The sequence below is a fragment of the Anabrus simplex genome, chromosome 6 (assembly GCF_040414725.1).
Source record: "Anabrus simplex isolate iqAnaSimp1 chromosome 6, ASM4041472v1, whole genome shotgun sequence".
In the NCBI taxonomy this organism is placed as follows: Eukaryota; Metazoa; Arthropoda; class Insecta; order Orthoptera; family Tettigoniidae; genus Anabrus; species Anabrus simplex.
Window position 1 is genome coordinate 15,852,247 of NC_090270.1, and position 72,089 is coordinate 15,924,335.

The window sequence follows — 72,089 nt, forward strand, 5'->3', positions numbered from 1 at the left end:
TGTTACCACCTTGGATTTCCTTGGACACAATAACCTCAGCCTCATCACCTGACTGCATATTGCTATCCTTGTCCATCTTCGGTTTCCTACTAATTTTTCGCGATCTCAAAGCTATTTCCCCTTGCAATTCCTCTGACATTACCCCTTAAATACAAACTTCAACAAAATAACCTTCCTAACATTACTTGGTGAATTTAACATGTGCGTACTCATTAAAAGAACTGATCCATGTATATTGCCATTCAGAAACACTCTTTCTGAACCTTTCGAGTCCCACGTTGCTGGCGACACGTTGTGGCTTTTCTAACCACTACTCTTATACTTACATCTCCTTCACACAATATACATAACATTTGTTTGAGCGCCAGTTGCTTTTTTAAGAAAAACAACAAAATTCGGTAGAGCATACCTCTTATATCAATTATCTCAAGGCGTGAGGTGATAAACTCACATATCTGGCAATATACAGGGATATGGATCAGGACAATATTAAATTACTGTTGCATTTCCACAATTGAGGATTGTACATGGAACTGGAATCACTTATTATAATTAAAAATAAAACTGAGTTTATGACTAAATTTACGTCACAATGAACAATCATTTACGTCTTTTAATTTAACAAAAGAAATATATCGTGAGATTTGCGGTACAAAGAAAAGGAAAATTTAATCTAAACAAAAAAAGCTATTGGCATGAACTTGAAGTGAGATGTGATATCGCCGCTGATTACACTCTTCTTCATGTTATGAATGCATAACATGTCTGATGCTTTAATTACCTGTTGTCTGCATACACCGCTGTTGAACTTGAAATTCTTGGGAAAACCTGTGAGCTGAAGTCGGGAGCCGTCTGCTGTTCTGCCGTCTTCTTATATAACAAGTAGTTGGCCTACATACCATGTACGCGTGCAGGGAGCTCCAATGTAATTACGTCCACTCAATATATTTTAAATAATTGGAAAATATTATTGAAACATCTTGTGAAGTCCATCCTCACAAGAAGATGATGTTTCTTTATCAGCATAGTACCCGTCTCTGCTCGGATACAAGCACCACTTGTAGACTTCCTCGATGATTACCTCTTCAAACACAACTCTTAGCTCTGACCATCACACTAAGACCACTTCTTCCATTTGATACATCTGACTGTTACATATGATCTGCACGATATCAACTGAATACCATGAACTGAGTACTATGAACTGAGTACTGTGAACTGAATAAGAACAGAATACCTCTCCCCACCGTCGCCTTGACTTTATATCACCTCGCGATGACGACTCCTCTCCCTACTCCTGTTCATCCCTTCCACTTCCACATACAGTAGCTGGCGAATACTGACACTTGGTCGCAATCACGTGTCCACGCACTGATGTCATCAGTCATGTGTCGTCTAAGCGTACCCAAGCGGTCCGAAAATGACTATACCGAATGCGTCACCGGGAAATCTCCTTGTACACAACATTCCCAGTTAAACATAGCCTCGATTGCAAAATACTATGCCAGCTCATCTAGCCAAAGTTACAAGCCACAGCATGACAATATGAAACCAACAAATCTCACTTACTACCATACAGAATAATTACAAACATATTCACTTAACCTATGATGAAATACAATAATATACGTGATACCTAATTATTACAGTCTAAATGATGAGAAACAGAATATATAAAATCTAATGAATCTGGTTAATAATAATAATAATAATAATAATAATAATAATAATAATAATAATAATAATAATAATAAATACAGAATGGAGTCTGTAACCTAGTTGTACGGTTACAGAACGCCTCCCTCATGAAATAATCGATTAAATGAATCGATTGATTCATGAAATATATACACAATCACCTGAAATCGAGTACACCATATATACATGTATAAAAATGCCCTTTACAAATTTGGTACATAGTATCATCCATCTGGATGTTCGTTGTTACACATATAAAACATTTATCAATTATCATTTTCACTTTGATTATACAGTATTATTTACATACAGATTACATTTCTTTCTCACTTCTGTCGTTTCAAACGTTCATTGAGTGTTCAAAAGTAATTCTCGAAGACATTTCATTATATACACTGTCTCCAAGCACTGGAGTTTATTGCACTGCCGTGCTTCACTTATTATCACAACACACGCTAATTTCACTGAAGTCCTGTTCGCAATGCCAGCTTCATAAAATATGGTGAATTAACATAATAATGAAAATTAATCAACAAACTCACATGATATATTTCTTAAGATTTCTTATATTGTATGTTCCTACGATATTTCCTTCCTTGTCTTCTAATGAATAAGCACATTTCCCAATCCGTTTCACTACGGTGAAGTATCCCTGATATAACAAGAAAAACTTAGAAAATTGACCAGCTTCTGCTGATGACGGGAGTGGCACTCTGAGTAAAACCTTGTCACCAAGCTCAAATTCATCCAATGTAGTCTTTTTCTGCTGGCGAATACGTTTATCTCCTGCTTTCTTTAAATTCTCCCTAGCCAGCTGGATATAAAAATCCTTAGTTTTCACCTCTCCCAAGTCCAAACCTAACATACTCGCAATTTCATCAGTAGGCTTCCTGCCGTGATGAATTTCATAGGGCGTAAATCCAGTGGACTCGTGCAACGTGATGTTACACCAACGTTCGACATTACCCAACTGTGAAAACCACGAGTTGTGTTTGTCATGCACATATGCCCTAAATATACGTCCTATTTCACGCATCGTTCTTTCAACCATATTGCTTTGCGGGCAACGTACCGATGAAAATATAGTTTTGATCCCCAGTTCATTTAGTTTGGTATTCCAGATCTTCGAAATAAACTGGCTGCCATGATCAGATAATATTCTGAGGGGACATCCGAACTCAGGAATATATCTGCCCACGACCTGTTTGAGACAACCCCTCCCAGTAGCTTTCCTCAATGGGTACATCTTGACATATTTGCTGAAGGCATCAATCAAGACAAAAACAAATTGGTAACCATATCTGGATTTAACTAACGGTCCAAACAGATCAACACTAATAAGCTTCCCGGGTCTGTCAACAATAACAGCCTGCCTGGGCCCCTCTAGAAGTCTAGTCGGGTGCTTAGAGCGTTGGCAGAGATCACACGTAGCGAGTATTTTCCTCACGTGCCTTCCCATATTCCTCCACACAAAGTTACCCTGAATAGCATATAAGACCTTATTTGCTCCAAAATGACCCAGCTCCTTATGATAAAACCAAATCATATCCTCTTGCAGGGCTTTAGGTACACATACATTGAACTTCCCAGAATAACATTTCCGAGTGAGAAAACCATTACATAACTTATACGTAAATTTACCGTTCACTAGAACAGTACCTGGTTCCTTATCTCTAAGCGAGGTCAACAGTCCCGCCAACTCTTCTTCTCTTTCCTGCTCGGACAACAGATAACGAAGTCTATCTCTTTCTGCCGTATTATCAGTCATCGAGCCAACACAAATCAAAATACCTTCTTTCACCTCTAAAGAGACAGTATTTTCCTCCTTAGGGAGATACCTGCTGAGAAAGTCAGCCATAACATTATCTTTCCCTTTAATATGACGTATCTTAAAATCATATTCACTTATGGCTAAAATCCAACGAGTCATACGATTACTAGTTAGTTTATAAGTATTTAAGAATACCAAGGCCTGATGGTCAGTCCATATCTCGAATTTATTACCTAAAACATACATTCTAAACTTACTTAATGAATACATGATTGCAAGAAATTCAATCTCAGTGATCGTATATCTCTTTTCTGCCATACTGAGCCCACGACTTGCCAAGGAAACTATGCCTAAATTGCCATTATCATCTCTCTGACATAAACATCCAGCAACTCCCTTCTCTGAACCATCAGTCATGAGAATAAATTCACGATCTGACATAGGATATCTCAACATAACAGCTTCATTAAATCCATCCTTCAACTTCTGGAAAGCCTCATCATGTTCTTTCCTCCACTTCCACTTCGCACCTCCTTTCAATAGCTCACGAAACGGCTCTAACAGCGCAGAATATTTACCCACAAAACGTCGAAAGTAATTACACATTCCCAGAAAAGATTTCAATTGCTTAACATTACGTGGAGTAGGAGTGTTGTTTATCTTGTCTAATCTCGTCTGTTCCGGTTTTACCCCCTGTTCAGATACAGTGTGTCCCAAAAATGTGATCTGTTGTGAACACAATGTCGATTACAGTCTAAATGATGAGAAACAGAATATATAAAATCTAATGAATCTGGTTAATAATAATAATAATAATAATAATAATAATAATAATAATAATAATAATAATAATAATAAATACAGAATGGAGTCTGTAACCTAGTTGTACGGTTACACGATCCATTTGTGGCGGACACGTGAAGAACTTCAGGAGGCTGTCCAGCCGCTAATTACCTCTCTGGTGACATACATCTGTGCAAAGGGCATCGGAAAGCTGGTGTCATGATACAACAAATTCCTAAATCGTTTTGGCGATGATGTGGAAAAATAAGTATGAAACTACAAAACTTTTAGTAATAAAATCATTTTTTCTAAATTTATAGCCCATCGGATGTTAAACAAACAGCCCCTGTATGTATGTATGTATGTATGTATGTATGTATGTATGTATGTATGTATGGGCACTCCATATAAAAGAAATATATCTGGTGACATATGTGGTGTTTCCCAACAAAACTAATTGGAACTGGCCAGGGATAAGCCAGGACAGACCTGGATAGCAGAGGTCGTAGCATGATTATCACTATAATAACACAGTCAAATCCATTGTAATACATATTTATCCTTGAAAGCTTTTCTTGAAAAAATGTCGATTACTACATATAACGAAGTTCATAGGAGGATAAGAATGTGAAAACAGAATATAAAAGAGAAAGAACGAATATATTGAATATCACCCTCCTACAAAATGAACACGTTCCTAATCAAAGACTCAGACAAGTTTAGTTCTACTGCATTGTTCGCTAACAGGCTGCTATCATTATAATGGATAATCGTTAAGAGTAGAGCATAATCTCAGCGTTATCTCTCAAGTGTCTAATTATGTTAGGAAGCTTGTGATAATCACTCTTCATGCAGCAGGCTTCGCATTTTCTGCAAAGGTGAGCGCATTGTAAGGAAGAATTTCACATCACGTTTCCCCATGAATGCTCCCAGCACCGCACATGCATTCACTTCCTTCTGCTATAATGAGAAATATCTTCCCATCTAGGGGCGCGCTTTATGTACAGTACAGTAATTAACACTCTGCCATTCAAGAAATAAAAGGGGGCGTTTCTCCCTCCAGCACAGAGATGAAAAGCAAAGATTCGCAACGTAACGCTTTTACTGAAAAAGGAATATCTGCGATGAAGAATGGGCATCCCAGCTCAATGGTTTCACTAGAACACATATCATTAGCCCCGCTTTCTCCCAGCCTCGGGGTGTACTTACACGTATCACGCAGTCCTTGCTTCAAATTGAACGAGTTTCATAAGTAAATGAGCTTTAACTATTCCCGCACAAATTTTATAAAATAATCCATTTCTGTATTTTGTTTGCATGACGTCAAATGTTTATAAGGTACAGAGGCACAGCGAATTGAACATTCTTTCAAAATTAGACAAATGTGTGTTTGGGCTTAGAATAGGAAAGAGGGAGTACAATTCTGTGCTCAAAGTTAAGAACAGACTGGGTTTACCTCGCAAACACACTGTATCGAGTTGGGAATCGATTAGAGAAACGAGAGATTCCACTTCTTGTCTTCTACGTAGCTTTCCGTGGCTCATTGTATTAAAATAAAGAAATAAACATATTTACCGAATTAAAGTCATGCATACACATTTAACAAAGCTGAGCTTTCCGCCAGATTATATTGCCTTCCTTCAGGGCATGTGAAGGTCTGTCTCCGAAAATGAGCAAAGAAATTCTTCGAAGGAACGTGGAAGTCACAACCATGGCCCCCACAAACTGGACTCAGGGACCGTCGCGCTGTGCTATGGTGGTGTCACGCATGTGTTTCTGGAGTACAAGTCTCCATGTATTTGATGAAGCCGTCTTCCTGCTGATGTTATTTGGACGCAGCTCTATCTCTATCCCTCACAAGTTGAGCATAGAAGTGTTTTACAGGCGCGATGGACTTCGCCTGAGACCATAGGCCATGCAGAGGAGATGCTCGGGCTTCCATCCACGTCTCTCACACGTCGCCATCACAAACGGAGGATCTGGTTATCCTTATGTGTCACCTACCTCCGAGGAGTGCGGTGTGAGCGGTACCGATGCCGGTGCGCCCCGTGTGTTGTTCTTTTGAGGTTTATTAAACCTTGATATAATTCGAAATTTTGCTAGCTGTAAGGTGTGTGTGTGTGGTGTGACGGGGATCGTCGGTTGCTTGCTGTGGTATGGCTGACACAGTAATTAACTGGCGTATGGCTTTTAGTGCGGGAGTGTCCGAGGACAGGTTCGGCTCGCCAGGTGCAGGTCTTTCGATTTGTCTCCCGTAGGCGACCTGCGCGTCATGATGAGGATGAAATGATGATGAAGACGACGCATACACCCAGTCCCCGTGCCAGATAATTAACCAATGGTGGTTTAAATTCCCGACCCTGCCGGGAATCGAACCTTGGACACCTGTGACCAAATGCCAGTACGCTAACCATTTAGCCATGGAGCCGGACGCTTATACAGTTATTTAGTGTTTACAGTGTGGCAGTGCTCGATGGTGACCCATCCAAGTACTAACCACCCTCAATATAGGTTTAGTTATGTGCAACTGGCTGCACTGTGAAAATAAGCACTACTTATTTTTGCGTGAGCGTTAATAAGTTAAAGCGGGTGTAATTTTGTATAAGCATCTTTTGTAGCAGCTATTACGGCGCTTCACCTCGGCTGTAACCAAGGTTCCAGTGGTTGGGCTGTTTGGTGAGGAAGTGAGAACTTTATGGGCTTGCATCTTGATACGAATGGTCTTTCTTGGCGGTGGATATGTTCAGATTTGTAGACTGTGATATTGGCTTGGCGGAGGGTGTGGTAGGGGCTGTTTTGGGCAGATCGTAGGTTTAGGAGTTGTATGTGGAGGGGACGCTGGCCCCGTGGTGTATGGGTAGCCTAGCTGCCTCTTACCCGGAGACTTCAGGGTCGATTCCCGGCCAGGTCAGGCATTTTTATCTGCATCGGAGGGCTTGTTCGCTGAGGAGCTATCTGACGGTGAGATGGCGTCCGCGGTCTAGAAAGCCAAGAATAACGGCCGAGAGGATACCTCGTGCTGACAACACAACACCTCATAATCTGCAGGCCTTCGGGCTGAGCAGCGGTCGCTTGGTAGGCCATGGCCCTTCAGGGCTGTTGCATCGTTGGGGAGGGGGAAATGTGGAGGAGGGTGGTTGGGCTAAAGGAAGAGGAGGTAGTAAAAGAACTTGGGTTCGAGGGTGGTGAGGTTGTGAGACTAAATAGAGGGGGAAGGGTGTAGGTTTTGTGTATGTGTTGAGGATTTTTGCCTCTGCAGTGTGCTTTAATTGCCTTTTTTTAGAAATAGGCATCCAGGGAATGGTGAATACGATTACTGAAACGTTTTCATTCCTCCCCTGAAGGGGGAGGCGGGCCTCTTAACCGGTAACGCCGACTCTCAGGCCGGAAGGTTTGTTACGGCGAAGGAGATGTTCGGAGAAGGTGAGAGGGTTGGCGGCCGTGGCCTATACTAGGAACGTTCCCGGGGAATGGAAAACCACGGAAAACCATTCTCAGGACAGTCGACGGTTGAGGCCAGCCGTAAAGTCCAGCCATGTCCCGTCTCCCGAATGCAGAGGCGTAGAGCCCCAGTAGAGCCGTGGCCACCCCTCCTCTGCTCTGTCGGCCGGTCAGAGTGCAGAGCTGTTGGACCACGGACCATCTCTGGTTTACCCCTAGTTATCCGTATGGGCCAGCTATCTCTTTTTAATTATAAGATGCGGTTTACCCTGTATGGTTACCCATTTAGCGTTTAGCTAAGCTAAATGTTGCTTTAAGATTTGCAACGCTGCACCGTATATTGTTAACGCTAACTTATTTGAAGTTTTTGCAGCAATTTTGGTAGCTAAAGTAGACTCTACATTATCAATAAATGCTTCTCATAAGAAATGTGTGGGGGGGGGGGGAGGGGAGGTGTGCCGCATGAGATGTAAAAACGGGCCTTATCGTTGTGTTGTTGTGGTCTGTATGGGGATTTATAGTAGTTTATGGTATGCGTTAAATTTAGTGTTTTTTTAATTATAGTTTGGTGGTGTTTGTAAGGGGTGAACATTTAATCAGGGTTTGTTAGAATGGCTTTAACTATTAATATGCATTTAGGTCGTCCGTAATGTTTGTGTCTTCTGATGATGATGATGATGATGATGATGATGATGATGATGATGATGATGATGATGATGCTTGTTGTTTATAGGGGCCTAACATCGAGGTCATCGGCCCTTTGTCTCTTCTGTCTGGGTTGTATTGGATTAGGGTGTTAATTAGTGGGTTGTCATGTAGTTGGATAGAATTATAAAGATGTGTACTTAGTGTATGTGTGTAGTGTAATATGTAAGGTACTTTTGTTATGTCGTGTAATTGTACTATCGGAATGGTGCAATCCTTAATAGCTAAGTGTAGTAACGAGTTTTGTATTCTCTGTAACTTTTGTACGTGTGTTATGGATATGGAGCCTATGGCTGGATATGCATACTGTACGTAACGCCAGGTTGTATAAGTGTGGTGTACATGAGTTTTACGTTTATGTGTGATAGTGTACTCTGTTGGTGTATTAGTGGTTAGAGCAGTAGTGTGCGTTGTATGGTACTATTTATATGTTATTGTAGGTTGAGTCTGGAGTGTAAGTATTTGTGGCTATTGACTCTTTGTACTGGTTGATTGTATAGTGCAAGTTGTTGTTGTTGTTGTTGTTGTTGTTGTGGTAGTTGTTTGCGTCGCCGTGTGAAATGTCTTGCTTTTGTTTTTGTAGATTAGTTTGTATTTTCGACTCGGTGAGCCAGGGTTCGAGTTTGTGTAAGTGTTCTGGTATGCGTTGTGTGGCAGTGTCTGGGTTCCTCCTTCTCGCCACAATGGTAGTGTCATCTGCGTACAGTATATTGCTGGCATGGTGTTGTCAGTGCGGGGATATCATTTAGTATGGGCACTCATTGTCCCCGTTTAATTTGTAATTATTGACAGACGAATGTGTGAAAGACTGTTGATCAGAAGTGACTGTCAACACAGTATTTGAAACTTACCAGGCATAACTTTGTAAGAAGCTTGTGTCTCTGAGGGGCTGGACTGTAGTACTTTTGGAGCTCAGACTCCTAGGATGTAAATTAGTGGAGCAAACATACTCTTGTGAAAGTGTACCTGCTTATAGCTATATTGCTCTTCCCTTGTAGGTACATTATTGCGGCGAAGGTTTTCTCCCGCTGTGGTCATCAGAGCCAACGAGCTCATTTGTTATTCTATTTAACTGTTATTTATTCCTAATCACATTTTAAAATATATTTAAAAAAAGGAAATTTCAAATTTTAGTGCTTTAACTTATGCTCTGGTCATTTCCCTGTACACCATTCACCCCGGTACCTTGTTACAGCTCTGTGTTCCACGATATTTCGGTATGAGTAAATATGGAATGTGCAAACCTATCTTTCTCACAAGAGAGCTTCCAACCGCCGAATTTCTGGCTTTGGTAATTATGAAACCTCCAAGCCTAGGTTCGCTTTACATGAAGAGCGTCACATCAATTTATGCTCGGAGACGAACTGAATAACATTTCACATCAGCGATAAGCACCCTTCGATCAACAAAATGGTACTGTCTTGATATGAGTTCCATATTGTCCTTCTCCATACATTCCACTTGACCTTCTGGTTAGTATTCCGTTTCAGATTTTTTCTTCTTCTTCAAGTTCCATATCCAGTCCCTCAGACGTTGGCGATCACTCTAGAGAAAGCACCCCTTTCTTCAGCTAACTTGAAGACTTATTCAGTGTTGTTGACGTTTTGAGCCACGATATGGGTGGTCTACCACCTCCTCGCTTGCCTTCTGTCTCCCCTTGTAGTATGAGGTGTAGAAGCCCGTACTTTCTACCTCGCAGAACATGGCCTAAACAAGCTGTTTGCTAGACCACGCTCAGCTCTAGCCCTCGTTAATAGCTTCAGTTTTACAGACAGGTAATACCTTTTGTCCCAGAAACTGCTCGCACTCAGCTGCACTCACAGGTTGGGCACTGGTTGCAAGCAATATAATAATATTTAGTTTCAAACATGGCTTAGAATCTCCAGTGGCGTTATTTTCTTGTTAAATGCATTCCACTAGTTCTGTGTTTAGATAAATCGCACGTGAGTCAACATAACAATGAAATTCCAATGGCCCAAAGCGGACGCCTTGAACGAAACTACAGCAGTTTTCAATTAGTTCAGCGGAGTAATGCTACCGTCAAAATACAGTTTTCAAATAAAACACACCAACGTGTTTTATCAATCTCGTAGTAGAATGTGCGGATGAAATAAATCCTTTTTGTTCGTGATATATATGGCACTAAAAAGCTGGAACTGTTTTTATGGAAAGAAACTTTCACCTGACGCCTACGCTCAAGTAAATGTAGACATCACGCAGGATTTCAAAATATATCAGCATATAACGTTATGTATGTGTTCTTAAGTCTCCATGAACACAATTATGTCTTGTTTGTACATTGTGAAAATGTACGGTTTCATGGCTGAATGATTAGCGAGCTGGCCTTTGACCACAGGGGTCCCGTGTTCGATTCCTGGCATTTTCGGGAACTTTAACCATAATTGGTTAATTCTGCTGGGTTCTGGTTTTGTTGTCTCCATCATCATCTCATCCTCACTACGGCGCGCAGGTCGTCTACGGGAGTCAAATCGAAAGACCTCCACCTGGCGAGCCGAACTTGTTCTCGGACACTCCCGGCACTAAAAGCCATACGCCATTTCATTTCATTTCATTGTGAAAATGAGATTTGTATATCATTAAAATACCTGTTAAAAATTTATTATCTGACTCCATATTTATATGAAAACATGCTTTATTTTCTCTCATGCAAACTGTATTGAAATTCACCTTCTGCAATGTTTATAAAGAAAAAAAGAACAACAACCATATTGTTAGCATATTACCCGATGATGAATGCTTACTCCCAGGAACTCTCAATCAACAGTTCATAGAGATGGCAAATCCAAAGAGTATCAACGAAGTATTTACAACATCCTCCCACCTTGGAATTGTGGGAACAATTTCAAAACTGTACTCTTCTATGGGGTCCTCCAACTCACCCCACCTCAGTCACAGTACTTGGTGTTAGCTATCACTACACGGCCACTTTTTGTCGTATACGAACTCTGTCCTGATGTCGCCCCTAAGTTCAGTTTTCTTTTAAAAGTTGTTTGGTCACTGTCTGCCTCCAGAGGGTAAAGTCTTTCAATTGGACGAATCAGAACTCCATCTTTCGTTTTCAATTTAGCCACACGCGCTGCACCATCGCGACCAGGGCAGAGCGTAAAAATTCTTGCTAAAGGTCATTCTACCCTTTTCAGTTTCTCAGAACCGAGTAATACCATGTCACCTTCTTTGAGAGATGTTGCCTTCTTTCCTTTTGGACGTTGGACTAACTGTGAGAGATATTCTTTCCTGAAGCGCTGTTTCAGTTCTTGAATTAAGTACTGTCTGAAACGTAAGCGAGAACGGAACTTTTCTCCCTCTAATTTATCTAGATCTGATACATGATTGGCATTGATCTCATGTAGAAACATACTTGGAGTTAATGGAGTTAAGTCTTCTGGACCCTCTGATACGTATGTTAGTGGTCGGCCATTAATTACCGACTCCACATCACACAGTGAAGTTGACAGTTCTTCATAAGTCGGAACAGACTTCCCGAGCATCCTCTTCAGCAGCTCCTTGACAGAACGAACCAGGCGCTCCCACCAACCTCTCCACCAACAAGCTGTGGGAGGATTGAACTTCCACTCAATTTCTTGTAGCTGAGATTCATTTAGGATTTTACGAACAGACATTTCTTTTAGCATATTTGCAGCTCCAATAAAATTAGTTCCGTTGTCACAATATACAATGGATGGACGTCCTCTTCTTGCAATGAATCTCCTTAATGACAGAAGAAATGCTTCAGTGCTGAGTGAAGATACGAGTTCAAAGTGTACAGCCCTATAAATTGCGCACGTATACAATTCAGTCCATACCTTCGAATCATTCTTTAAAATCAATGGTCCAGCTAGATCAATTCCAATAACTTCAAATATTTCAGCATTCTTGATACGATCGTGTGGTAGCTGAGTACTCTCTGATTCTGCGTGCTTAACTCTGTGTCGCTTGCACTGTATGCACTTGGAAATCACATTTCTAATAGCTCTTCTACTTTGAATGATCCAAAAAAAAAATCCTCAGATGTACAAGGAGAAATTGTATGCCAGCGTGACAGTGAACTTTATGTTGTTCTTTGATCAAGGCATCAACTACATCATGATCCCTGGGTAATAATAAGGGGAAACGGAAATTAAAGAGGTCATTTCTCATTGTGATTTTTGTCTTCACCCGGACCAGTCCATTACTGTCACAAATTACTTTCAATCCGCTAACTGTGTCACCTTTTTGGGGAAATAACTCCTGTTGTACACACTTTATAGTAACTAATTCTGCTTGTCTTAATTCTCAAAATGTTAGTGGGCCAGTTTGCCTCTGCCTACTACATCGAGCGTTGTTGTAGAACCTTAGTACCCATCCCATTATTCTTACTCTTTGAGAATAAGTGAAATCACTTTTTAGATCAATGCCCATCATTGTTACAGGTTCGTCTGTGTTTTTCTTTCTCTTTGAAACAATGATATCCTCATCATATTTGCCTTCATCAGCGAGATAAACAGGCCACTCCTCTTCAGGACTTTTCAGCCAGAGGGGTCCCTCACACCAGTTAGATTTCGTCAATTCTGATGGATAGCACCCTCTTGATAGTAGGTCTGCAGGATTATAAACTCCAGGCACATGCCTCCATTGTTGTGGGTCAGTAAGTTGTCTTATTTCCTTGACTCGGTTGCCGACAAACATACACCATGGTTCATTTCTTCTAATCCATGCAAGCGCAGTCGTGGAATCACTCCAGAAGTAACTTTCACGTTTTCTAAAGAAAGGGATGATCTGACTAACGAAGCAAGACGACTTCCTACAAGACAGCCTAACAATTCTAGTCGAGGAATAGTGACACTTTTGAGAGGTGCTATTCGAGCTTTTGCTAGTACTAACTGAACTGATACACCCTTCTCATCCTCGGTTCTGAGATACACTACTGCTCCGTAGGCATGTTGACTGGCATCAACAAAAGTATGCAATGACCTAGAGTCTTTATCTATCTTTCCACCAGTTACCAGTCTTTGAATCTCTATTTCTTCCAAGTGGCCAATTTCACGGTAACGCTGGTTGAACTCCTTCGACATTATATCAGGTAGAGGGGAGTCCCAATTTGACTTACATCCTTTTTTACTTAATTTCTTTGAAAATTCTATTTTCCATGACTCCTGTAGCAGTAATTTGAATGGAAGAAGCGCAGGGGCGAGAAACCCGATGACGTCATACATTTTCTGTATCGCTGAGAGTAGAATTCTCTTGGTAAGTATTTCTTTAGAGAATGGAAAGTGAGCAACAATATAAACCCCCAATGTATCCAATCGCTTGTTCCACTTCGTGCCCAAAACCTTTGTGACATATCTATTGTTATTAATATGTTCATTGTTGCCCTCGATCTTCGAAAGTTCGCAGTTTCTTATTGTAGATTCCCAGCTTCTCAGCTCCATCTTGGCTTCAGCTAGAATCCTTGTACTTTCATAACGAAACATACAGTATTCTTCAACAGAAGCAACTGGTGTTACACAGTTATCTACGTACATAGATTTCATCAGTTTCCTTACTATCAGTTCATCTTTATAATTAACAGTCGAAAGATGATGATCCAATACAGCACCCAATATAAACGGACTACACGTGGCTCCAAAAATAACTCTTGAATGTCTATAAGTCTTCAGTTTCATACTTATGAAATCCTCCCACCATAAAAATCGGAGATAGTCACGATCTTCAGCTCGTACTTCGATCATTTGGAATGCCTTTCTTACGTCTGCAATAACACCCAGCTCTTTCTCTCGAAACCTTAAAAGAATTTCAGGGATATTTTGAACGTAATTAGGACCTCTTATTAAGCAATCGTTTAGTGAAAGCCCTTTGTTTGTTTTACATGAAGCATCGAAAACTGGCCGAACTGGAGTAGTGAGACTTTCAGGTTTGATTACAGGTCGGTGTGGAAGATAATGACAAGATTTCTCTATCTCTTCCTGTGGCACTTCTTCTATAAAACCTTCCACTGTCCAGTCTTAAAATATTTTGTCGTATTGGGAGACGAGACCTGTCTTTTGCAACGTCTGCGTAGTCGACTAAAGTCTTTTTTCTGTTATTTCCTTATTGGGCTGGATTTCCGGATGACCCTCCTTCCAAGGAAGGCCAACTACATAACGTCCATCTTCTTTTTGGATTAAAGTATTAAGTAGATATTGCTTCGCTTCCCGTTCTTATTCTTCAGCTGATTTTATTTCTACTGGATCCTGAATACCAATTTTTTCAAGATTCCACAAGTCCGTGATTGAACCATCTCTGTAAGCCATCGTGATTGTTGTATTTGCCATATTCACTTCAGGAGAGTTGTCAGTTAGTTCTCCACCCAAAGTCCATCCTAGCTTTATTTAAATGGCTGTAAGACCATTCTTAAGTCGAACAATATTTCCAATTAGAATTTTAGCATAGACATCCATTCCAATAAGAATCTGAATTTCTGGACAGTTATCACCCACATCGCTGATCCATATTTTCTTCATTCTAAATTCTTAAAACAACGTAGAGCACGCTGGAACTCGTGGGACTGACTGGCAAATACGTGGTTGGTCCCTGACTTCGACCTCACAATCAACGTTACCGCCTGGCTTTTGGAGCTTGATTGTGTACTTCTTGTGATTTATTTCCGAGGTCTTGCTTCCACCGAACAGAACATGGGAAACCAATTCCTCAGCGTGTGTTTTCAATCCGAGTTCTTCAGCTGTTTTCTGCAAGATGTAGGATCGTTGAGAGCCACAATCCAAGAAAGCTCTCACAGTTTTTCTTCTGCCATTTCCGTGGACAGTAACCATCAGTGTTTGTAGTATTACTTGACGAACAGATGTATGACAAGCCATATTTTAAGTTGTGTGAAGCTGAATGGCTTTCTCTTCTTTCTTCGATTCATCCTTATCTTTCTGAAAAAGATCAGGACACATAACCGTGGCATGCTTCTTACAACAAACCAAGCACCTAATATTTGATTTACAGTTCTTTGACAAATGATTAGGTCGCAAGCACGTGAAACAACGCTTTTTTTCTCTAACCTTCGATCTTCTTTCCTCAACTGTCATGTTTGTTGTTTTGAAACACTTCTCGCTGTCATAGGCCTTTCCACAGAAGATACATAAGTCTTCTGAAGTATTGCTAAGTACAGCCACCGTAGGTATACTCATATTATCTTTAATGTGCTTCCTATCTACTTTTGAAAACGATCCCTTCCTTTCAGTCTTTCCTTTCGCTTCTGTACTACCGAAACCTGACTGTGCTAACAGTATTTGCTGCTCATTTCGGACTTCACACTTGACAAACTCCATTAAACGATCAAGTCGAGACATCCTAGGTTCCATTTCATTTACACTCTGTTTAGAAAATGGACTTCTCTGCCATGCCCGTAACGTTTCTTCTGGTAAACTCGACTCAACCAAAGGAAATAACCATGTACCTGGATCTGTGCCGGTCAGGTTTAAGGTACTGAGTGACCGTAAATGCGATTCTAATTTAATTGATAAATTTGAAAGGGTAAGTTTATCATTTTGAGTAGCATTTGAAATTACTAGTTTCAACAGTTCTCTTACATAGACTTGCATCAGAAGGTCATCCCTACCGAATCGTTCTTTTAACGCTTCAGTGACTTTTGGATAATTTTCTGCTGTTTGAGGGTAACTAAGAACAATTGCCTCTGGTTCTGTGCCAGGTTCCATTGCCTGTAATAAATACTGAAACTTGTCACTGTTGTGCAAAGTATCATCTTCGTGTATCTTTCGGAACTGAGACCAAAACCCTAACCATTCCTTAGGATCTCCATTAAATGTCTTCAGTTCAATTTTGGGTAACTTAAAGGACCTTCTTTTACTGTTATGATTGCCTACCTCATTTCCGAACATCTCGCTAGGTGGTGGACTAATCTTTCCTGCGAGCAAAAGTGTATTGTTACTTGAACCTTAATAACCTCGAATTCGTCACTATATTTCTCAGTAGTTTCTCTTTCAGCTAAAATAACATTATCCTCTGCATGACTGTCTAATAAATGACCCATTATTTTCACGTCAATTTCATGAAGTTCCTCCATTAAAATTTCTAAACGGTTAAAATTTGATTGCAACAAGTCACGATTCTGTGAGGTAATTTCTGTTACAAGAAACTCTTTAATACATTGAAACGTCTTTATTACACATTGCCTAATAGGCGTCCTACCTTTCTTTAGCCGTTCCATGTTGCTTCCTTCTCTTCTTGGATAGGAATAATTATTCACGATTACTCACAACATATATTCCTCTCTCGCCTTGGACAGGAATATTCACAGTAATTTATATACGTCTCCGATCACGTCGGGGTCACTAGATGTTAGAAATTTATTATCTGACTCCATATTTATATGAAAACATGCTTTATTTTCTCTCATGCAAAGTATATTGAAATTCACCTTCTGAAATGTTTATAAAGAAAAACAAGAACAACAACCATATTATTAGCATATTACCCGATGATGAATGCTTACTCCCAGGAACTCTCAATCAACAGTTCGTAGAGATGGCAAATCCAAAGAGTATAAACGAAGTATTTACAACAATACCTTTCCGTGTCATATGAAGACCTTAGAGACGAGTAGTTCAATTTAGGTTTCTATACACTGCCTGATTGTACTGCACTCTTCTACAGAAAGCGTGCCAAGCCCACCAGCTGATCGATTAATGCGAGCCGAGCGAATGTTATGAGTAGGGCCGCGTTGTTTATGACTGTCATATGATTTTCTTTATATTATTCCCAAGGCAAATACAACTTGAGGATGATTTTGTCTACAGTGACTAAAATTATGCAGTGTTAACGGGTCATATAAAGTCAAATTTTGGCTCTTATGTCTTTGTCATTTCCCAGTAATTTTTCATATTACGAGCATATTTCCCCGTAAATTTTCGTATTTCGGTCATATTTTTATTTTTTTTATTCCATTTTCGCCTGCTTGCTTCCACTTCTCCCAAAGACGTATTTTTCTCGTCTCCTAATTCTTGTCCGTAATTTTTTTACAATTATATTTCTTAAAATAATTATGGATGTGAATTAGCGACAGAAATATGAGCCTTTATTGAATTCTAATGATTGAATGTATTAAATATACCCCAATAACATTCTGGGATGTTGAGCGATCTTTTCTCCGTTACACAATATCGTTCCTAATTGAAAACTTTGAAATAAATGTACACTGACTGACAGAGCAAATGCAACACCAAGAAGGAGTGGTCAGAACTTTATGCCAATTGCAGGGTAGACTGACATCACTGAGGTATGCTCATGATATGAAATGCGCCGCTGTGCTGCGCACATAGCGAACGATAAATGGGACACGGCGTTGGCGAATGGCCCACTTCGTACCGTGATTTCTCAGCCGACAGTCATTGTACAACGTGTTGTCGTGTGCCACAGCACACGTGTATAGCTAAGAATGCCAGGCCGCCGTCAACGGAGGCATTTCCAGCAGACAGACGACTTTACGAGGGGTATGGTGATCGGGCTGAGAAGGGCAGGTTGGTCGCTTCGTCAAATCGCAGCCGATACCCATAGGGATGTGTCCACGGTGCAGCGCCTGTGGCGAAGATGGTTGGCGCAGGGACATGTGGCACGTGCGAGGGGTCCAGGCGCAGCCCGAGTGACGTCAGCACGCGAGGATCGGCGCATCCGCCGCCAAGCGGTGGCAGCCCCGCACGCCACGTCAACCGCCATTCATCAGCATGTACAAGACACCCTGGCTGTTCCAATATCGACCAGAACAATTTCCCGTCGATTGGTTGAAGGAGGCCTGCACTCCCGGCGTCCGCTCAGAAGACTACCATTGACTCCACAGCATAGACGTGCACGCCTGGCATGGTGCCGGGCTAGAGCGACTTGGATGAGGGAATGGCGGAACGTCGTGTTCTCCGATGAGTCACGCTTCTGTTCTGTCAGTGATAGTCACCGCAGACGAGTGTGGCGTCGGCGTGGAGAAAGGTCAAATCCGGCAGTAACTGTGGAGCGCCCTACCGCTAGAAAACGCGGCATCATGGTTTGGGGCGCTATTGCGTATGATTCCACGTCACCTCTAGTGCGTATTCAAGGCACGTTAAATGCCCACCGCTACGTGCAGCATGTGCTGCGGCCGGTGGCGCTCCCGTACCTTCAGGGGCTGCCCAATGCTCTGTTTCAGCAGGATAATGCCCGCCCACACACTGCTCGCATCTCCCAACAGGCTCTACGAGGTGTACAGATGCTTCCGTGGCCAGCGTACTCTCCGGATCTCTCACCAATCGAACACGTGTGGGATCTCATTGGACGCCGTTTGCAAACTCTGCCCCAGCCTCGTACGGACGACCAACTGTGGCAAATGGTTGACAGAGAATGGAGTACCATCCCTCAGAACACCATCCGCACTCTTATTGACTCTGTACCTCGACGTGTTTCTGCGTGCATCGCCGCTCGCGGTGGTCCTACATGCTACTGAGTCGATGCCGTGCGCATTGTGTAACCTGCATATCGGTTTGAAATAAACATCAATTATTCGTCCGTGCCGACTCTGTTTTTTCCCCAACTTTCATCCCTTTCGAACCACTCCTTCTTGGTGTTGCATTTGCTCTGTCAGTCAGTGTACTTTACTATCGTATGTATGCTATTTTTTTTTTACGTCGCACCGACACAGACAGGTCTTACGGCGACGAAACTTTACTATCATAATTCTTTCTGATCACCCTTCAGAGTCGAGAGTTACCTCTAAAATGAGTAATTAAATAAATTCAGTATACCGTATAATAATAAAAATTAATATTATTACTTAGACCTACTTATTATTATTGAATTTGCTAAATTTTAAAAGTATATTTATATATAGTGTTTGAAATTTCGAGAATGTTACCAAAATTTTGACGTCATATTTTCTGTCATATATCTTTTTTTGGTCATAAACAGCCGTGCCCTAGTTACGTGTTGTACTTATGAATGTCATACATAAGGATTAGGAACATTATTTAGATAATTGGGAGTGTTGAAAGAGAGGCCTTTATTTTTAACTATATTGCATGCTTGTTCTCTTAATTTTCCACATCAGTAATTACTTGAAAATATGTTATTAAGGTACTGAAACCTGATAGTTTCGGTTACGTATGTTACCTCCACGAGATTACATCCTGTATGTACATTTGAGCGACGAAGTGCTTCACATGAAATTTATTCACTGAATTGTTATAGTAGTGTATATCCCTTTCTTTGTAGGAGTACAATTTGTTATGGGTGTAAATACAGTGTACGGAACTTCGTAGTTGCCACGAATCCAATCCAGTTACACAAGTGAATTACTAATATTGTTAGTTTACTCTAATTAAAGGGTCTCAAAATGGTCTATGAAGGGTATTTGGCGGGTGTTCCAAGAAACGAAAATCACGGAAGCTACCGTATTTATGGCCGTTTTGAGCCTTGTATTAAAACCTAATAAAAATTCTAATTATTTTTGTACGTTTGTGGTCTCTATATTTTTAATGCATAACAATTATGATTCGTAGGTACATTGAGGAGTAAAGATTCCACAGTTCTAGGCTTCCAGGCAAGCAACTCAATTCTGAAACCATCCTAGGGATATGAGCTACGAATTTTAGGTAAATAAAATATAATAAATTATGGGAATGTATTCTTTATATTTATTCCTAACAATCACAATCATTTTCTTAATCATCGTCTTCCGGTCGATTAGGTTAACAGTCTGCCTTTTCTACCACTACGAGCGCTAATGTGAGTCAATGCAGAGTTTCACTTCAGTCCTTATAACTACATTCGGTGTGGACATTTAAAAGAAATCTGAGGGTATTGAACCAGGGAACCCATTAGATAGAGAGTTACATATGAAAGTTAATTTGTCTAGGATTTGAATCAAAAAGAAAAGGAGTAAAAAGACAAGCGATTTTAGGCTGTTTATCCGGAACCGCATTTAGGCCCGAAGTGATTGTCGAAATTTGTTTTTTATTTTGGTAGAGTTATCGAATACTGACAATTTGAAACCTTCGGGGCCCTTTATCCCTTCGGCACAATTGAGAAAATTGCTTAATATTTACGTTTTTCGTAATATGGTGACTCCTACTTTGTCTGCTAAGAAATTTAAAATCTTTACGCTTTAACCACTTGATCACGTTTTAAACCCACTGCACACGACTGACTGACGAGAAATCGAGCGAAATAACCTCACCTGTTATATTAATGAAACTTACTGTGTTTCTTAACTCCAAAACACAGACGAATCATTTGCATTGCGGAGGGACGAAACTGCTGCTCTCTTTGTGTGACGTCATCGGAGCTTCAGTACGGCCTGTGTAACCAGACTGAGTAGCTCATTCGGCAGAGTGTTGGCCTTCTGAGCTCAATCCTTCCCTTTCTTTTGCCGATGCGTTAATTCTTCGAAAGTACGGCCCTCTTATAACTTTCTCTCTCTGATTAGTGCTAATAGAGGATGGTTGCCCAATTGTACTTCTTCTTAAAACAATTATCACCACTACAAAACAGTATATTGCTAACCACCACAGAAATATGCAACAGAGAATCCATCCATCCATATAGGATTCGATTCCCAGCCGGGTCGGGGATTTTAATCGTGTCTCATTAATTCTTCTGACTTGATTACTGGGCGTTTATGTTTGTCTCAACATTCTCCTCTTAATATTCAGACAAAACAACACACTACACGCTTCAGGAAGGACATCCGGCCGTAAGACAGAGCCAAATCCATATGTAGGGTACAGTTGCCCTCACAACCCCAGAAGGTGTGGTAAAAGCGGCAGAAGAAAAAGATTCATAAGGTAAAAGTATATATTGATTACAGTTGACCAATATAGGGCGTGGTCGAAACTTTGATGGTGACCGGAACAAGTCGGCTGGGTAAATAACTTTTCTAAATTACTTCAAACTAATTACCTTACATAAGCCAATGTTTTCAATCATACATTACATTACAACCATGTGCAGAAGGAAAGTTACTTTAAATCTCATAGACTTCATGCATTACATAAAAAGACTTTTTAGCTCCTCACAGACTGTTATGAATATCTGTGCTCTAATTTCAACGGGTCTAATAATTTACAGTACTCTGAAGTCTCAATAACATACAGGAGCTCTTTGAGTACCGGTATCAGCAGGTCACCTTCAGATAGTAGATAGTCGGATATCTTTCGTCCCTTGATATAGCTTTTTAAGAGGCTCCACGAGACTCCTCTGAAAGTATTTCGACGTAAGTAAATGTGTTGCAAACTCTGTTAAGAACCGAGTAAGAATATCGTCTGGACTTGACCTGCACTTGTTGGAGAAATAAGAACATGCAAATATCGAAATGGATCTGAATTGAGCAATGCTCTACTCTCTCTGTACTCAGTAGATGGAAACTTGTGTGGCATCGCCAACTGCGATCCATTAGGTCGATGAAACACTGTACATTTGTTACAAGTCGCTGGCCTTCAGACCGTTAGGAACTTCTCTAAGCTGAATAACTTCTTGCTCCAGATCAAAGGAAAGTAACATAAAAGACCTTAAACCCTACAGCTTAAGTGGTACGGTTCAGGTATTCTTAAGATACTGTACTTTGGACACACTCACGTCTTGGCCAAGGAGTGGCCATGTTATTTGTCTGTTTGCATCAAGTCTTCCTTTCAAGCCTCGCCTCTAAAGCCGACCCCACAAAGGCGGGGAGTAGAGAATGAAAAGGCTATCAGATTTAGCTTGGGAACTCATTAGGAGGAAATCTAATATAGACATTCTTCTTCTCTCTTTCATTCGCTCACACTATTCTCTCTACCCTTTGCAATTTCTTCTTTCACAGCAACCGTTCCTGGAAATCCAATAAACTTATGAAGATTTTAAATTAAAGAGAAAATGAGTGTGATTTTAAAGTTAACGGGGGACGATTCACTCTTGAAGTATACAAAAAATCATTATAACCAAACTGACTATGTGTTCAAATGCTAAACATGCAGACGAAGGTGAGAAATTTACCATCAAACATTCATGTATACGTGACAAGAGGATATCGTCATTATTCCTTCAAGGATAAATACAACCGCTCTTAAAACTAATCAGAAAAGAGGTCTGACCACTCTAATAATGAAGTGGGGTCGGTAATCTTCTAGTTATTTTGAATATATAGGACAAAGAAAGACAAGGGCCACGAAGAACATGAAAATGAACATTTCCCTAGGCCTCGTCACGTCATTTCGTTGGTGTCGGAAAAAACACCATTTCACCAAGCGAGGTCGGATAGCGTAGATGATAGTGAGGACACTGGCATAAGTGAGAGGAACCAATACTAGGACTCAGCTAAGTTCACCGCGGTCATCAACCCACTCTCCCAAGTTAAGAGCCCAATTTGAATCGCACGCCCGGAAGTAAAAAAGTAACTTCAATTTCTCGAGAACAAACACGATCGTTCTTAATGAAGAGCATCCCTGATTTTCGCCGGCGTAGCTCTGGGACAGTGCAGCAGTTACGAATCTGTAGTGTACATCCCTCCAAGCTTGTGCAGTGTGATAACTACACCCCGGATTATATGTACTGTAATTATTTTATGAAATACTTCCTCTCATGCAGACGCTGCCTTGCGACAAAGTATACTTTTACATTTATTTTTAGAAGAGAAATAGATATACTGTACCGGTACTTGAGAAATGTTGAAGGTAACCTAATTGTAACAGTGATTTCTTAGAATTATCAGTGAACCCCTTAAGGCTATGATGGCAATCTCCCGTAACGTTGTAACCGACAGAGACATCAGTTTCCAGAAATTGCTGCAAAAACGGGAATCGTTCCTGTATATGTAGCTGCAAAAAAAAAAAAAAAAAAAAAAAAATGTCGGTGAATCACACTAAAAGGACCATTATTTCACGAGTTTAAAGTTGCATATGTTTTCATATTTCGATGCATAATAAATATTTTGATAAATATTACATATTTTAAACATTTGTATGATACAGTGCATTTGAAAGAAAACAATTATTTTTTGTCACTAATTTTACATCGATTTTAGTTTCTTACTTAAACACTTGAAAATAGTTTTAAAATCCTGTAAGTCTCTAACATCTAAACATAATTTAATAATTTAAAGTGAGTTATTCTGCCAAAGAATCGCATCCCTTAGCTATGTTGACGGTGCAATTATTGGGTGTCCCGAGCTGTATCTATCTATCTTCCCTTGCACAAATTTTGTCACATTTTTATGCTCTCAAATTTAGTGACTCTTCTTTTGTCAGTCTTCGATTTAATGCCGCTTGTCAAAAGCGCCTTTTCTCTTTCTTTCTTTCTTTCTTTCTTTCTTTCTTTCTTTCTTTTTTTCTTTATTTCTGTTGTTCTTACATCTTCTATCATTGCCCATGCTTCACTTCCATAAAGGTCTACACTCCATACAAAAGTATTCAGAATCTTTTTTCTAATAAGCACATTTGTGTTTGATGAGATCAAAATTTTCTCTCTTAGATCTTCCTTGCTTGAGCAAGTCTATAATTAACCCTCTACTGCATACTGTTGCCATTAGGCAACAAATAACTTTTCACCTGTGTAAATGGATAAATATTATAGACAGAGGTAGTTTTACGGCACACCTTCAACTGTACAATCAATTAAACACATATCCCAGTGATGCCTTGTTTTTTTTTTTTTTTTTTTACATAACATAAGACAAAACAGACCTACAGCCAAAGGTACTCCGTCCACCCCGTCAACATCCACGCGAACCAACCACCGTTTATTTTACGTGGGCCCTCCCCATCATATTACCACAGACTTCAGGAGTACCTTTGGCTCAACCTGAAAGACATTACCGACCTACGGTCGTGCAAGTATACTTGCGCCCTATAATACGTGCCCATGGCCAGTAAGCAGTAATGTTCGGTCTTTGAATGTTAAAACCTTAGCGTAAAATCGTGGAAAATCGTATATATATTCCAATATGGTAATCCACATCACATACGAGTGTTTAGCTATTAGGCCCAGTTAAGAATTGCCGGTATATCTAAACCACTGAGCGTATGTTGAACATTAAAGCTTGAAATTTTCTTCACCAAACGGAAACGAAAAATAATTCATGCAGTAGAGGGTTAAATTCATTTGCCAGGCAATTTGAAATACGTGCCAGTGACTTCATGTGAAGTTGAAAGGTCTTGTTCTATATATATAACTAGCAAGGTACCCGTGCTTCGCTACGGTATTATATTGAAATTTATAATTGAATGCTTATTGTTTCAGGTATATAATCCGCCGAAATTCGCGATCTGACTCGTTTTCTGCGAGAATCCGCCAAAATTCGCGATCTGACTCGTTTTCTAATAGATTACGGCAAGTCTCCCTCCATTTCTCAATCTTTCTTTCCAGCAATCGATTTCGTACTTTCCGGGCTAGGTCCAGGTATTCCACCCCGTCAGTTGCGTCCCTAAATCTTTGCCATCTTTTCCTATAAGCATTTTTAATATGGATGAAATCCTTCAGGAGATCCGGCATGGAGTCGTCTTAGGTGCCTTGGCGGTTCTGACACGCAGCCGAACTGCATTCTTAGTCATTACCCGTCCAGGACCCGTTTCCAGCGCGGTCCGCACATTTGACGACGGTCCGGAATATTATTATTATTATTATTATTATTATTATTATTATTATTATTATTATTATTATAGATGTTCTGCACCCATCAGCAAGATGCAAGACCGCTACTTGGCGGTAAATTACATCTGCTGCCATTGTAATTGTTGAGAATGTGACCAGCACCATTGTCGCGCGTACGCAAGTGTGGGGGATTTCTGGCCATGCGAATGACATACTTCCGTGCATTATTGACCTTATTATAGAGGTGAACAATTGGACGGTCAATCTCATTCCTATCGTTTATTTCAAATGTGTTTAAATTTTTATTTATATGCCAGGAGAATCTACTGTAATCTAAGAAAGTCCACCGAAGGGAAAGATTGCTCTTGAAAACGAACCCAGGAAAGATTAAAAATGATCGGTTTATGATCAGAATAAGTACATCGAAAATATACAGCCTGTTTCCAGTCATTCGACAGGGTCAGGAATGGAATGAATAAAGACCCCATCTAGCGGCGACAATAAGAATTGTGCCGGCAGCCGAAGCCTGTCGCTCTCCTCTGGGGCAATGATTAATGGATGACAAATGAAATGAAATTATATTGCACAGTGTTGCTAGAATGAATGATGATAGGGAAAACCGGAGTACCCGGAGAAAAACCTGTCCCGCCTCATTTTTGTCCAGCATGAATGTCACATGGAGAGAAAGGGATTTGAACCACGGAACCCAGCTGTGAGAGGCCGGTGCGCTGCCGCCTGAGCAACGGAGGCTCCTTATCAACACATTATGAACTGTAAAATCAATTGGTCACACCTCCTTTTACACCCCACCGCCGTTAAGTTTATTTACCCCCCTCCCCCACCAAATAAACTAAAAGAAGGCGTCTTTCTTTATGTTTAAAGAAGATTCCAAACACCATTGTTTACGTCTATTACCTTCAGTTTTGAGATTAAAATAATTCACTTTTTTCAATTTTACACTCCTCCCCCTCCCCCTTAAGTGAATTTTCCAGCAAAAATACTTGTTTCTTTAATAGTAAAGGATCTTCTAAATACCAATTATCACGATTGTAACTTCTTCAATTACTGATTTATGTGTCCTCACGAAAGGAATTCAACTCCTTTTCACTCCCGCCCCCCAAGATGATTCCCCCCCCCCCCAAAAAAACGGGCTTTTCTTTGTTTTTAAAGGAGATCCAAATACCAATTTTCACGTCTGTAGGCCCTAACAACTTTAGTTTTATAAGATGTAAGTATTCTTATACAATTAAGTCAATTAATTTTTCAATTCTATCACCCCCCCCCCCTCATTGGATTTTCCGAGAATACGTGTTTCTTTACTTTTAAAGCAGATTGCAAATATCAAATTTCACGTCTGTAACATCTTCATTTTTGAGATATCAGTAGCCTAATTAAAAGAATTCAACATCATTTTCAGTCACTTTTACCCCCCCCCCCCAACCACCCAAGTGGTATTTCCGAAAACTAAAAATACACGGTTCGTTATGTTTAATAGAGATAAAAAATACCATTTTTCACTTCTGTAACATGTTAAGTTTTTTTTAGATATACTGTAAAAATTCTCATTTTAAAATTTCACCCCTTTTGAGTTTCACTTAGGTGGAGTTTCCAAAAACAAATCACCTATGTTTCTTTACATTTACAGGAGATTCCAAACACCCACTTTTTACGTCTGTAACATTTTACGTTTCCAAGATATTCTGTAGATATAGTCTTTCAAAAAATTCACCCCAATTTGTCACTCCTGTTTAACCGCCATTAATTGGATTTTCCAAAAACTAAAAAATACGTGTTTCTTTATTTTTAAAGGAGGTACCATATACAAATTTTCAGTTCTGTAATATCTTCAGGTTCTGAAATATAAGTATCCTCATTAAAGGCATTCAACCCATTTTTCACCCTTTTACACCCCTCCTATTGGGATTTACAGGAAACAAAAAAATACGTGTTCCTTTATTTTTAGAGGAGATTCTAACTACCAATTTTTACATCTGTAAATTTTAAAGTTTTAAGATGTAAACACACTCATTTTTAAAAATTCACCCCCCACTTTCACCCCCCAATATTTGGATCTTCAAAAAACGAAAAAATACGTGTTGCTTTACTTTTAAAGTAGATCCCACATACCAATTTTCAGGTCTGTAATATCTTCAGGTTCTGAAATATAAGTAGCCTCATTAAAGGCATTCAACCCATTATTCACCCTTTTACACCCTTCCTATTGGGATTTTCCGAAAACAAAAGAATACGCGTTTCTTTATTTTTAAAGGAGATTCTAAATACCAATTTTTACATCCATACACTTTACAAGTTTTGAGATATAGATACACTCATTTTAAAAAATCACCCCCTTTTCACCCCCCCCCCCATTAACTGGATTTTCCAAAAAAACGTGTTTCTTTATTTTTAAAAGAGATCCCAAACATCAATTTTCAGGTCTGTAAGATCTTCAGGTTCTGAGATATAAGTAGCCTCATTAAAGGCATTCAACCCCTTTTTCACCCCTTTTCACGATTCCTATTGCGATTTTCCGAAAACAAAAAAGTACGTGTTTCTTTATTTTTAGTGAAGATTCTAAATATCAATTTTTACATCTGCAAACTTTAAAAGTTTGGAGATATAGATTCACTCATTTTAAAAATTCACCCCCTTTTCACCCTCCCATTAATTGGATTTTCCAAAAACAAAAAAATACGTGTTTCTTTGTTTTTAAAAGAGATCAAAAGTACCAATTTTCAGGTCTGTAATATCTTCAGTTTCTGAGATATAAGCACCGGTATCCTGATTAGGCATTCAACCCCTTTTTACCCTTTTTCACCCCTCCTATTGGGATTGTCTGAAAACAAAAAAATACGTGTTTCCTTATTTTTAAAGGAGATTCTACATACCAATTCTCACATCTCTAAACTTTTAAAGTTTTGAGATATAAACACACTCATTTTAAAATGTCACCCCCCTTTTCACCCCCTTAGCGACGGAATATCCAAAAATCCTCTCTTAGCGAGCACCTACATCTTAATATGAATATATCCCCAAAATTTCATTTCTTTATGTCCAGTAGTTTTGGCTCGGCGATGATGAATCAGTCAGTCAGTCAGTCAGGACAAGCTACTTTATATATATAGATAACATCCTAATAGACAGAAGGCATTTGATGACCGCAGATAAGTTAGTTAGGGCCTATTAGTTATTTACTTATTAATTATGCCTCAAAATGAAATTTAGAGTTTGAATCATCTGCACTTTTAACTTTTTGGTTTTGTTTCATTTTCTGTGTACAAGAATACATCAAATAAAGCTTACATATTAAGTTTAATATTTTATATTTGTCAATTTTAGCTATATATACATGTAGATATTTCTCACTTTTGTATTACATATAATCCGGTGGTCACATCCTGGCCTAGCGCTCGTAACCTTGGCATGCCTGGTTTATACGAATGCTCTTTTTTTAAGACCAAACACCTTTGTTGATGCTGGTCAAAAATTATTTGAAGCTATTATACTGTAAATTGCAGTAACATAATTATAGTTTTATTTCTAAAGAAGTCATACATATTCTGAACACACTGTATAGCATTTTGTGGCTGCTTGAGAATACGCGATATAATCAAATACGGGTAATTTACCCTCAAAGTGCCACTGGTCGATATATAAGCCCAATTGAAGAGCCCTCCCATTGTTAGAACTCAAAAACTATTACTGTTTTATCGTTCACGGCAGTCGAATGTAAACGATTCCACCTCATTATGCTCTGTCAATATCATCACTCTCATTGTGATAACAACAATTGTATCTGTTTAGTGGTAAGGATTTGGATACGGGGCCACTTTGACTGTTTACTCAATTCATTGGAAACTGCAGTTCTTTATCATTGGCTCGCATCCAGCCAATGCGTTAACTTCGAGTATAATCCATTATGGTTGTATGATTATAAATTCCAAGTGTAAGCTCCCAGGATGGTAGTATAGAGCATGAAATCGAATCCAGCTGTCAAAAAAGTATTGTAGTGCGCTACTGAGGGACGCAATGATCTGGCCCGGAGCCTCCTTAGCCAGAAATCAAAGAAATATGTTTGTCATGTTTTATTGCAAGAAAAGAAGCAAAAATGTTAATGTTTTAGCGCTCTTCATAATAGGTTAGAAGATATTTATAAGTTAAACAGTGGAATATATCAGTGATAGAGTGTCAGCCTCTGGATGCCAAGATAGCGGGTTCGAACACGGTAGAGGTAGTCGGATTTATGAAGGGCGGAAAGTCCAGTCAGTACTCCATGTCGTACGATGTCGGCAACTAAAGATCTCTGGTGACACGTTCGGTATTCACCTGACAAAATTTATTATAACTCGGCCACACACGTCCAGGAAAATGTCTTTTTACTCTGCCATCTAGCAGACCAAGAGTAGAATGGAACATCAAAATTGACGAGCAGGCGGCCAGATGGCGTAAAATGTCTGCACACGGTGTCTGAGGGCATACGATTATTATTATTATTATTATTATTATTATTATTATTATTATTATTATTATTATTATTATTATTATTATTATTATTATTATTATTTTACAATTTACTTCGCGTCACACGGACACAGATAGGTCTTACGGCGACGATGGGACAGGAAAAGGCTACGAGTGAGAAGGAAGCAGCCGTGGCTTGAATTAAGGTACAGACGCAGCATATGCCTGGTGCGAAAATAAGAAACCACGGAAAACCATCTTCAGGGCTCCCGACAGTGGCGTTCGAACCAGTATCTCCCGGATTCAAGCTCACAGCTACGCGCTCCTAACCACACGGCCAACTCGCCCAGTGCACGCGGTATCTGAGGGGATAGAATTATTATTATTATTATTATTATTATTATTATTATTATTATTATTATTATTATTATTATTATTATTAAAGAGAACGTATTTTCTTAATGCCGGGTTAAGTGGCTCAGATGGTTCAGGCGCTTGCCTTCTGACCCCAACTTGACAGGTTAGATCCTGGCTCAGTCCGGTGGTATCTGTGGGTGCTCAAACACGTCACCCTCGTGTCGGTTAGATTTACTGGCATGTAAAGAAACTTCTGAGGGACAAAATTTCGCTACCTCGGCGCCTCCGAAAACCGAAAAAGTAGTTTGCGGAAGATAAAAACAATAACATTATTATTTTCCTATTTTTTGGTACTATCTAAAGAAATAGTTACCACTAAATTTTCAGATTAGTAGAAACATTACTACCGGGCGAGTTGGCCGTGCGCGTAGAGGCGCGCGGCTGTGAGCTTGCATCCGGGAGATAGTAGGTTCGAATCCCACTATCGGCAGCCCTGAAGATGGTTTTCCGTGGTTTCCCATTTTCACACCAGGCAAATGCTGGGGCTGTACCTTAATTAAGGCCACGGCCGCTTCCTTCCAACTCCTAGGCCGTTCCTATCCCATCGTCGCCATAAGACCTATCTGTGTCGGTGCGACGTAAAGCCCCTAGCAAAAAAAAAAAACATTACTGTTCATAATTGTTTACATTTGGTCTCTAATAAAATCATGGGTGCGTACGGAGAACTTCCAGTAACGACGAACGGTATTTAATACAGCACAATATAGTTTATTGCCTTTAGATAACATACAATTGCAATTTACAAATGCAATATGTAAAAATTATAAATACATCTAATTGTCATTAAACAGAGCACTACATAAAAAAGGTGCATCTGAAAAGTAAAATGGAAGCTTATCATGATACGTTGGGCTGTTGGTAACCGTGGAGCTGATCATAAATACCTCCTGCATTAAGAAGGTGCTGACTTTCATATTCTCCCGTTGATAATAGTGTTCTTCGACGAAAGGATATTTCGTTATGAAATTTTCCATACACTATACCGCTATGCTTTGAGGCTAATTCAGCTGAATGCAGGAAAGCCTGAATGGGCTCAGGATATGTTATTCAAAGAATGGAATAAATGAGCATAAGAGTTTCGCCCTGTAGGTGAGGTCGTATACTAGGTGACTGAATCCAGTAGTCCCGAGGGAATTCCAGCACGATACAGCAGATAATTGAAATTCAGGAGGTGAAATGGACTGTATTGCTATTGATGTATCCTAGGCTTTTGAGAGGGCAAATCATGGAAGATTATTGACGAAAATGGGGACTATTGGAATAGGAAAAATGTGACTGAATGGGTTGCTAAATTTCTAGCAAGTAGAACTCAGTGAAACATTATCTGATTCTATGGTGATTAAGAGGGGGCTCCCGCAAAGATGTGTTATTGAACCTCTGTTTTTTCTTTCTTATACATGATGTGAGTAAAGAAATGAAATCAGTCATAGATCTTTTTGTGGACGATGTTGTATTCAGTGTTATAGGATTGTGTACGACTCTAAAAAGAACTTCACAATGTTGTGGGAAGGACAGGAGCCAATGGTATGATTACTCCCATGAAGTACACCTGGGTACTTACGGTATTCCCCATGAGGTACTATCACCCCATAAACACAGCAAGTAAAACTGAGAGGACTTATCCTCTTTGTGAAACTTACCGCCTGACCATCATACCATTGCGTCCTGTCCTTCTCACAACATTGTGAAGTTAATTAAGACAACCTCCTTGTTTTCACAGAGCCTCCGTGGCTCAGGTGGAAGCGCGTCGGCCTCTCACCACTGGGTTTCGTGGTTCAAATCCCGGTCGTTCCATGTGAGATTTGTGCAGGACAACGTGGAGGCGGGACAGGTTTTTCTCCAGGTACTGCGGTTTTCCGTGTCATATTTCATTCCAGCAACACTCTCCGATATCATTTCATCTGTCTTTCATTTATCATTGCCCCAGTGGAGTGCGACAGGCTTCGATAGCCGGCACAATTCCTACCCTCGCCGCTAGATGGGGCTTCACTCATTTCATTCCGGACTCGGTGGAATGACTGGAAACAGGCTGTGGATTTTCATTTTTATTTTCACTTGTTTTTCATCCTTTCCAACCGACCTCCTTTAGTCAACAGTCAACAGTCATCCGAACCCGAAGGTATGCGAAGCCTAGGGAGTTGTTCCTGCCCTCTGCCCGACGTAGAAAGTTCGTCTTCATAATCTTGCAACTAGGAATGCTATCTGCATGTCTAAAAGAAACTTAAAAGACTATTTGAAATTATTATCAATAATTAGTGACGTCATGGCGAATAGTGTATCCATCAGCCATATTGTGTTCAAATCCAAATTGTCACGACTCTATATAGGCTAATGGGTATTGCTGTCTCGCAGAACTCTATCACAGCAGCTACCACTCATCAACAACATCGTGACCACGTCAGTTGGAAAGTTCAAAACTCTGCTAAATATATAAAAAGTTTATCCAAAGTGTAAAACTTCCGCTTTGTTTACATGTTAGAACTCATTTTACTGAGCAAGTGACTGTGCGGTTTGGGTCACGAAGCTATTACCTCGCATTCAGGAGGTAGTGGGTTCGAACACCACTGTCACCGGGAGAGTTGGGCAAGCGGCTGTGAGCTTCCATCCGGGAGATAGTGGGTTCGAACCCCACTGTCGGCAACCCTGAAAATGGTTTCCTATTTTCACACCAGGCAGATGTTAGGTCTGTACCTTAATCAAGGCCACGGTCCCTTCCTTTCCACTCCTAGCCCTTTCCTATCCCATTGTTGCCACCAGACCTATCTCTATCGGCGCGACGTAAAGCAGTATTAATTTTCTACAACTCTACGTAGTACAACACCCAGATGTGCTACGGTGTGTTGAAGCGCGTGTCAGTGCTAAGAGACATTTAATGTAGGAAATAGTAGTGATGGTGATTATTATTATTTTAAGTCGAAGTACAACAGGACAACCATCCTCTACATAACACTAGTCAGAGAGGAAGAATGGAAGGGATCTGACACTTTGAAAAAAAGAAGGAATCTATCAAAGAGAGACAAGGGCCACGAAGGGCATGAAAATGAAAACCTCCCAAGGCCTCGAGTGTTCTAATATTTTCGGGGTCGGAAAAGAACAAGTGTTGACCAAGGGAGGTTGGATAGGATAGATGAAATTGAGGAGCCTGGCGCAAGTAAGTGGAAGCAATGCTAGGATTCAACCCACGCTCCCAAGTTGAAGGCTCCTGGGGCGCCTTTTAGTCGCCTCTTATGACAGGCAGGGGATACCGTGGGTGTTATTCTACTGCCCCACCCACAGAGGGATTTCATGAGGTAGGCAGGTAGGTGGTGCTCATGGGTGTTATGAGAAGTAACTCAGCGAGTAAGTTGGTAATGCGATTAGGAGTTCGTAGCTGTGAGCTTGCATTCGGGAGAATAGTGACTTCGAACCCCGCTGTGGTTGGCAATGAAGATGGTTTTTCGTTGTTCTCCAAATTCACGCTAGGAAAATACTGGGGTTGCAACTTATTTAAACCCAGGGACACTTCCTTCCCACTCCCAGCCTTTTCCTCTCCCATCGTAGCCATAAGATATGTCTCGGTACAACGTAAAGCCAATTGTAAAAAATTAAAAAACATTTCATGTAAGACATAACTTAGATTGAGATGCTGCAAGCGAAAGCAAGGTCTATAAACGAGCTGTTGGTGGCCAGACATGATCTGAAGGAAGATTCCTGCGACTGTTCCATAATTTACAGACCACACCATAAGCCTCTACTGTCTTACACTGGTATATACTGCTACATACTTTCTGAGCTTACACCTGTGGCGGTGGATTCTTAGGACCACATCCAGTTCTAATGCATATTCATGCATTCATGGATAATTTAAAATCGTTTCCTGTGTTTCGACCTGATTTCATCAACCGATCCAAACGTTTCGACTTATATCGAAGCTCCGTTACATTGACAGCTCTTCGTTTCGACTGATAATCTATGAAGCACACTGGAGATTTTGCCTGAAGACGATACGCACGAGCATGGAGATGACGTCATGGCTTATGCACAAAAATATCTCCACAAGCGAGGTGCACGCCTACAACCATCCTCAAACCCACGGCCGACTGGATCCCTCGAGCTAGCTAGAGCGACGCATCAAGTCGGCCGTGCTCAAACCAGAGATAGTATTATAGTTGGCTACAGGAGTACGTCACCTCCCCTATTACCGTTGACCACAGCCTCCCAGAAGTTACTACTGCATTACATCGCCGGAAGATTTCGCTAGTAGGCAATTCTGAACAAGTGTCCATAATTACTGGAAGACGTTTGCTTTACGTTGTGGGTGGAGAATCGTTTCAAGTCAAACTAGGGGACCCGCGCTGCCCCGCAGCTTTCCTTATAAATAAGTCAGATAACTCGTCTTGATATGTCTGTCGCAGTCATATTGTTTTTCTTGCCCATTTCAATAGTTTTATGAAAATTTAATAACAGTGCATAATAACTGATTCATTCGTAATTTAGTATATAACACTTTTTCCATACAGTACTCCCTGTGTTTCGACCATTCGGCCGTATCGCGATCTTAACATTTTCGAACGATCTTGCTCGAGATAGTGCAACGTACAATTGGCCGCGGCCCGTGGCTGAATACGGATTCGGGTAAGAAGACACCCACTTTATCGGGAGTTTGTCCCAGCGCTTTATTAATGGTTATACAGATGGCTAGTGGAATTGATTCCTTCCCGTCTGTACGCACGTAGTCTGTTTACTCTTAACAACATGTAAATTATTAGTAACGTTCTGCCATCTGTTGAGTATATTTATAAGTTGGGGAAAGTCAGAGAATCGAAGACTATCTAGCAGAGAACAGTATTCTTCCATCATCAGAAGAAGTGTATACTCTCTGGCTTGATAGGTCGTAATCCAACATGGCTGCATGCAATGACATTACAATGGATGCAAATAATATATATAAGAATAATAATTAAGGCATTAGTCGCTTAGCAATCCGCTAAGTACAGAATGTATTGTGGGTTAGGGTACCGGTAAGCCTTCAGCTGCAATTATTGGACTGATCATTTAATGGCTGGCTGAACTTACAGACCTATCAATATCTCATGGCTCACCAGCAGGTATTTCCGGAGAGAACAAAACAGAAATGAAGCACACGCCTTGCAGGGATCAGTGGTCCAAGCGCCATTATCCTCTGCTTCTGCCAACGATCACGGGCATTGGCTGAGAGGTCGAAGATTAGGACGTCCAGTGGAACGGACGGATGGACTTTTTAACGCTGCTGTAGTAAACTCCTTTAATATATATGCAGATTAATTTGAGTACTGTAAATGTGGTAACGCACGCACGATTATTGTGCTTGTTGTCATACTTAGATGAACTTCGAGCTATGTAAATCCAAGAATAGTATTGGCAACTTTTAATATTGGCTACAATACAGTACTGTAGAAAAGTAGCTGTGAACTGCAATTTCACCGAGCTATAGTAGTATAATAGGCGGATTCTGCCGCCACCTCCTCCTCCGGCTCTCGGGAGAGGCCTCCACCTCCCGCGGAAAATTTGAATTTTGGCGGGAAATTTGAATTTTGGCGCGAGATTTGAATTTGTAGACAAAGCCACGTGCGTTTTGACAGCTGTCATCGACAACAACGCATCGCTAACCTCACTGCTGCCATCTTGACGGACCTAAACCTCAGTGGTAGCAACTTAACCTAACTAGCGCGAGATTTGAATTTCTAAACAAAGCCACGTGTTTTTTGACAGCCACGTGCTTTTTGACAGACAACAACGCATCGCTAACCTCACTGCTGCCATCTTGACGGGCCTAAACCTCAGTAGTACCAACTTAACCTAACTAGCGCGAGATTTGAATCGGTAAACAAATCCACGTGCTTTTTTGACAGGGTAAACAAACCCACGTGCTTTTTGACAGCCACGTGCTTTTTGACAGACAACAACGCATCGCTAACCTCAGTACTGTCATCTTAACGGGCCTAAACCTCAGTGCTGCCAACTTAACCTCACAAGCGCGAGATTTGAATTGGTAAACAAATGCACGTGCTTTTTTGACAGCCACGTGCTTTTTGACAGAAAACAACGTATCGCCAACCTCAGCACTACCATCTTGACGGGCCTAAACCTTAGTAGTACCAACTTAACCTCACTAGCGCGAGATTTGAATTTGTAAACAAATCCACGTGCTTTTTGACAGCTGTCATCCACCATCTTTAAACTACAGAGCACCGTGCTGCCCTCTTTATCGCAGTAGCTGCAAATTCGTCACCTGTCATCTGCAGTGCTGTCATCTTAACGGGCCTAAACCTTAGTGCTACCAACTTAACCTCACTAGCGCGAGATTTCAATCGGTAAACAAATCTACGTGCTTTTTTGACAGCTGTCATCCGCCATCTTTAATCCATAGAGCACAGTGCTGCCCTCTTTAGCTACTTACCTTTGAAATGTGGTGGCGGATAATTTTAAAAATGCTTTTTGACAGCAGCCATCTTTAATCCAGAGAGCACCGTGCTGCCCTCTTTAGCTAGATACCTTTGAAATGTGGTGGCAGGCAATTCCACGTGATAGCAGCCATCTTTAATCAAGAGAGCACCGTGCTACCCTCTTTGTGGCGGTGGCAAATTCTACGTGCTTTACAAACTCACGTGCTTTTTTCTGACAGCTGTCATCCGCCATCCTGCATCACAAACCTCAGTGCTGCACTCTTTAGCCAGATACCTTTGAAATGTGGTGGCGGCAATTTGAATAAATCTATATGCTCTTGTTTGGAAACAAAGCCACGTGCTTTCTTGATAGCTGTCATCCGCCATCTTTAATCAATAGAGCACTGTGCTGCTATCATGCGGGTAATTTCGTCAGCTGTCATCCGCCATCTTTAATCCACAGAGCACCGTGCTGCCCTCTTTATGACATGTAGTAGCGGGCAATTTGAAAAGTTCTGTTAGCTGTCATCCGCCATCTTTAATCAAGAGAGTACCGGGCTGCCATCTTTAGCTAGATACGTTTGAAATGTGGTGGCGGCAAATTGAAAAATTCCACGTGCTCTTGTATAGTAAACAAACTCACGCGCTTTTTGTCAACTGTCATCCGCCATCTTACATCGCAAACCTCAGTGCTACACTCTTTAGGTACATACCTTTGAAATATGGTGGCGGATAATTTAAAAAGAAAAATTCTACAGCAGCCATCTCTCGACGCTAGTTGCACAAGATGGTGGCTATACATGACTCATTAAAGGTGCTTATGCAAGATGGCCGCTATACATAGGTTCTTATGAGACACCTTGGGATGCTTGCGCAAGATGGCGGTTATACAAGGCTACTTATGAGACGCCCTAGGGATGCTTGCTCAAGATGGCGGTTGCTCTTATGAGGCGGCTTAAGGGTCCTTGCACAAGATGGCTAGAGACGCCCTAAGGATGCTTGCGCAAGATGGCGGACGCAAGATGGCGGCTATACACGACTCCTTATGAGACGCCTTAAGGGTGCTTGCGCAAGATGGCTACTGCTCTTATGAAGAAAGCTAGCTTAGAGGCTAACGTGTCGTGCTAGTTCGATTCATTAAATTTGGGGCTTAAAAGCAAAATGTTAAATATCTCGAAAACGGTGCATCGTAGAGCAAAACGGACAAAAATTTTCTACCTAATACCTAGGTTTGCAGTATCAGGAACATGATAGCATAAGAAAAACATAGTCTAATGATGAGATCGACGGTTCAATTCCTACTTAGGCCCTTTGGCATTGGCAGCTTTCTAATTCTACAAGATGGCGGCTATACATAGCTTCTTATGAGACAGCTTAAGAGCACTTGCACAAGATGGCTGCTGCTCTTATGAGACGCCCTAGGGGTGCTTGCGCAAGGTAGCAGCGACTAGACGGTGACTATGCACAGCTCCTTATGATACGGCTTAGAGGTGCTCACACAAGATGGTGGTTGCTCTGATGAAGAAAGCTAGCTTTGCATCGTGTAGGTATCTTTACAGCACTAAACCTCATACCTTTGAAATGTGGTGGCGGGTAATTAAAAAAATTCTACGTGCTTTTTTCTTCACAGCAGCTATCTTTAAACAATAGCGGCTATACATAAGCTATTAAGGCCTCCTCTTATGTCAAGGCATAGCTCTATCGAACAAGTTTAAACCTGCATCGGGATAGCTAGAGTAAGCACGTGCTGCAGTGATGACGTCATTGCGCATGTTTAGACTTGCAAATCACTAAAGAAACATAACAAGACTAGAATCGAACATCAATGTTCCGATCACATGATAAAGTTAACGGCATAGAGTGCAACATACAAATCCACCGCCGCAGCATCTTTGGTGACCAAGGCCTACGGTAACGACTAATGTGACGTCACTGGCGGTACACTTGCTATTTCAACACACTCTGTTTATACAAATCCACAGCCGCAGCATCTTTGATGATTGATGTGTCGTCAATTCCGTCAGATATTTTGTCGCATTACCCAAATTTTCGGATGACCCCCAGCCATAAGGCATATTCATGTCAAACTGAATACCGTAAAATACTCTCTAGTTGGAAAGTATATTTTGCTCATATTGTGGGTATTATAAACACAACAGCTGGAGAATAATACGCCAGCTACAACTTTGTTTTCCTTTGAATGCTTTATGCTCGCCCGTGAATGTGGCGGAGTTAGTTCTCTACTTAATATCACTACAAGTTACTCTGTAACATTATTTTAATAATAGTATTACGTATACAACAAAATGCTCTTTGAGCGTGGCCCTTCAAAAGGATTATATCAGCAAAACAATAATTCTACATTACTGATTCAAGTAACAACGGATGTAAAACACGAGATTGTGCGACGGATTAAAATTTAAATATAAAATTCAGACAGAATATTAAATACTAGAGTTTCCTGCAGATTTATATACCTGGAAATTTATGTTATGGTCATTCATAGAATTAATGAACACGGTAAACTGCATCAAAGTATATTCAGTGTCTATTTAGTAGTGTTCGATCGTGTTGGTTTGTATTGAAGAGTCGGTCTGAAAGGATGGCTCTCCTTATGTACTTACTCTTACAATAATGATCACCTCCACCGCCTTCCTTGGTCAACTCTTGTTTTCTATCATCCTCGACGTATCAGCGTTGCGATACCTACTTGCACGGCCTTCGTGACCCTTCCTTTTCTGTTGGCGGTATTTTCATTCTTCCAAGTGTCAGATCTCTTCTATTTTCCCTGTGAGTAGTGTTATTAGGGTTTTACGTCCTCCTGAAACATTAACCACGACCACAATAAAATGTGCTTAGCAAATTCTGCGTTTCTTCAATCTAAACTGAATGAAAGACCTGCAAAACATAACAGAAAAACTTCCTGACATCGTCACTCTATCGTGTATACTATCAATACTTTGGAAATTGTAGCCGTAACGAATGTATAGATAGATACTACATTATCATTATATTAGTCATCATTATCGGTTATCTGCCTATCAGCAGGTTTTCGCATGAATTTTCCAAGCCGATCTGTCTTTCACCATCCTTTTAGTCTTCCACTATCTTCCATTAATGTTCACACTGTCCAACATCTCATGCCTCTTTCTTCCTCTCTAAATCCTCCCTGCAATTTTCCTTCCAGTGCCAGTGATAATAAACATGCCCTTCCTAAACAGTCACTTAACCAATTCTTCTTTCTCTTTTGAATGTTGTCCAGTATTGTCGTACTCTCTTCATCTATTCTTTCCAATACTACAGTACTTCTGTCGTGTAGCTGATCAGGCACCACCTGCAATTCATAAATTCGCGAGCGAGCGGTTCGAAAATCAATTTGAACCGCGACCTTACAATGCAGGAGTAAAGTAAATATAAGAAATTTCGAGTCAGAAAATGAAATAGAACTTCAAGGTATCAAGGTAAAATAATTATATGTGTAAGAAAATGAAATTGTTAAGGAGATGCAGTTTTCAGCAGTAGAAGCCGTTCAGGCAGTGGTGAAATATTTGAACAAACACAGGATATTTGTCATTTCTTATCACAGTATGTATATGGTCAAAAGGATGACAGGGCATAGCTTGAGCGCACGTAGTCCAAGGAAATTTCCGATGTTTGTCTTTCTAGAACAATTGAGAAGGTTTAGAATTTCCTCAGGGAAGGGATGCTGCTATCCAATGAGAATAAGACAAATCAGAAATACACAGGGTTCAAAGTTCGGCAGAGCATAGCAACAGCGAAATACGAAATTAACTTAAGGGAGAACACAGAGAGGTAGTCAGTTAGTTGATAGCTCACAGTCAGAAGAGGTAGTTGGGAAGTTAGGCTGGAAGTCTGGTAGGACAATAAGCCGATCAGGTCGCGAACAGAACTTGAGTAAAGTTCGTGGTCAGAATTACCAGCATCGAAATTAAGTATTCTTAGGAATTGTGCCAGGAAGTCTAAACACTCAATTTATAGTGTTAGGGTAAAAGAGAATGCCTCAGCGGCTTGTAAACCACTAGTATAAACGGGAAGTCCTTAAGAAATAATACGCGACTAGGAAAACATACAGGAATCTTGACAAGCAGTTGGAGCACATAATCTCTACTGCTAGCAAGAACTTAAATTAAAGGGAGAGCGGTGAAAGACTTTGACTGTTCATTAATACGAGTGAAGGTCTCTGGAGGATCCCACTTATTAGTCAAAAACTACACGGAGGAGACTCAAGGGAAGGCATAATTTAAGGCTTAGAGTATCCTACCACAGAATTGAGCGGGGATAAGACTGTACGAGATTGGGCCGGATAGCTGGGAAGAGGTAACCACGGAGCGGCAGGTTCCAGCATATCCTGTAAGGTCAACACTAAGGGAGTCTCAAGGACAGTATCACAAAGAAATAACAGAACTGCATCTCTTGGGTATCAGTGAAGGGAACCAGTGAATCAGCGTGTGATATCTTGTGATAGTGAATTTAAACTTCAAGAAAGAAGACGTCGTGGAAGACTTCCTCCTCTCGGAAGATAAGTATTATCTAGTAATAACTGGACTAAATAGGGAATCAAGGACTCATTAGCTAGACAAGTTATTGTGTAGAATAGGAAGTTCCCTAAGCTCAAGATCAAATTAACATTCAAGAGTTGTATATAAATGTATATACTTGTACAGTGAAATAATTTTGGTAATTCAATATAGGTATCATTGGCATTAAGTCACCTTAACTTGGTGTTCTTATTCAGAGTCTTGAGTGCATTTTAGAACCCTTTCCAGTCCCCAGCTTGCCAATATCCTTAGGATATGACATTTCATTCCTTAATTTGTCTTTCCAGTTGATCTCCATTTTCCTCCATACCCACATTTCAATATATTTCAGTCTTCCTCCCTTCTCAAAGTCCAAGTCTCAGACCCATAAAGATCAACGCTCCATACAGAGCACTTCACTAATCTCTTCTTAAGTGACCCACTCATCAGTGCCCTTTGCTTCATGTATGCTTCCTTCGCCTGTGCAATGCTGATCTTCACCTCATCCAAACAATATAGATCACTTCTGGTCATGCTTTATAAATATCTGAATGCTGATGAAAATCGACAGCCTGATTCAAGTCATTCGATCGGGTCAGGAATGAAACGAATGAAGCCCCATCTGGCGGCGAGGAGAGGAATTGTGCCGGCTGCCGAAGCCTGTGGCACCCCTTTAGGGCAATGATGAATGACTGAGAGATTAAATTAAATGTTAATGGAGAGTGTTGCTGGAATGAAAGAAGACAGGGAAACCGGAGTACGCGGAGAAAAACCTGTCCTGCCTCCGCTTTGTTCAGCACAATTCTCACATGGAGTGACCGGGATTTGAACCACTGAATCCATCGGTGAGAGTCTGACGCGATAGTTGTTCTATTTCTTCAGCTGAGAGAGCTATATTTGCTGTTAATCCTTCTTTTTACTCATGATCATTGCCTTAGTCTTATTTGTGTTAATTTTCATACCAATGTTTTCACACTATTTGCTGAATTTTTCCAGCATTATAGTCATCATTTTCTCACTTTCTGCTGGGACCACCATGTCGTGAGCAAATCTGATGCATTCCATTTAATTTCCTCCCACCATATTAACCCCTAGCTTACCTTGATAACAATTTAGAATTATTTCCTCAAAGTATATATTAAACAAAGTTGGTGATAAATTCTAAAATCTGATATATTGTCACGTTTAGAAAAGGTCTGATGCCGTACTCGATAATTCTGGAACCGGCTGTTAAGGCAAGGCTTAACTCACCCTCTTCCGAAATCGTTCTGTGTCGTTGTCCAACAAAAAGCAACTGAAATATATCAGCTAGATTTCATGTACAAATATAAGTGAAAAAAGTATGGAAATGGCGTATGGCTCTTAGCGCCGGGATGTGTCCGAGGACTTCGGCTTGCCAGGTGCAGGTCTTTTGACCTGTGCGTCGTGATGATGATAAAATGATGTTGAAGACGAGGCATACACCCAGTCCCCGTGCCAGGGTAATTAACCAATTGTGGTTAAAATTCTCAACACTGCCGGGAATCGAACCCGGGACCCCTGTGACCAAAAGCCAGCACGCTAACCGTTTAGCCATGGAGCCGGACTATACGTGAAAAGTTTTACTGCAAGAAATCAATTAATGTACCACTAGGCGAACAAAATAACATTAAGTGACTACTCAAACATTTAAGTACCTGGGAGCCCTCATGACAGAGGACAACAAATTCCGTGAGGATATAAATACTAGTGTGGCAGCTGGGAACAGGTGTTGCTTCGCCTTCCAGAAGTTACTGAAGACTGCAACGCTCTCACCGCGTACCGGGTTATAGTTCGTCCAGTTGTGCGAGACCTGGATCCTAAACGAGTGTGACAAGAAAGACAGAAAGAAAGATTCCGAGGAAGATCTTCGGCGCTGCTCACGATCAAGGAGAGTGGTGCATCAGGACGAATGGAGAAGTCTATATCCTGTATGCTGACCTCGAGATAGTCGTAGAGTCGGTACTTCGGGCACATCGTAAGGATGGAGCAGGACCGAGAAACAAACAAGATCCTGATGGCCAAGGAGGACAGGGGCTGGACAATGTCTCGAGAGGTTTATCCAGGGCTGGAGAAGGGGAGCGAGTGTTATTGGAGAGGTCCTTCATGAGGTGTAGCGCCAGGAGAGTGAGTGAGTATATCCCCTTGGCCTACCAAGCGACCGATGTCCAGCCCAAAGGCCAGCAGATTACGAGGTGATTCATAGTCAGCGTGACGAAACGACCAACAACAAACCTTCAAAATCAGGTCCAGGAAAAATTCCTGAACTACCAGGGAATCGAGACGGATTCCTCTGGGTAAGAGGAAGATTCTCTACTCGTAGCAAAATAGGAAATACAACAGTAGTCAGTTATTATCTGAGCTGAAAGAAATTTCATCTGTCTTGATGTCAGTGATCTTAGCCGGGAAGGAATCCAAGAGGATTGAATGTCAGGTAGGAAACACAAAACTGGAGTAGGTAGATGTACCAAAAGTTCACTGCGTGGATCACATCATTGATTGTCTGGTGTGAATTATTTCGGAATGTGCAACATTTTTAAATATAAATGAAATAGAGAACATTAAATTATCACGGCCACTTTGTGCTTGTTTCACCTAATTAGTTTTTGTTCAGTACAAACCATGTCGGAGAGGCCATCAGTTGGTCAGTTTGGTTCTGTACTGCAGTATCTGTCCTGAGGTAAAACTTCACTTCAAGAAAATAATTGGGAAATAATTGTCCAGTATAGCTCGCCTGGTGGCCGAGATCGTTAAGGCGTCTGACGCCGCGGTTAGCCGGTTCGACTCCCGTTGGTCGAAAACATTTCACCATCACAAAGTTAGCCGGCAGGGTAAGAGAGATGGTGGTATACAATTTATAATACAATTTCGAATCACTGGATTGCGTGCCAAAATCCTGGAGTCACTTCGAAACCTCTCCGCACTGCTCGTATGTTGATTCGTCAGTCCGATGGAGACATTAAGCCTTGAGCAGATCCCTTGGTGCTATTCGACAGGAACAGACTATGTGCCGGCAACAGTTTTCATCCTCTCCCTTCCTACTTCTTCTTATTCTTGTTTCGTCCATCTGAAGATCACGTTAATTCGTATCAGCTTCGTTTCTCTTTCTCCAATATGTTTTCGTTCTTCTACTTTGCAACTTTCTTCACTCTTCTGCCCATGATAATTTTGTTCTTGACCGAGTCCCGTCCTGAAAACCTGTTCAAGCCTGAATTCGTGATTTAAAAATCACTCTATTGTATATCTCTAGTTCCTGTATTCCCATTTCCTCTAGATCCCGCTTTACCTATTGGGTGTAGCGTACAATCGTTCTCTTGTTCTCAAGAAACTGTATTATTTGCAGTGTTAACAGCCCCTGGTCCATTCTCAGGATGTGTCCGAAAAACACGCTGATGTCCGAGATTTTCTCTGCCTTTGTTGTACAGTGCTTGGTTCACTCATCTTTTAAATTGACCGTCCTCTGTTCTTCGCGGTCCAAAATCTCCTTGAGAATCTTTCCTTCTACCTTTTCTAATCTCTTCACTACTCCTGTTCTTACTAGGTTAACAGTTTATGCTGCGTGTAAGGCTTCAGGACGGATCACTGTCTGTTAATGTCTTAATTTTGCATTAATCGAATTATTCTTCTTATTGTAAACGTTCATAGTTGGTTTGTTTGCTAAGTTCATTTTGCTTATTTGGGTTACTTCTTTTTCTGTCAGCCCAGTTTCTTTCCATTCTCTTAGGTATTTAAATCTCTCCATCCTCTGAATTTTCCCTCTTTCTATTGTCATCCATCTAGGAGCTGCCTTGATGTCTTTTTGGTAGAGATCTGAAGGGCTGCTTTAGCTGCTTGCCTCTGTAGTTGCTTGGTTTGGTTAACTGCCCATTCTACTATCATATATCACGTCATTCAATTCGTCTCATTATTCCTCTAATGAGGTTGACGTCAGGAAGGGAATCCGGTCGTAAAACACACTACAAAGTTTCATTTCACTTCATACCCAACCCCGTAAAGAAATGGTATAATTGTTGGACATACAATTGTCCAGTGTGTGTGTCCTGACATTTCGACGCTTGCCCTGAAGCGGAGTTTCACCCTAGACTGTGCATTCCTATTCGAAAGTTGTTGTGTCTGGACTGGTGCAATTTCAGCGCAACATTTTGAATCACCCTGTATGTACATAGCTTATTTTTGTGAAATTTACATGACTTGTGTTCGGCACTCATTGAAACACGTACATAAACAAATATTTGTACTTCCTCTTCACTGACTCATTACACCCTGTGTACTCTGGAGAGGGCTCATTCCGCTATCTGCCATCAGTTAATTCCAACTGTCACACATGGAGTTTGATCCAGAGACCGGATAACCTAATGTGTGCCCTTCATCACATCCATCTTGGTTATCAATATGCAGATAGCTGCTGCTCAGCTGTCATTTAAAATTTAGCTCTTCCCTCTTTAAATACACATACTATTCTATACACGGAAGATAAATGAAGCATTATGTTAGCTCACTGTCACTCCATTCTTTGTATATCAGCCATCCTTCGCACTTCTCCCAGTATCTCCCTTTTTTCGCTTCACAAATGATTTCTCCTGAGCGAGGAGACGAACAAGAAAAGCATATCTGCCCCTAATATACTGGTATGACATGTTGTCAGTTGAGGATTAATCATAGGCTAAACCAATGCATAATGGGATAATCCTACGCCAAAAAATACCAAGTTATATTAGTATATTTTGTAGGAAAAAGTGACAAAATTTATGTTCGAGCAGACATATTTTATTTAAAATATGCTGAATGACCAATTAACGGGACTGAGATTTTCAGCTTCCACAGTTTTAATTGTATAATAACAAAAATTTAACTACATGTATAGAGAGTTATTGCTGTGTTAGTTCTGAAATTTTGGCAAATTTTTAAATAATAATGTCATTGGTTTTTACGTCCCACTAACAACTACTTTTAAGGTATTTGGAGACACCAAGGTGCCGGAATATAGTCCCGCAATGGTTCTTTTATATGCCACTAAATCTACCGACGTGACGCTGACGTATTTCAGCACCTTCAAATACCACCGGACTGAGCCAGGATCAAAACTGCCAAATTTTGGGTCAGAAGGCCAGCGCCTCAACCACCATAGCCACTCAGTCAGGCTGCAAATTTTACATTTAGAAAGAGGTCTAATATAATATTTTAAAATGCCCCTTGCGTTAACGCTTTCGCTGACGAAACTGAACATTTTTAGAAATAGAATTCTTAGATATAGGAACATAAATTACTCGTGGTTTGAGAATTATTCCTTGTAGGATTGTTTAAATTTTAATTTTATATTTTTGAAATTCTACACTAGTAATATTCAATTATTTCTATCAAAATTCATATTAAAATTCAGAGAATATCAAAGCGGTGAGCAAATTTAAATTCCTGTGCCTTTAACAGAAATCTTACCAAGTTACAAAAATTTCCGGTAACAATTGCGTCGCAGGGAGAATTTTGTACTCAGCAAAATATTAAAAAGCAACAACAGTTTAGTTACTCACTTCAGGACTGCCGCGCTCCCTTCATATCTCTTCAGTCTATATCCTGATACTTCACATGTCTTCTAGTCATGTTCTGCTCATCGTGGCTTCTCTTTAGACCCTAAGCAACACGTTGAGCATCCTATTTTATACGGGAGAAAGCGGCGTGTGCTGTCGTTTGAAATACCATGCGTTCTCATATTAAATGGCCACTAAGGGGTTTAAAAATGACAGAATGACTAAAGTACCGGTAATGTAATTTTTTGATAGGGGAAGTATTGGACTATTTTTTTAATAAAATAAAACAAACCGATTTTTTGGTTTTAAATCAATATATTTATGTCCCATCTCCCATCAACAATTATTTGACAATAACATTAATATTACAATTGAGCGATGAAGAATAAATCAGTGACTGATGATGACGATCGGCAGTCCTGAAGATGGTTTTCCGTGGTTTCCCATTTTCACGCCAGGTAAATGCTGGGGGGTGCACCTCAATTAAGGCCAGGCTGCTTTCCTTCCAATCCTATCATTTTTCCGCCCTAGCGTCGCCGAAGAAATTCGATGTGTTTGTGCGAAGTTCAAAGGTGCTCAAATTCGTCAGCCTCGTGTCGGCAGATTTACTGGCACTTAAAAGAACTCCTGCGGGAAACAATTCGGCCACCTCGGTGTCTCCGGAAACAGTCACAAGGAGTTAATGGCACGTAAAGTCAAGAAAATTGCTAATTATTATTACGTTGAACAGTGGGGGGTGGGGACTGCAGAGAGGCACCGATAGTTCTATTTCAAAATTATATTTAAAAAATCATACCGAGAATGAGACTTGAACTGCACCACCAGAATTTCACACTTTGCAAACCTATTTTACTAACACAGGTAGTTACGAATATATCGCCGGGCTGAGTGGCTCAGACGGTTAAACCGCTGACCCCAACTTGGCAGGTTCCATCCTAGCTCAGTCCGATGTGCTCAAATACGTCAGCCCCGTGTCGGTAGATTTGTATGTATGTTTAGTCCCCATCCCTAACGCTGGTTGGATCCTCAACAGCTCTGCCATCGCCAGTTATATATGGCCTAGGCATCACTGAAGAGGCGTACTAAGGAAATGAGGAGTGAGGTAGTTCCTCGTTGCTTTCCTCAGTGAAACAGACGTTGCTATTACATATCAATCTGCCAAACCCACTGAAATGCATGCAGCAACCGACCCCTTGAACAACATTTTTACACCATTCATGACAGAGACTGGCTGCATAAGGAATGGCATTACTAATATCGCTCATACCTCGGTCACTTTCATATTGTCAAAGCCAAGGCTGTTTCCTGTAGTGATCAATGGAAGTAACAAAATTGCTTTAGCCTGTACCAGAAGACAGAGTGCACTGTTAACACTAGGTCTCGCCACCAAAGGCATTCGGTAGATTGATTGGCATGTAAAATAACTCCTGCGGGACAAAATTCTGGCACCTCGGCGTCTTCGAAAACCGTAAAAATAATAACATTATTAATATATCCAAATAATTATACTGGTTTTAGCACTTCTGAATTGTTCATAATAAAGACTAAATTATTATATAATGTGAAATATCGTGCATTGCCAGACCGACAAAAAATATCCAACAATATAAATTTAGTAATATTGTTACAATACAGAATAAAAGATAAATAATAATTCTGATACCGACCGAATTTGCCGTGTAGCTAGAGACACGCAGTTGTCAGCTTGCACTCGGGAGATACTGTCAGCAGCCCTAAAGATGGTTTTTCGTGGTTTCCCATTTTACACCAGGCAGTTGCTGGGGTTGCGTCTCAATTAAGGCCATGGCGGTGCGACGTAAAGCAGACTGTTAAAAAAATCAAGTGATAATGTATAAAAAACAATCCTTAGTGAAAAAGAAGAAGCTGATAAAATATGAATAATTAATTGATTTAATCAGGAGGGTGGTGCGTAGATGTGTTGTCTCAAGATCGATATCGAGGCTTTCAACCTATGTACGACCAAGCTCACAATGCTCTCATTTGGCACACCAAAGCGTCGTATGTACATGACCAGTAGCAAGTCCTTTATTAGCACTAATTAGGGAAGAGCCGGATTCCTGAATAGAATCACTCAGTTTGTCGTGCTAAATTATACGCTAAGTGAGAGAACAAAGTACAGTAACCTAAAATGATTGCTCATCTTCTGCCCATGATTTCCTAGCAACGAAGTATTTATTTATTGTATATATAATAGTTTGGCATATTGTGAATTCAGTGGTGTCTTGATATTTGAAATGACGGTTCACACAACAGCCGAGAAGGTGTTTCCATATCCACCTCTGTGGTGTAGTGGTTAGTGTGATTAGCTGCCAACCCCGGGTTCGATTCCCGGCTCTACCACGAAATTTGAAAAGTCGTATGAGGGCTGGAACGGGGTCCACTCAGCCTCCGGAGGTCAACTGAGTAAATCTGGGTTCGATTCCCATCTCAGCCATCCTCGAAGTGGTTTTTCGTTTTTTCCCACTTCTCCTTCAGGGAAATGCCTGGGTGGTACCTAAATTCAGGTCACGGCCGTTTCTTTCCCTCTTGCTTGTCTATCCCTTCAAATCTTCCCATCCCCTCCACAAGGCCCCTGTTCAGCATAGAAGAGGCTGCCTTAGCGATGCACTGGTCCTCCTCCCCAGTTCTCTCACAGACCCAAAGTCTCACGCTCCGGAACACTGGCCTTGTGGCGGTAGAGGTTGGGTCCTTCGCTAAGTACGAGTGAAATACCAACTCTGGAGTGTAAACTGAATAAGAAAGATATAATTTCCGTCCTTAAGGTGTCGGCACCATTCCATTCCTTTCCCTATAGACAATTGAAAATGTCGACGAATTGTTGTTCTGATATGGTTATAGTTGGCTTTCATTTTACATATTCTTAGTAATTTTACATATTATGCGAAGAATCTTTCTACATATAAACAATATTAACTATTGGTAACGTTTATATTTTCTCATTTTCGGGGCGCGCGGGCAACAGGAAATTGGCTGAAACAATACACTGTGTGAAATACTCCGCAACTTGCAGTGCAGTCCGCCTGGTGGTCACAATCGTCAAGAGTGCCTTGGATTCATTACAAGGGATACTCTAAATTGGTTAGCGCAAGTTACGAATATTGTGGCTTGCAGTCCTCAAAACGGTTCAGAAATGTATTTCCTTGATCAGACAAAATTATTTTGTTCAGTCATTATTAGAGATTTCCCTTTTTCGACTAACCTGGCGTAATTTTTATGGATATAGCAAATGAATTAAGCTTGAAGCTACAACGCACTCAAAATCCTTGCCATACACATGCTACGAAATTATGGTATGACGCTCGAGTTTCTCCCTACTATAAACAACTATCTTGGCTACGACTAGACGACTATATTCAATTGAGGACCGTTTTTGCAAAACTTGCTTTCTGCAAAAAATTGGATATTCTTTTTATTGATTTACGTTCATATTGAAGCCCTGTATAGGATTGTGAAAGCTGTTTGTGTATAACTTGCTTCTTGCTGCAGTAATAATCGATGAAAGTTGGCGAGCTTTTCAAAAACTAGCTTTCCACTACTTAAGAGTTACAGCAAAACTTGCTTTCTACAGGAATTATTTCTTATTTTGAAGTCATCGAAACTGTTAATATTTATAACTGCATGGATTTGGTTTAAAATTAATACGGCAATGCTACTATTGAGTATGCAATAATGTTTGGTTGTTACTTCCCGCTTGCTTCTGTTCATTATCCTTTTCATTGCTGAGATGAAATCTCTTTTGTAAAAGTTCCGTGCTTTCTTTTCATTGGTCAATATCTGCACTTTCATTATAATCAGAGTCATTGCTATCATCATTATTCCCAAAATCACTAAAATAGGATATTCATCTTCCAATTCTAATGTGGATAACGCTCTTATAACCTCGGATTTGGCAAGATTGTTCTCTTTGCTGGCAGACGACATAACTTACTCATCCCTGACACAGACCCTCTCTGCTAGCTTGCGTGTTGGACATCCCACAGCTGATACCGAAGAGTGTTGTATTTGTAGTAAATAACTTACGAATGAACCAGCGGATAATATTATTATACAACTTTCTATCTTCTGCAGACAGATGGCTTTATGACGCCACGGAATTTGAATGATTTCTAATGTCAATATTGCGAGTATAGCATAGTTATATTCGGATGTATGTCTCGCTCGTAATATTCAGTGCGCAGCAATACAAAGATTATTAGCAGCTGAGTCTTCTCTGGACAGTAAAGGAAGCTTCGTGATTCCTATGCTATAGAATTTGTGCAGTAATTAATGAAATTTAAAAATTCTGAGGAATATTCCAATGTACAAGAAGTTGAATGAAAAGTGGACTAAGTGTTGGTGTCAATAAATAATTTATAAGAATCATAATAATTTCCTTTCTTTTTTTTTGTTTCTTTTATATTCATATAGCGTATATACCAATGTTTAAATTATTTTGAATACTCTGATGTAGAAGAATTTTGAGTGAAAGGTGGATGAAATGTCCATGTAAATAAATTTCATAGAACAAGAATAACATTCTTTTCTGAATTAATTCATATTCATCAGAGTGTACATATCAGAATTTGCAGGAATGGTGTACTGTAAAACTTACACTGTGAATAAATACGTTTAATTAATGGAAAAACCAAGATATCTCATGTTTTAGTAAAGTTACTAACAACTACTTTACTAATATTTTGTGTAGAAAGCAAGTTTTGAAAAAAACTGCTGACTTTTAAATCCTCATACACTGTACAATTCTTAAATTAAATAAAACCCAAAGATCACCCTGTAATAAGCCCTAATTATAAAATTAATCAACAAATAAAAGAAAGCTTATAACTTTGAGGCCCTTCTTGGAAAACAGTTTTTTGCCTCTCCTGGAAAATTTCACTTTTTCACAAAGCAAGTTTTGCAAAAACGGTCCTCAATTACTCTTGTGTACCAAATGCTGTCGGAGGACATCCCTGCTTATCTCTGCAGCACTTTTCGTCAACTTAATTCTTTACGTCTCGATGATACCCGCTTAGAATCCCACGTAGAAATACCTGTCCACCGAACAACCTCATACCATCGATCCTGCACTGTCACCGCCTCGATATGGTCGAACGCTCTCGCCAAAGACATCAAGAATGCTGCATCGAAAATATAACTTCAGCTTCTTACCAGCAGTTACTCGTTAAGTGCTTCCAGCAAGGTACCTGTATGAGTGAAACAAGCGATTGTGTGTGAAAATGATGTTATGAGTTTATTGTACAGTTGAAGAAACTATTAGCTTAACACGATAACGCAAATTAAGTGTAATTCTCGGGTAGTAGAAATTAGTTGAAATCTGTAACTTTCATGTTATAGGTAGATTGATTAAGCCATTTTGTCACTTTTTTTATCTTATTGAACAATGTATATAAATAATTTAATAAAATTAAATATATCAGTATCAGTACTGCAATAATTAGTTGAGCTTACTTAACATTTTTATTATTAGTATTTTTATTTTTGCATTTCTTTGAGTTATGGAAATGAAGTTAATGTTGCCCAAATCTCCATTATGTAGGCAATTCCTCATATTGTGAGCATATATTCATATTGTTGCCTTAAACATTAGTGTTCTTTGTCAGTTTTATAGTATTTTATGTATGTAGTTAAGTGTAAGAGAAGGCCAGGAGTCCTAGCTTCACCCGGGATAATACAGGCATCTATCTATCTATCTATCTATCTATCTATCTATCTATCTATCTATCTATCTATCTATCTATCTATCTATCTATCTATATGTTCCGACACCGTGGTTAGGGGTTCGAGTCTCGTTTCACCATCACAATGTTGGCCGGCAGCATAAGTGGTGGTATGTAATTTGCAATCACTAGATTGTGCACCAAAAGCCTGGATTCGATTCCGAACCTTTCCGCAGTGCTCATATGAAGTGAGAGCATATGACGATATTGATGGTGAATCATCCGTCGGATGGCGAAGTTAAGCCTGGAGCAGACCCCTCGGTGCTGTTCGACAGGATTAGGCTATGTGCAGGAACCGAGTTTCAACCCCTCCCTTTCTACAAATATGTATCATATCATTCATTTCATCTCATTCATTCCTCTCATGGGTATGGCGTCAAGAAGGGCATCCGGTCGTAAAAACTCGCCACGAAAATTCATTTCACTTCATATCCGACCACGTGAAGAAATGGGACAAGGGTTTGACATACACTGCGAGACATATTGTCCAAAACATTCTGTTTGTGTGTCTAAAACAAATAGCTTAATAAGTATTTTGATTATACCCTTAATTTATAACCGTAATTATAGTCAAAATTTGAAAACAGTAGACTATGTAGATTATCCAAAGCAACAGCGATAACCAGTGACCCGTGTTCGAGCGCGATCCATCCGACACGATACGCGCCGCGGTTCGGGCCTGTTCGGAACAGCTCGGCCAGTCACGTGACTGAAGCGGAGTCTGACTCGGGCGCGAACGTACGGATAAGCAAACAGCATATCGTCGCTGGCGGGACAAAACCTCCTATGGGAAATATTTCAGCTTAGAACTTTAGCCGGTAAGGATCTGTCATCTAAGATGCAATATTGTGTGAATATTGTCAAGGCATTCTGTATGTACTGCGGGTCAGTATATCTCCAAATTTATTATTATTATTATTTTTTTTTTTTTTTGCTAGTTGTTTTACGTCGCACCGATACAGATAGGTCTTTAAGCAACGATGGGACAGGAAAGGGCTAGGAGTGGGAAGGAAGCGGCCGTGGCCTTAATTAAGGTACAGCCCCAGCATTTGCCTGGTGTGAAAATGGGAAACCATGGAAAACCATTTTCAGGGCTGCCGACAGTGGGGTTCGAACCTACTATCTCCCGAATACTGGATACTGGCCGCACTTAAGCGACTGCAGCTATGGAGCTCGGTATATCTCCAAATTTATTATCACATAGGAGGTTTTGTCCCGGCAACGACGATATGAAGCACCGCTCACGCAGGTATGTGTATGATATTGATAACGAAGGTGTATCTCCGACTCGTTGGCTGAATGGTCAACGTACTGGCCTTCGATTCAGAGGGTCCCGGGTTCGATTTCCGGCCGGGTCGGGAATTTTAATGCTTCTGATTAAATCTTCTGGCTCGGGGAGTGGGTATATGTGTCCGTCCCAACACGCTCCTCATCATATTCAGACAACACACTACACTACTAACCACGACAGAAGCACGCAATAGTGATTATATCCCTCCATTTGGGGTTGGCGTCAGGAAGGCCATCTGCCGTAAAACAGGGCCAAATTAACATGTGCAACGCATTTCGCACCCGCGACCCCACAGGTGTGGGGGAAAAAGCGTTAGCCAAAGAAGAAGATTGATAACGAAGGTGTTTGCTGTCATATATTGTTGATGAAGATGATGCTTGTTGTTTAAAAGAGCCTAACATCTAGGTCATAGGCCCGCTGTCATATATTACTACATTAAGTCATTGACGTATATCATGTGGAGAATAAAGGGTGTCCCCAAAATTAAAGGTTTAAATTGTGATAATATGCTATGAAAAGGACGAGACATGTTTGCGTAATATTACACGTGTATTAAGGGAAATATTTCCTCCCACGACAGTGCTTCTGTGTAACAACTGTACGTTTGAGGCAACATTACGAGTACGGCAATATTCTCACGTTGTCACGCTGATAACTGTGTAGCGCGGCAGGTGAGGTGCTCCTTCTTTCCTCAATGTTGGGAGTTTCAATCGCCTCCTTGTGAATGAATTACACATTTGGTGGTATACAAGAACTATAGTAAAAAAGGATTGATATCTCATCAACCGTGTATACAAATAAATTATGCAACAATGTTAATATATGATTGCGTGAAATATATCACAATCAAGAGTATCCCTTCTGTGACTCGGGATTTTAATCTAGAACCTTCCCAAATTTCAGGCCAATCGGTAGAGTAACTTTTTAGGCTATCCGGAACAAACAAATCAGACGCCATCTCATTTTCAGTAATAGATGACCCACATGCGTCAACAATTGAAGGCAAAATATCATACGTTTTTAGTCGTATAACCATTCAAATATGTAACTATTCCGACACTTGTAATGTTAAGTCAATATACTTTATTGTCCTTTCTCTGTATTCATACGACCAAGCAACACATTGTATTAGACACATCCTTCATTCTGAGAAGGAATTTGTAACGAATCATCGCAAAAGCACAAATTCTGACTGTCTCCAAAATACAGATATGGATCAAAGTGATGTTATGTACAAAAGACACGGAAATAACAGTAAACAGAGGATGGATCGGTACTGCTCTAGCATAAGATTCTTACACATCCTTCTCTAGCTCTGTGGGCAAGCCGCTAGGTCTCGGCGCGTACAAATGCTCCAGGAAAGCTTGAATTTGTTCGAAGTGTGACGTCCACTGTTCGAGCAGCTCGACTCACAGGCAGGAGCCGCCATCGCTGACACTCGGCTCATAGTGCCAAAGGCATCGCGTCGTCACAAATCCCGCTCACCTTTGATTGTTTTTGAAAATCTTGTAGTGATATTAAGCTAGTGTATTATTTAATTCTAAAATAGCCATAAATAACTGCCTGTGTCCAGTATGTTGCACCAGTACATCCCTTAAGTATGGACACGACTTCCTTTCTTTCCTTGTAGTGTACGCATTCCCGAATATCCTGCGCGAAAAGATGCTTTCTCTCAGTCTGTAATCTGTAGCTTGCGGTAGTTAGATGAAGTTTGTTAAAACATGGATTTCCGATTTTTCTTTAAGAATTTTGGAGTGAAATTATTAATTAAGCTAGAGTATTATTCATTTCTAAAGAAGTCATGAATAACCTGGTGTGCTCAATATGTTCTATATCCTTTAATTATAGACAACTGAATCATCATTTTAAGATGAAACTTCGAAGCAGTGATAGTTACATCTGACTTCTCCGTATACAATATTATATTGCCCTCCATCGTAACAATATGATATTACGAACATTTGTAGGTAATGTTAATAATAATATTAGCCACTTACAGGTACTACCAAAAGTTTAAGGACACCTGCTGCTTCATGAACATTATTGCTGTCCTTAAACTTTTCATCTGAGGCATACAACTTCTTACAGGGAACTAGTACAGATATCGAGGAACATTTTCTGAAATTTTAATTAACATGCCACTATTTATTTTGAAGTAATTAATTGTTTGGTTGTAATAATTGGAAAGAAAATATAGCTATTTGTTAATAGTTGAAGAGATCTGTAAAGTACAAGATGAGAATTACGTTAATAATTTTTGTTATTCAGAAACACAGATTACCTGTAAATTATTTTTATTGTAATAGAGCAACAGAATACGTTTCTATTAAAGAAATCCCCCGTGCTATAGCTCACAATAGAACCACAGAAGGAGGTCATTAAACAAACACTCCTTCACCTTGGCTGGACATGACACCTTTCAAGCTACCGAGATCGTGTCTGTGTTACCTACAAACTGTTTTCCAGTCACTGACCAGGTCAGGGATGAAATGAAGGAAGCCCCACCTTACGGCGAGGATAGGAATTGTGCCGGCTGCCGAAGCCTATCGCACTCCTCTGCGGGAATGATTAATGACTGACAGATGAAATGAAATGATAATGGAGAATGTTGGTGGAATGAAAGATGACAGGGAAAACCGGAGTACCCGGAGAGAAACCTGTTCCGCCTCCGCATTGTCCAGCACAAATCTCAAATGGAGTAATCGGGATTTGAACTACGGAACCCAGCGGTGAGAGGCCGACGCGCTGCCGCCTGAGCCACGGAGGCTTCTTAAATCATAAATATATATATATAAAATAGGACTTTACATCTCTTATGGAAAAACTAAATTTACAACAAATATCAAAACTGCTCCACCTGAACTTACCATTGATATCAATAAAATTGCAAGAGGAAAGGAATTTAAGTAATTAGGTGAATGGGTCACTGTAAATAGCAATAGCATCTTCTTCTTCTAGCGCTTTTGGCCCCACACCTGTAGGGTCGCGGGTGCGAACTGTGTCACACATGTGGATTTGGCTCCGTTTTACTGCCGGACGACCTTCCTGACGCCAACGCTGTATGGAGGGATATAATCACTATTGCGTATTTCTGTGGTGGTTGGTAGTGTAGTGTGTTGTCTGAATATGAAGAGGAAGGTGTTGGGAAAAACACAAACACCCACTTCTCGGGCCAGAAGATTTAATCAAAGGCGATTAAAATCCGCAAACCGGCCGGAAATCGAACCCGGGACCCTCTGAATCGAAGGCCAGTACGTTGACCATTCAGCCAACGAGTCGGACATACACCTTCGTTATCAATATCATACACATACCTGCGTGAATAACTATTGGGCAAGGAATAAAGCTCAAAAAATGTTAATTCCGCGTGTTCCCAAGTGACCAATTCGCTCAGAAGAAGAAGAAAGTATTTTTTGAAACAATTTTTAAATAATATTTGGAAGTTTTAAAAATATCCGCAAAAAAAACCCTATCTCTCCATCCATTCTCCTGTCATTAGTCCAGTATTTAATGTATAAAAGTACTGCAAAATAATGTCCAGTTTCATAAATGTATGTCCTGCCGTTTCCACAGGATACATGCAATCATTTACTGCTACCTACTACACATACGTGCGAGCGGGTCTGCAGGATACAATGATGTACATCATGGATGAATTTACTTCACAACATGATGAAAGTACGTACAAAATACCAGATATGAAACATCTCTCACGGGTGATGAAAGACCATTCATAAGGAATAAAATCAGGGAAATAATACTGAAAACATGAACAACAAGGACGGAGTCACCAGTGACATCATAATCATATTTTTAATATACAGTCGAACCTCCCTTCTGCGGACACCGTCGTTTCCGAGGAAAAATTTCCGTTACGAGAGGTGCCCGCTAAAACAAGTTTGTAAAACTAATCGAACATTTTAACGGCAAGAATATCCACATTAAATATAAACACACATATCTTAATTTTTATTATTCTAAGTCATTTCTGTGTTAGTATTTCATAGAGAGTTATTATAAGTGGTTTTACATCATTTACAAACATTACAGCTTCGTGAAGTAATCGTGAAGCTCCGTCTGTGTAAATTTACCACATTTTTTCTTAACTGCAATATTTTCGAACACGGAATAAAGTCTGTTAAATGGTTCCATAGTGTTCTCGCCGTACTCGCGGTCCAGCGTGACACACAAATTCTTTATCTGTTTAAGCATATTTAGTCCCTGCTTCATTGTCAGAACTTCTTGTTCTTCTACCGCCTCACCGTCAGCGTCACTTTTCGTTCCTGATTCGGGCTCTGTAAAACGATAAAACGTTTTATTCCAAATGGTCCTTTTGTACGACTGATGAAGGCTGCTATGGATAGCTAGAAATATTTACGAAGTGCAGTGAATTGAACCACTCATATACAGCAACGTTCACTTCTGAAAAACTTACCCCCGCTTTCTTTTCACTCCTCGACTCCTATTTTCCTCCCACTCCTTTAAGATTTCAGTTCTATTCTTCACAATAGTGTTTACTTGAGTTTTCCCACAGTTGCATTTTTCGGCAAGCTTTCTCACTGAAAGTCCCTTGTCACTTTCTATAATTACATATTTCTTGCCTCAAAATCTAAACACGATCGTCGCTTGTTACTCATGTTTAACAGACAATCAACTAATTAGCGCCTGTATTGTCTTTTCCTTCTCAATTTGACTACCTGAGCTCCACCTTATCAGCGACAATCCGAGTTATGAATGGAATGATGCAAGAAGGGACGAAAATCCCCAGGTAACTTGTGAGTCAACAGTCTCTGGCAGCATTTCTGGGCAATTAGAATTCTTGGAATAGGCCTATACACCACTAGGTAGAACTGCATTCCCATGTAACTTCTCTCCCCTTACACTCGAAATAGTACAAACATTCAAACGGGATTTCCTTATGTCTGAAGAATGGTTTTAAAAGAAAGGACGATATCTGGTCCGGCGTAATAAATTGTCCTACAACGTGTAAAGTGTCCGCTTAAATCAAGTGGACAGGACAATTGGCGATGTTCGCTGTCCGGAGTTCGAGGTGTCCGCTTAAATGAGGCCAATTTAACACTTGTCTTATGTAAAATGAAATCGGTTCCGAGGGAAATTGTCCGTATAGGCAGGTGTCCGCTGAATAAGGGTGTGCATTAGGACAGGTTCGACTGTAATTTAATATAATTCCGTTAATGACAGCGTTACATAATAAATACTCAGAAACAGGACAGTTCAGTAAATAATTTTCTGGTAGGGGAAGCTCCAAGAAAGAAGTATCGTATATTCAGTTAAATAAATATTAGAGATGAAGCGTCCACGGCTTGTAGAATTATTTAGTTTATATTCCGGGTTGAACCGTGTTGTTGTTTTCTGTACATTACGTACAGTTTGCCGACGTTTCGAATACATTGCAGTATTCTTTGTCAAGGCGACTGTAATAACCCTACTCGATCTGAGGTAATCAGTTTCCCAGGCAGCATCCTTGACAAAGAATACTGCAATGTATTCGAAACGTCAGCAAATTTTACGTAATGTACAGAAAACAACAACACGGTTCAACCCAGAAAATAAACTAAGTAGTCAAATAAACCCCTGGTAATCGGTATGTGCCATCCATCTCCGGAGAGATAGGTGGTATGTGATGTACCGATACCGATGCGCTTAATTGCGCTCCTCTGTCGGTCTGTAATAGTTTTTAAGTTATGACTTTAAGAATTTTGAAAAGTGAATTAATTATTCGTTGTGTGGGGGTTAATTTATGTGTATAAAATATACACTGACTGACAGAGCAAATGCAACACCAAGAAGTAGTGGTCAGAACTTTATGCCAATTGCAGGGTAGACTGACGTCACTGAGGTATGCTCATGATGTGAAATGCGCCGCTGTGCTGCGCACGTAGCGAACGATAAATGGGACACGGCGTTGGCGAATGGCCCACTTCGTACCGTGATTTCTCAGCCGGCAGTCATTGTAGAACGTGTTGTCGTGTGCCACAGGACACGTGTATTGCTAAGAATGCCAGGCCGCCGTCAGCGGAGGCATTTCCAGCAGACAGACGACTTTACGAGGGGTATGGTGATCGGGCTGAGAAGGGCAGGTTGGTCGCTTCGTCAAATCGCAGCCGATACCCATAGGGATGTGTCCACGGTGCAGCGCCTGTGGCGAAGATGGTTGGCGCAGGGACATGTGGCACGTGCGAGGGGTCCAGGCGCAGCCCGAGTGACGTCAGCACGCGAGGATCGGCGCATCCGCCGCCAAGCGGTGGCAGCGCCGCACGCCACGTCAACCGCCATTCTTCAGCATGTGCAAGACACCCTGGCTGTTCCAATATCGACCAGAACAATTTCCCGTCGATTGGTTGAAGGAGGCCTGCACTCCCGGCGTCCGCTCAGAAGACTACCATTGACTCCACAGCATAGACGTGCACGCCTGGCATGGTGCCGGGCTAGAGCGACTTGGATGAGGGAATGGCGGAACGTCGTGTTCTCCGATGAGTCACGCTTCTGTTCTGTCAGTGATAGTCACCGCAGACGAGTGTGGCGTCGGCGTGGAGAAAGGTCAAATCCGGCAGTAACTGTGGAGCGCCCTACCGCTAGACAACGCGGCATCATGGTTTGGGGCGCTATTGCGTATGATTCCACGTCACCTCTAGTGCGTATTCAAGGCACGTTAAATGCCCACCGCTACGTGCAGCATGTGCTGCGGCCGGTGGCACTCCCGTACCTTCAGGGGCTGCCCAATGCTCTGTTTCAGCAGGATAATGCCCGCCCACACACTGCTCGCATCTCCCAACAGGCTCTACGAGATGTACAGATGCTTCCGTGGCCAGCGTACTCTTCGGATCTCTCACCAATCGAACACGTGTGGGATCTCATTGGACGCCGTTTGCAAACTCTGCCCCAGCCTCGTACGGACGACCAACTGTGGCAAATGGTTGACAGAGAATGGAGAACCATCCCTCAGGACACCATTCGCACTCTTATTGACTCTGTACCTCGACGTGTTTCTGCGTGCATCGCCGCTCGCGGTGGTCCTACATCCTACTGAGTCGATGCCGTGCGCATTGTGTAACCTGCATATCGGTTTGAAATAAACATCAATTATTCGTCCGTGCCGCCTCTGTTTTTTCCCCAACTTTCATCCCTTTCGAACGACTCATTCTTGGTGTTGCATTTGCTCTGTCAGTCAGTGTAAATTTGTAATTCTGTATGTGTGTGTGAGACCAGGGCAAGGGGCATGATTTTATGTTGGTTGACACAGTAAATTCTTAGTGTGCATTGGCATGTGGCAGTCGTGGGTGGTCACCCATCCATGTAATGACCTCGCGTAATGTTGCTTTGGTATAGCAAAGGGTCTGTACCTGTGATATTACACAGTGTCTCACATATTTATAATTTACAAATTATAATTAATGTGAGTATGCGGATATTCAGCCCCGTGGTGTAGGGGTAGCGTGCCTGCCTCTTACCGGAGGCCCCGCGTTCGATTCCCGGCCAGGTCAGGGATTTTTACCTGGACCTGAGGTGGTGGTGGTGGTGATTATTGTTTTAAGAGGAAGTACAACTAGGCAACCATCCTCTATTTAACACTAATCAGACGGAAAATATGGAAGGGGTCCAACACTTCGAAAAATGAAGATATCGGCCAAAGGAAGACAAGGGCCACGAAGGGCGTGAAAATGAAAGACTCCCTAGCCCTCGCAAACCTAATAGCGTCGGGGTCGGAAAAGAACAAGAGTTGACCAAGGGAGGTCGGATAGGATAGATGAAAGTGAGGAGCCTGGCACAAGTAAGTGGAAACAATGCCAGGACTCAGCTGAGGGCCTCGTGGTCGCCAACCCACGCTCCAAAGTTCAGAGCCCCTGAGGCCCCTGGACCTGAGGGCTGGTTCGAGGTCTACTCAGCCTACGTGATTAGAATTGAGGAGCTACCTGACGGTGATATGGCGGCCCCGGTTTAGGAAGCCAAGAATAACGGCCGAGAGGATTCGTCGTGCTGACCACACGACACCTCGTAATCTGCAGGCCTTCGGGCTCAGCAGCGGTCGCTTGGTAGGCCAAGGCCCTTCAAAGGCTGTAGTGCCATGGAGTTTGGGTTTGGTTTGGTAGGCGGATATTAAAATTTCGAAAAGCAGCATTTGTGTAATTTAGCAGCTTAGTGGCGCTCCGCCTCGGCTGCACCCAAGGTTTTACTTCGTCTTAATTCGTGGCTGGATGGTTGTACTTGGTGTGTGGGTGGAGATTTTTACTTGTTGGCTGTGGTATAGGCTTGATGGAGAGTGTTGTTGTTGCTAGTTGCTTTACGTCACACCGACACAGATAGGTCTTATGGCGACGATGGGACAGGAAAGGGCTAGGAGTGGGAAGGAATCGGCCGTGGCCTTAATTAAGATACAGCCCCAGCATTTGCCTGGTGTGAAAATGGGAAACCACGGAAAACCATCTTCAGGGCTGCCGATAGTGGGATTCGAACCTACTATCTCCCGATGCAAGCTCACAGCCGCGCGCCTCTACGCACACGGCCAACTCGCCCGGTGGATGTTTCTTGGGTGGGTTGGTGGGTGTGGCAGGTGGTGAGAGGACTTGGGTTCGAGGGTGGTAGGATTGAGAGACAATGGAGGGGGAGGTTTTGTGCGCATGTTTAAGTGTTGTGCACGCAACCAGGGAATGAGGCTGTGTGACATGCACCTCGTCCGGTCCCTTGGTACCTTACAACCACCACATCTGTTGCAACGGGTGGGTTCTGAGCAAACTGCTGCGGAATTATTTAATTTAAGGCAATAGTGTGATGAATGTAGGTCTGCTGGGTTGCAAGTTTGAGCGTTGGGGTGAGAGAGTTGCGCGTTGGTGGTTCCTGTGACTTGTGAGCGGGTTATTTACGCCCGCTCCCAGTCTGTGTGCACTTGGTTTATGCTTCCGGTCTCGAGACTGGTAAGATCTCGTTCGCGGGTTCGGTTGGTGGTTGTGGAGAGAGGGGAGAATGGAGATTATTGTGTATGTCTGTTGGTAATGTAACGTCTGAGTTTTTATGCTTTCATTCCCCACCTGAAGGGGTGGGGCAGGCTACCTAGAGAGTTACGCCCTCTCTCTTGCCAAGAGATGCGGGCGGGTTGGGGAGATGTGAGGGAAGAAGGAGGTGGGTAAATTATATGAAGAAGGAGAAGATGAGAGAGGAATTTCGCCTATGCCTTAGTATTCATTTCTTTATTGAGTTTAGAATACAGTTATGATTATAACAAAGCTACGTACAGAGTTGCGATAAGGGCAAATTTATACGGGGTGGTAGGGAAGTAGGTGGAGTGCAAGGATGTGGAAGATAGAGGAAAAGTTGACAAGAGAGGTTAATAGGAGACCGAAGAGGTCAAATGGAGGCGATGGTGATGAAAAGTAGCTGTGTGGAGGTTGGGGAACAGTTGATACGGTCTAGATGGTTGAGGAGGAGGGGCAGAAGGCCGGAGACGGCGGCGAGATGATGTGGTTTGAGGCTGAGGATGAGAACGGGAGGGTTCTACACGGCCAAAAAGATGTAGTCCATGTGTGATGAGTTGTTGAACTGTTTCGGACGTCGGGAGGTGTGGGCGCACTAAAACAAGTTGGTTCTTCTGTGTTGTGTATCCGGAACCCCCAGCCTGGCGAAGTGCATGAGTGATGACGTTGATTGGTATACCGGGATCCACGCCGCATGCGACGCAGCTGTATTTGGTAGTGGTGTTTGTGCAGTCGGGCGAATGTGATGATGACGTTGGTGGATGCGATGGATCTGTGTTCCCTCGACAGGCGGCAGATGTGATGCGGATTATTGGGCAGGGTTAGGAGGAGGGAGGGGAGGAATGTACCATAACGGTAGTTGTGTTAGGAATGTTGGGGTAGGTAGGAACGGTGGTGGTTGTGGTGGTGGTGGTGTTAGCAGGGCCGATGTGAGAAGAAGGCGAAGTCAAAGGTGGTGCGACTGGTGCAGGCGAAGCAGGTTCTGTGTCCATCAGCTGTGCCAAAATATTTGGAGGAGTAGACCGGACTCCATAAATGCGGCCGTGAATATAACCCTCCAGTTTCTTGAATTCCGAGGCACTCATCTAAGCAGTGGAAATATAGGAGTACTTGGCGAGACGGTTCAGGGCCGGCGCAGAATCTGAAAACACTGTGGATTCCGGTCGGGCGAAGTGCGGGGATGATTTCTTCCTCGGATACAGCAGGGTGGATATCACGGATGAGGCAATAGAACATCATGGGGAGGCCAACGTCCAGTTTGGTGTCAGCCGATATGCTTTCTTATGCGGCTGGGTGCGTGAGTAAAGATGTGCCGTCACCCGGCCGAGCAAAAGTAATGGGATGTGGCGAAGAAATTCGTGTAGTTTCACCTTGGAGATTGTCTCTGTGTTGTGTGTGTCTCCTGTTGGAACGTCTGATGCTGGGGAAACTATTTATTCCTAACTTGTTAGATCATTATTTGCGATCAGTCTCAAAGAAAGAAGCATTGAGGTTCATGAGGAACTCCACCATCTAGCAGAAGGTGGAAGTAACCGTAGTATTGATATAATTGTCACCAATCGAAGACAATAAGAAGCAGAACTCAGTGACTTTAAGATAAAGTTTGAAGATTCTCTTTCTCAGCCAGATGACGTAGATAAAGAAAACCCTACTTCCAGTGAGTCTAAAATTTCAGCAAGATACGAGTAAGAGGACCCATAAATGTTGTTGAATGGCGGCAATCGTACAGCGTGGACCGAAATGTGCAAGACAAAATTGTCTCCACAACTATAAAATTATTGGTGGCAGTAATGCGGAACTATTCGTGTAGAAAGCATAATACTTAATTTCTTTCCGGCAACATTAAAAAACTTTAACAATGTTCATATTCTTAAGTTCATTGATATTTATTTTGCGTGGTAATCTGTTTCCTTTCACGAACACATACTGATGTAAGAATTATTTTTTTCTTTATAGTCTGTTTTACATGGCACCGATACAGTTAGCTCTTATGACAACGATGGGATAGAAAAGGATTTAAGAGTGCGAAGGAAGCGAGTGTGGCTTTTTGATGGGACCGAAGGTGTGATAATCGCATGGAGAGATCAGGACCGCATGTTGTCCGTGATGGTAGAGGCTGGCCTCTCTGATCGACCGGCGACTTGTGTCAAAACGAGACCCGCACGGAACTTGGTGCACCATTCCACAACGATGGTTTTAGACAGACATGCTGCCCCATACACAGTCTTTATTCTCCGATGGATGTCCACCGGTGTTTGTCCTTCGGCAGCCAAGAACAAAATAATAGCACGTTGGTCCTCTTTGGACGCATTTGATGATAACCTCGCCACAGTTCACGTGTCCACATTTAACACACTCACCTCGGCACCACACGACTGCCGCACTAATTACTTTTCCTACGTGTCCGTGCTTATACACCCACATCGGAGTCCAAGTACATCGCATGTCCGCTGCAGGAATTCGAACGGAAACTTTTTGATCACGCCTGATTATGGTCATTAAGGACTTCATTCAGTAGCTATGATGTCTTGATGTTGAAGGCGCTTTTGACAAGGCGTGGTAACCTCTGATCGTCAGTATATTAAACAAGTTCAATTGTCCGAAGAATCTTACAACCTAAGGAGAGGTGGTGGTTGTGGTGGTGATTATTTTAAGAGGAAGTACAACAAGGTAACAATCCTCTATATAATACCAATAAGAGATAAAAATGGAAGCGATCCGACACTTCGAAAAATGGAGGCATCGGCCGAAGAAAGACATAGTCCACGAAGTTCATGAAAAATGAAAGACTCCCAGACGTCAAATGCTCTAATACCGTCGGGGTCGGAAAAAACAAGAGTTGACCAAGGGAGATCGGATTGGATAGATGAAAGTGAGTAGTCTGGCACAAGTAAGTGCAAACAATGTCATTACTCAGCTAAGGGCCCAATGGTATCCAAACCACGCTCCAAACTTAAGACCCCTGCGGACCGTCTTAGTCGCCTCTTGCGACAGGCAGGGGTTATTTTTGTGTTATTCCACAGCTTCCACACACCCCTGGAGGTAATCCAACGGAACCCTCGGAAAGACTACCCGCAATGATCTTACTGCAGCCCCGGTAAGAAACGTTCAACCTACAAAGTTCTACAAAAAATTCTGCGACAGGATATATCTACCTTTAAGACAGCCCACTATAAGAGCTTTTATGTTACAGTTTGCAGTAATAAATTTCGAATTTAAAAATAACTTTTTAAATTTAGTTAATCCCGATCAAAATAAACTGTTTTTCCCCTCAAGTAACTAATGTAGATTAAAACTGAAATTACGAAATGTTATCTTCTTTATACTTTCGGATATTTCGTCGCTTTCATTTCTTCGCGCAATTTCCAGTCAGAAACATGGAAATGTAAATGGCCAGCTTCAGAGCAACTGAGTAGATTGCCAGCCAGCGCGCGAGCTATCGACGACATCAGCCGGCATTCGTCGAACGAGCTACGATACAATAACACATAGTTTTCTAGTGATTTTTCGTTATCTGTATAAAATCTATGATAAATTTATATGCTTTGTAAGTCACCTATATAAGCATGCAACTATGCTGCAAAATGTGGTGAAATATGCGCTTAAGTATGCAGTTATTTTCATGCTAGTAAACACTTTTATGAAATGCAAACGTAGGATTTCTTTTTTGGACTTACGCGATTCACCCACATCGATACATATGAGTAAAATCATGATTATGAATAAACAACTGAATAAAAAAACAAAAACCTACAGCTGCGGCTGCGACTGTTCCACGACAATCCGTGAGACGTACTAATATAAAATACATGCACACGTCTCCTAGATAAGACACAGTGTGCTAATCACTGCACATAATAAATCATAATTACTAAGGCTGTAGGAAAACACACATGTGAAAGAACACACTTATATAGACATCTCCCTTTCATTTTACGCTCCTCACCCTACTTTCTCTGTCCCTAATTTGCTTTGCAGTACACTACAGCAGTCTTCCGCAGAAGCCAAACAGATCTTCTCCCAACTCAGCTTCAACTTGTCATTTCATTCTCTGTAAACAACACGTGTTAACATTTTGCATGCGTGAGGGATCCATGACTGAAGAATATCAGAATGTAAATCGCGTCTCACTAGGCTCATGTAACTGATACCGAGGGATATCATGAATAATAATAATAATAATAATAATAATAATAATAATAATAATAATAATAATAATAATAATAATAATAATAATAATAATAATTGTACCGGAGTGACACCCGCCCCGTGTATTTAAATTGAGCGCCTTTGGCAAGGCCACCTAGAACTTGGTCGTTAAACAGTTTGATACAAGAAATTTAGACATTTTTCGACAGATGTCTCTACTATCAACTTAGATGCGCCCTCTGGTGCGAGAATGAACAGTTAAATTTTAAAGTAATTTTGTGTACCAAGGTTTCGTAAACCGAATTGTTTATTGAATGTTTTTGGTATTCTAAAGCTATCAACACTTCTATCTCTTCCCGCGAACTTCATTTGTTAGCCAATTAAGAAATGTGTATATTTATTTAAATAACTAATCACGGTTTTTTTATTTATTTGATTGTTCAATGAAAATTGGGTGTGTGTCAGGGTTTCGAGTGCAAGTGTTGGCCTCCTAACTTTTCGGCCAGTAACTGTAACCTTTTGTTTCTACCAAAGGCTACGTAGAATGTGTACTTGCTACCCCTGTTAAACTCAATTACATTCATTACATTTTAAGGCAATTAGACCGTGCCTTTGATAGGCCTGGAACTAGCAATTTTGAAGAATAGTCTCCTAAAGTTTAAATTTGTAGAACAAAGACGCTCTTCGACTGGTGTCTCCTTGACTGTTGGTTGAAAGGAGCAGCAGAGCTCATGTAAAATTATTGTTATTCGATTATTCTAGACCTTTCTGAAATTGTTACTCAAGATTTCGAGCTAAACTCTTGTACCTGATTAATTGTTATTTTCTAATACTGTTTAAATTTTGAAACGAAACAAAAGTTATAAGGAAGAAATATAAATTTTGAAGTTTTAAATTAATCTTCTGTCCTTTGCATATTCACTCGCACATTCTTTGACCTCTTTGTTCCACGGTATCCCCGGAATAATAATAATGCGGATGCCATATCAATTACAATTAATAGTGAGTTGAATCAAACTTTCATACATTTTTGAACAATGTTTCATGTCGGAATTCACAACGCAGAACTCACGCAATTTTCATGAGTGGTGTTTCAACAAGCGAGCGAGCATACAATAGATATTCATTATTTACATATTAAACACGAGACTTGCATGTTTATCAAAGTAAATATTGTATTTTTTGTCTGTGAATGTAAAGTTGATCATCGGCCATAAACCGTTATTAGTATTAATCCCTCGTATCGGAACTATTTACCTACTTAGCCTATTTGAAATGGTGCACCTCGTAAAGCAAATTGCATGTTGAGCATTACAAACAGCTGTAATAAATGGAGCACATGTATCAGAGAACTTGCCCACATCCAATTTCAGTCAAAATGGATTTATGAGCAGATTTGTTGTGCTCAAGAGATTTTGGGGACTGGACGTTGTGTTATAATTGAAGCCGGCTCCTTTGTTCGCGGGGACATGTAGTGTGTTATGATGGACCTATTTCTCACTCACAGTGCAATAATTATGATGACCATGTTGATTAACAGGGGTGACAGTGACCCCAACCGAGGTGCCAGTTCACAGTCGCACTTTTGGATCAGAGATGTGACAATATTTAAAAGATCAGGATCCTTTGTGTAAAGAATGTATGTGCTCACATTTTGGCTTGTAGTTTCGGAAGTATAGACACAGTCCAAGTGGTTGAGGTTCAGTTTGATTGGATAATAAGTTAGGACACTACCTGCTACCTGCTGGATCCGCGCACAATGGTATCACGTTGTTCATGCTGTAAAGTTTCGAGTAAATAGAATGATTCGCATGATGTGTTGTCGTAATAGAAAGTAATATTACATCAACAAACACTTGAAAATACATCAAATGGACTTACATTTGTTTCTCTGCAAGTTTGGTAATCTTTTGAACTTATTTGCAAATTATCGATATCGATTTGTAATTGTATACAACATTTTTCCAACCGTGATATCATTAATCAGTGCCATAGGATAATAGTACATTATGAAAGAAGCCTAAAATGGAAATAATTAAGATACGAGTGCGTTTCTAAAACGAGCGAAGCGAATTTTATAATTCCCCTTATAGGCGAGATGCATACGACTGTTTATGCTCGAAGATAATTATAACTCTATTTTTTAACATTTATAAATTTCCCGTCGAGATGTCGCTTGACAGTTGAGTTTACTGAACAGAGCGCAGAGCGCATGCGCTGGGTTATAGATTTTCCGTGAGTGGATCAGAGACCTTGACAATGTCATATGTTTTCAAAGCTTTGATAGAAGGTTATCATAACCTAGCTTTATTCTATATTTCAGTTAGAAGGTGCATTGATGTTAATACGTGTGTTCGACATACTTGATTTTGGAAACAAGTGCGAAACTAGTGCTTTGAGCTCAGTTACGTAGAGAACCTCTATCATAATGAAAATCAGAACTCTGATTTGTGGGGAACCTGTATCATAATGAAACTTTAACTATAATGAGCCTCATTAAGATTCAGTTTTCTGGCATATTATTTTTATATTTCGTCATCGTCAAGCATAAAGCATAAAGAACATTACATTACCGTAAATGTGTATCTTCCTGGGGACATTAATTTTCCAATGGCTTCAATGTACGGCTGTGGTAAAAGTAGTGTCAAGCGGAAATAACTGTAGTATTGCTTCGAAAGGTACTTACATGTGTTCAGAATTCAATGTTGAAGGTAATCTGGTTTAAATCGATTGATTTATTCATTTAACAATGCCGTAAATTATGTAAATGTTATGAGCATAAGCATTCATTTGATGTTTAAGAAATTGAGGTTAATTTTCACAGAATAAACATAGACATTCTTTGCTATTTTAAATGCCATGCCATGCTGTATCATGGAGAAGAGTTGACTCATGTACCTCTGTATGAGGTTGACAATATTCGTTGAGATTCGAATTTCATTCTTTTCGTGTGCCTATTCCTTAAGAGCTTTGGTATCATAAATAGCGTCGACACATAAAACCTAATTCCCGTACATCACCAACGCCATAAAATGATGAAGGTTATTCTAGGGAGATCAAGATACGAATGTTGCTTACGGAGCCGCCATGTTTACTATAAGTGAGCGTAACCAAAGACAAAATTATTCGAATTTAGAGGATTTAGGTACCTAATATTGAAGTAAAAATTAAATAACGATTTTTTATGTAGAATTTAATTGAGCATGTATACCTAACTGTATAACACTTACATGATATTAATACATCCACAACTATCTGAATTAGCAGAACCTGAATTTCATTTTTTTGAGAAACAGGAATCAGCAGAAGTACTCGTGTATTAAACTTGGTCTTACTGTGTTTCTTATTAACATCCTCTGTCAAAATACGTAACCTAATTGACAGAAACCTAGAAATCTGTACGATCCCTCTGTTATATTTTGATTAAATGAAATTTTGAACTTAAAGTACTTAAACACTATTGTAGTAAATTACCTTCTGAATTTCCTTTAATAAGAAAGTAGTTACCATACTGCGTTTATGAAAGTTTACTTCAGCATGTTGTCAAACACTCTTGAGTTGAGTGTATAAAATTATATTTTCAAACTGTTGTATTCCATTCATGTGGTAAATTCCTTGGGTTCTGAGGCAAAAACACTTGTCGCATATACGAGAAGGGTGATGTTCTTAACTACTCTAACTAGTTTATGGATAACCCATGCGATGGTAGTTGTGGTGATGATTATTGTTTTAAGAAGAAGTACAACTGGACAACCATCCGAAAAAATGGAAGGGATCCGAAACTTTGCAAAATGAGGATATAAAGTTCGTGAAAGACTCTCTAGACCTCGAACGCTCTAATACCGTCGGAGAAAGAACAAGAGTTAACAAGCAGGATAGGATGGGATAGAAAAAGTGAGGAGTCTCGCACAAGTAAGTGAAAGCAATGGCAAGAATCAGCTAAGGGTCTCGTGGTCATCAAACCACGCTCCCAAATTAAGAGTCGCTGGAGCCCCTTTAAGTCGCCTCTTACGACAGGCAGCATATGTTTCAGTCCGACGCATAGCAGATTGTAAAATAATAATAAGAATAATACTTAGACATGATGTGAATATTGGGCTACACTTATAACTCATTTCACATATCTCACTTTTATAGGAGTGGTATAACAGTTGTGGTAAATGACTGCGAACCAGTTTGTAATAGGCTTAAATAATCTTTACCCTCTGTGTCTGGGGGCGGTAGAAAAACACCCGTGGTCTCCCGTGCTTGTAGCAAGAGATGACTTGGAAGTGCGGGTTGGCGACCACGGGGACCTTAGTTGAGTCCTGGTATTTTTTCATTTAATTGTGCCAGGTTCCTTAACTTAAATTTTCTAACACCCTCCCCTGCTGCTGGCTCAGAAACTGATGAAAGAGAATTACTGTGGACTGCGAACTTGGAATGAAGTATAAACTGCTATGGCTCCCGTTGAATGGAGATCGATCTTTGACGTTACGTAGCCCCCACCCGGAGTGTATGGGTCCCACAAAATAGAGTGCCGAATGGAAAGGGAAGAAGTGACTCCGGGATGAATTCTTGGTGGATTCGACCTTCTCCAATCTGCGATTGTGGTCAACAATTCCAGACAATGAGACACGTCACTCTCAGATGGCCACATAGAGCCTTCCCCGGGACTATCGATGACCTTCTGTCAGCTACTGAATGGCTGCAACAATTATACATCCTAGTTTAGTTCACATTTTAATTTATTAACTTGTGTATTTACTTTGCTTAACATTGGTTTTTTTTTTATTTTCCGTCCTATTTTGTGTATGAAATATTTCTCTCTTGACTTCTACTTTGTGCTTTTGCTTCATTTTTTTATTTATTTATTCTGTTTTGCAAATTATTTGTTGGGTTCTTCATCACGTTACCCTCACTCAATTTATGCGCGGCTCAACTTGTACCATAAGCTAAATAATTATATAAGAGAATATGGTTGCCCAGTGGTACGTCCTCTTAAAACAAGAACAATTAGCAGCTTCCGAAAAGTAACATTAACCTCCGTGGATGCTTTAACCTTCAGCCCAAGTCCCAGCGTTTTATTCCAGACCAAGGAATACAAGTTACCAACTTTGAATGAGTGCTGTCAGCTGTCATCTGTCAGCTACGTGTTTGGAGACACAAAAGGCTCTGTCATCGTACACTATTTGACATACTCCCTTCGATATCTACAGCGCACAATACATCAAAACTTTGTATTGGCTTTTGAAACAGGTTGTAGTGGTTGGGGTGTACATTTTTATCGCTGCTGGCGGGAAACATAAAGGGAGGGATTGAATTTTGATACGGAGCGATGCAGCTTGGATGGCAAGTACCTCGATGTGGAGGAAAGGCTCGCTTTAATGTGCCAGGTACCGCACTTTGCGGTTAGCCTCACAACATGTAACAGAAGCGGCACTCATTTAATACTCTTACTAATATAATAAGAACATAGTGTCTGTCCGTAAATTCGTTTGTGTCGTAATTTTGAGACTCCTAAAAATATGTGATATGTGCCGAGTGAATTAATTTTTAGCTATTAGGTTCTTCGGTCTGTCGAAGGTAATTTTGAGTCA